The sequence below is a fragment of the Heteronotia binoei genome, chromosome 5 (assembly GCF_032191835.1).
Source record: "Heteronotia binoei isolate CCM8104 ecotype False Entrance Well chromosome 5, APGP_CSIRO_Hbin_v1, whole genome shotgun sequence".
Lineage (NCBI taxonomy): Eukaryota > Metazoa > Chordata > Lepidosauria > Squamata > Gekkonidae > Heteronotia > Heteronotia binoei.
Window position 1 is genome coordinate 112,640,792 of NC_083227.1, and position 72,089 is coordinate 112,712,880.

General features: G+C 42.2%; 1 protein-coding gene across 3 annotated transcripts; it reads right to left on the reverse strand.

Annotated features, from left to right (window-relative positions):
• Window positions 1-34,691: 34,691 nt before the first annotated feature.
• Window positions 34,692-60,101, reverse strand: REEP2 (receptor accessory protein 2). 3 transcript variants are annotated; one of them, XM_060240108.1, is made up of 8 exons: window positions 59,954-60,101; window positions 59,338-59,410; window positions 50,867-50,943; window positions 49,668-49,788; window positions 43,282-43,395; window positions 42,855-43,002; window positions 40,878-41,005; window positions 34,692-35,093 (listed from the first exon to the last, which is right to left on the reverse strand). In XM_060240108.1, the coding sequence occupies exons 1-8, from the start codon at window positions 59,983-59,985 to the stop codon at window positions 35,019-35,021; spliced, it is 768 nt and encodes a 255-aa protein (XP_060096091.1). In that variant the 5' UTR covers window positions 59,986-60,101; the 3' UTR covers window positions 34,692-35,018. The 3 variants fall into 3 exon arrangements, with proteins under 3 accessions (XP_060096091.1, XP_060096090.1, XP_060096089.1); XM_060240107.1 differs by having other exon boundaries at window positions 40,878-41,029; XM_060240106.1 differs by lacking the exon at window positions 34,692-35,093 and having other exon boundaries at window positions 40,255-41,029.
• Window positions 60,102-72,089: the final 11,988 nt, after the last annotated feature.

Consider the following 72,089-nt stretch of genomic DNA (forward strand, 5'->3'; position numbering starts at 1 on the left):
ATTATTAGGGTTTGTAGAATCTTTCAGGATCAAGTGCCGTGTTCTACTGGAGAAAGTTTTCCTTCCAGACGGAAGGAAAACTTTCTCCAGTAGAACACGGCACTTGATCCCGAAAGATTCTACAAACCCTAATGATGTTACCAGCCATGAAAACCTGAAATCTTTGTTAGCTTGTTATTCTTGTTTTGTCTTTGAATGTCTTAAAATATCTTCATCATGTTGCATGCTAATTTGTTGATCAGCCTCTGCTTATATGTTTGAACTGTTACCTTTCATTTCAATGTATCTGACGAAGTATGTGTGCACATGAAAGTTCATACCTTTGTTGATTGTAAAGGTGCCACTGGACTCAAACATGGATGCCCACCTGGGTTTACCTTAGATTGGTTCAATCGAATCACAAAATGAAATGCTTAGTTTACCCAAAAATCACTTCTGTGATTAATATTCATCAGACCAGTTAGCTACAGCCATGTGCATTCCACAGTGACAATGTTCAGATTAACCTCCACCGTTTGGAAATTCTGTTGCACAACATTTAGATGGTTAAATAACCACAGCATTCATCTGCAAGCAGCTGGGAGACATTCTGGGAAAGCTAGGTGTATTTTTACTTTTTATAATGTGCAACAAAGTCCATCTTGATCATATGCCATCTTTACCATGCTGACAGAGAGAGGCTTGAGTATGCATCACAACAATTTGCTACTATGCTAATAGAACTATTAAACAAAACACAGATAAGAGCTATTATGCATTAGCATTTTCCCTTGCTTCACCATGCATGTCCATCAGATTTTCTTTCTCATTCTGTATTTCCATTGCTTTCACCGTGCATGTCTGTCACATTTTTTTTGTCTACATTGCTCTTCCTCCCTTCAGTGTTCAGTTTGTTTTCTGTTCACTGTTTCCCTGGGTTTTCTGAGAGTGGTTTTGTGGTGATTTTTATCCTTGCTTTGCTTCCAAGCTGAAGGTAATTCAAAAGCATACAGATACCCATCCTGTCCCCACCCCTTGGAGGCCACTCCACTGCCCACAGTGAGGTCATTCCTCCCACTCTCTGCACCTTCCACCATCCTCCCCCTACATTGGTATACAAGCTCCGCTATTGCTTAGGTTTTCAATCTTAAATTTTGGGGTTCTTTTAAACCAGCAGGTTGAGTCTAGTGATAGGAGTTTTTCACTAATCTTGGGTTGCTGGAGGAAAACAAATCATGGGAATGCTTTAAAAGTCTGGCTAGAGGTAGCATGTGTGTGTGTGCAGTTAAAAGTTTTAAAAGATGCATGCTCTCAACAAGAAGATGCCCAACATGTGGCCAGAGAGGCAGCAGTGGGCACACCATCAAGGAAGGAAGGGAGCAAGTAAGCAGCTTGGTATGCATGGCACTGATGGCGTCTCCCCCTCAAGTCTATCCCCCTTGACTCTGGTGACTTGACAGCCACCTGCCATTGGGCTGGACTTCCATATGGTACTGCTGGCTGGGTGGTGAGGGGCTTTCCAGAGCTGCTGTGGGCAGGCAGGTTTGCTAGTGGAGCAGGAGGAGGCTCGGAGTCAGGACATGGATGTTGTGAGGATAGAGCTAATTAAACAATCTGCAGCTACAACTGCTGCTTGGAAGACATGGAGACACCTACCACTATGACAGCTATCACCCTCACCAGAATGAAACAAAATGAGGGACTCCTCATCTGATAATGGCTTTCCTCAGATTGGTTCCTTGTGTGTGTGTTTTTAGTACAGAGGCAATCTCCAAAATACTAAACCACTAGACCACAAAAAAGCCCCTATTCATTGTGATCACTCACCTTTTCTCTGAAGGCAGGAGAACATGAAGGTGCAGCTAGAATGCAGTGTCTGGATAGTGCATTTAACTCAGATATTTCCTTATCAGGAAGGCTGAGCTCACTTGGTAAGAGGGTTGGATCTGACATTAATGGGACTTTGTTGGACTGGGCCATTTGTGCCATAAAGGACAAAGACAATAAAGATATTATTAAAGCTGATGGTGAGGAGGAGGAGGAGGAGGCAAGGGAGAAGGGGACCCAGTTGCACCCAGGAAAGCTGTGGCATGACCAGCCTAACAAAAAATAGAAACACCCACCCACCCACAGTAGCAAGGCAATGGTTAAGAGGAGGCAAGGGGGAGGCAGACCCAGTTGCTCCCTGGAGAACAGCAACATGACCACACAGATGAAAAATCCCAAGAAAATCCTCCATCCTGACAGAGAGGTAGGTTTTGGTTTCTGTGCTTCCCAGGATCTCTCTCCCACCCACCCACCACTTTCTGCTCACATTTCAAGTTCCTGCTCATGCCACTCAAACCATTTCTCACGAAACACCATTTCCCACCACTTCTGCACTCCTCATGGCTCCAGCACTCGCAGCAGCCAGCAGTCGAACAGGAGGAGGTGGTGAGTGGGTGGCAGAGGAGGCAGTGTTAGCCCCAGCTGCACCCAGGAGAACCACCTTGGCATGATGAACTAGGAGGAGGAGGAAGAAGGAAGAGGAGGAAGAAAAGGAAGGAAGAGAAAGAAGAAGAATCCTCCTCTGGGCAGAGGGAGCATTTTTGCCTTTTACTCTTCAGGCTCATGCTGCTTGTCCCTCATGCAGTGCCAAGCAATGAGGGGGTAGGATTTGTGTGGGAACAGATGGTAGTGGCTTTTGGCCCCATCCACTTCATTCATAGAGAGGGGGAGAGAAGAGAGCCCCAAAGTGCATGCTCCCCTCGGCAACTGAAATCAACGGGTTTCCCTCCACTTCTCTCCTTCTCACCACTTTTTGTGGGGTGGATTAAAGCCCTGGGTAGGTTGGTTCTGGCCCATGGACCATAGGTTTGACACCCTGCCTTAGATAAGAAATGCATAATGACATATGATTTTATAAAAGGATCATGAATTGAGTACAGTTGTATATATTCAGTAGTACAATGCCATTTTTGTAGACTTCAAATCCTGGTGATTGGATCACAAGACTGGTTGGGGAGAAGTGGCAGGAGTTTAAGTAGAATTTTTTTTTCGCAGATTGCTGGTGCAATTTTCCAGTACTGACCACTATCACATTCCCCACCCCCCTGGCAACTATTTTCTTTCAATTGCAGGAAGCCCTTGGTGATCATCTAGGAATCAATCACCTGATAAGTTTTCTGGCATGCTCTTTGACTCCTGTCCACAGGGCCAGTTCCAGGACTGGGAGACCATGGACAGACAATGCCCAGAGGCCCATTTGCCCACCACTCACTGGACTCTCCATGCCTTCCTTTCTATCCCCACACCTGCATGTCCCCCAATTCCTGTGCCCCAATTACAAACCTGCTGACCATGCTAATTGCCTGTACCAGCTGGCCACTAAATGCAGCTGGACCTGCTGCTGCCATTGCAACCCGGAGTACCTCCACTGGAACCACCAACATGCTCTTCCTTAATGACATTGGGCAGTTGGGAGCATGGGTGCAGATAGGTGGCAGAAGATATTGGATTTATATATCTCACCTTTCACTCTGAATCTCAAAGTCTCAGAGCAGTTCCAATCTCCTTTACCTTCTTCCCCCCCTCCCACAACAGACACCCCGTGAGGCAGGTGGAGCTGAGAGAGCTCTTACAGCAGCTGCCCTTTCAAGGACATCTCCTACAAGAGCTATGGCTGACCCAAGGCCATTCCAGCAGCTGCAAGTAGAGGAGTGGGGAATCAAACCTGGTTTTCCCAGGTAAGAGTCCACGCACTTAACCACTACACCAAACTGGCTCTCAAAGGAGGTGCATGGGTGGCAGTAGGCCTCACCAGAAGACCTGGGCTCTGGCAGCTGCCCCACCTCAGGGTATGCTGATGCTGGCCCTGCCTGCTCAGAACTACTTTTCACAATACATAATACACAATGAAAATGAGGGAAAATTAAAAGAAAAAGCAGCTTGCACAGAAACTGCTCCAAATCTAGTCTCTGTGAAGAAAATCTGCTTGATAGACAAGATAAGCCCTGTCCAAGTTCTCTGGGAAAACACAAGCAACTTATTCAACAGATTTTGTGCAGAGTTATATGTGTGATTTGCCCGACTTATTGATTTGCATAGGTTTAGGTATACCTATGGCTACATAGGACTGGGCAGACTGCATGATGCCTCCACAGCCTAGATTCTAGAATATTCTCAGAACATGAAGTGATGGGTCCATATTATAAGAACCAAGTAGCAAATCTCTCTCTCTCTCTCTCTCACACACACACACACACACACACACACACACACACACACACACACAAAGATAGAAGTAAATTGTTCAGCTAAGCAGATATCTGACTGAAAAAGTAAGAACAAACCACTGCTTTTCCTGATTAATATGCTGGGAGGTCTGTGTGACATTTCTGTAGATGGTTCTGATGCTCCTAGGATTTGATGACTCAGAGCAGGCAGCCTGGAATTTCAGCAGAGCTTCAACCTTCTATATTATCTCCAGTGCCTTTTATAAGCCCATCAAACACATTTTTAATCTCAGTTGCGAAATGTCCATTCTTCCTTTGTTGTTGTTGTTGTTAAACAAGAAAAGGCTTTATATCAACTGATTCAAAGGGAGTGGTGTAGAGAGGTAAATATATTTTTAATCAAGCAGAAATGCAAGTAGTGCATCCAGTCCATTTTACTTGGTGTCATCCTAGCTCCTAGACTGTCTCAGGATCATGGAGCAATGTGAGTTGGTAGGAAAATGCTGTGTGGGTAGGTTACTGAAGTGTGTGTCATCAGCAACATCTGGAGACAATAGTTTCTTTAGTGAGCCGAAGAGCCACTGAATCCCAACCCCATAGCTAGAAAATATGGCTTTGGGGGGCTGTGGAATTTGGAGGGGGGCATCATGGCCTCCACCAATGTGGTGACATCAATAGCAATATCTAGAGATGGGCATGAACAAACAAATGAACTCTGGTGAGATGGCTCAGAGGGCATCTAATTGCCTGTAGAAGGCATTTAAATGTCTTTGAAATCCTCCATGTGACAAGAGAATTCAGAAGGGCACTCAAGAGTGGTACCTTCAGCACTTCTCCAATTATCCCTCTTTTCATCCCCCTTTCTGCTAGACCAGTCCTGCTGTATACTACCTAGGTCACAGATGATGAGTCTTTCAAAAACATCCCAAAAGCCCAAAGGGCTGAAGATACCACTCTTGAACTCTCTTTTCCTGGGAACGGATGTGCTCACAGCCCTGTCCCTTAACTGTCTCCTTAGCTGACAGCTCTTGGAGAACTGACTCACACTGGCAGCCATTCACTTATGGGGCATGAATGGAAAGTTGGGGGCATGGCCATGGGATGCCCCAACACAGCTATGGCACAACAAAAAGAAAGAACTCTCCATGTAAAATGCAATTTTAACTTGTTGTGAATAATAAGTATCAAAATACAAAACAATTATTACCAGTACATATCACTAAGTTAAAACCTCATAAGTTACTCAATGCTCCTACTGCCCTTATGTGGCTAAAAGCCACTGTATTACATTCAGTCCAGCATTTAAAAATAGGTGGTCCAATGGAGAACCGGTCCGCTTTGCAAGCCATTTCGGATCTCAAATCTTTCTTCTAGGGACCATTCTTATGAGTGTTGTAGAGTTTTCCAGGTCCAGTAGTGCCAAATGAATTCCTAGTTTTTTCTAATTAGCATGCATAGTAGTGGCAACACCATAGTAAATACTATCCTTGGGATGCCTGCAGTGCTGATAAGGATAGTATTTACTATGGCGTTCCCGCTACTATGCATGCTAATTAGAAAAAGCTAGGAATTTATGTGGCACTTCTGGACCTGGAAAACTGTACAATACGCATAAGAATGGTCCCTAGAAGAAGGATTTGAGATCCGAAATGGCTTGCAAAGCGGACTGGTTCTCCGTTGGACCCCCTATTTTTACATATTGGACTGAATGTAATATAGTGACTTTTAGTCACATAAGGACAGTAGGAGCATTGAGTAACTTAATGAGATTTTCACTTGGTGATATGTACTGGTAATAATTGTTTTGTATTTTGATACTTATTATTCACAACAAGTTAAAATTGCATTTTACACGAAGAGTTCTTTCTTTTTGTTGTGGCTTAGGCTTTCCTCCGTGGTTCCGTTTACACTGTGACACCAACACAGCTATGGATCAGCTGATTCCCTTCTTGTTCTTTCAGTGGCACTAGATGTCATTGGGAAGCAGCATTAGCAAATCAGCAACACAGACAGAAGAACTTGGCGGGGATATAATTATGTTTAAGGAGAAGTTATGCTAACCCATAAACTCTGAATATACAAATCTGGACAAATTTTCTTTTCTTAAAAAACAGTTTGGGGAAGATTTTGATTTTTTCAGTTTTGAGTAGTGGAGTGACAGGTTACATATGGTTGCCAACTCCATATTGGGAAATTGCTGGTGGTTTTGGAGGTAGAGCCTGGGGATGGTGGAGTTTGATAGTGTATGATGCTGTAGAGTTCACTCTTACAAGCAGTCATTTTCTCCAGCAGAACTGATCTTTGTCATCTGGGGATAAGTTGTGATTCTGGGAGACCTCCAAGCTCCATGTGGAGGCTGGCAACCCTATGACAGTGGTAATCAGCCTTTTCCTTGCCAGGCATTTTCAAAATTCTCTCCCCAGCTGTTTTTCCACTTCCAGGATACAGATGTGCATTCACAAGACTAATTCTCTATCTAGAAAGGTAATGGTGTATGTGTGAGTGAGGGACATTTAGAAAAGCAAATGGCTAGCAGGGAAGGATTAAGCAGATGTGCACGCGTGCACACTGCTCCTCTACTGTTCAAAATTCTGCCTTTTTAAAAAACCCTGTCAATATACGGTTACATTTGTTTTCTGTGTAACATCTGATTTCTCACTAACATAGCCAAAGAAAGCAACCATGTAATATTTCATATCTGTTAATTGTTTTCTTGCCTCTGCAAAAGGGAAGAAGATGCTGATCATGGCCTTAGAATGATTCATTCTGATGTTTGCCCTCTTGCACCATCATGAAATAAAAAAGAAGAAATAATTCTAAATCTAATTGCTCAACAGGCAGTGGCAGCAAGTATCCTTCAGGAGTTTCAGGGGAAAGTCCTTTTTTCATTTCTAATATGTAAGTAAGGAACATGCTAGCTGGGGTGCCAAAAGCTACAAGAGTGATCTCTCATATCTCCTAGCAAAATAAAACACAAGAGTGCAATTGTTCTTGCACAGGCAGAAAAGACCAGATGGGTAACATCTATTTTTAGGTAGGTGATACCATAGTACACAGTTTCTGTTGTATGTTAGTTTGGTTTTTGGCACAAAGTATTAACCAGAACATGCCATGAAAGAGAGGATGAATAACAAATGCTCTAGCACTAAAAACAGAATAATAGAAAGGGACATCCTGAATGAGTTTGTTCTTTTCCTTTTACTCTATATAGGATGTATATTTTTTCTTTCTTCAACTGTTTAAATGTGGAAAGAGAGATGCCAAGACAATCTAGTTTGCCTCATCCATGCACACATGCACACACTCATTCATACACTTACAAAATGCAACAAGATGGAGGAAAGGCTGATCACGCCATCATGTAAGTATCCATCAGGGCTTGCACCTAGTCTGAGGATGAGAACTGTCTTAGTGGGTTGCCTAGTGCTGGAAGTCATATGACTTTGTGACCAACACTGAAGTCCTCAAGAGGGCGGAGGTTACAAGCATCGAAGCACTGCTGTTGAAGACGCAGCTGCGCTGGGCAGGGCATATTTCTAGGATGGAAAACCACCGCCTTCCCAAGATTGCTCTGTATGGCGAACTTTCCACCGGCCATCGAAATAGAGGGGCACCAAAGAAGAGGTACAAGGACTCCTTGAAGAAATCCCTTGGCACCTGTCGCATCAACCATCACCAGTGGTCTGACCTAGCCTCAGATCGCAAAGCATGGAGGCACACCATCCACCAGGCTGTCTCTTCCTTTGAGAACGCACGCATAGCTGGTCTTGAGGACAAAAGGAGATTGAGGAAGAATCGCACTGCTACAGCACCAACCCCAAATCAGACTTTTCCCTGCAGCCACTGTGGCCGGATCTGCCTGTCCCGCATTGGTCTTGTCAGCCACCAGCGGGCCTGCAGCAGACGTGGACTACTGCACCCTTCTTAAATCTTCGTTCGCGAAGTCAAGCCGAGAGAGAGAGAGAGAGAGAGAGAGAGAGAGTGTTGGAAGTGAAGGACTTTGCATTGTCTCTTAGCCTCACAGTTCAAAGGGGTTTTTATAAAAGAGCCAGAGAGATAGAGAAACCAGAGCACTGATCATCCTTTCATATACTCTCCCTGATGCTATTCCTTTGATGTGTAGATTGCTACTGTCAGGGAATCTTCTTTCCGGCTTCACACCTTCTCTCCACACAATGCCATCTCTTCTCTATCTTGGCACCATGAGAGGAGGACATGCGTCTTGCATCTCTATTAATCCTAGTTAGATTAGACTAGAATCCTTTCTCTATCCTGTCTAGAATGGAGTTCCTTACAATAAAGGACTCATATTAGTTTTTCAAAGATAAAGAGTCTCTGTGAGTGAGAACAGACCAGTGTTTAAAGCTGCCCTGGGGAAGAGAGGCAGGCAGACCAAAAAAACGCATCCACACATGCACATCTGCCTCCCGTCCCGCTCCCCGAGTCACTGCTGGCTTGCTGGGAGCTGGCTTGAAAATGCACCACTTTGAAAGTGGTGCCTTTTCCCTGGGGCACCTCTGAGGCGCCTCCCTGCCATCTGGAAGGCCGGGAAGTGCCTGGAGAGTGCCCAGGGAGCGGCAGATGGGACACATGAGCGTTCCAGACACTCCCTGGGTGCCCACGGTCTGCCCCTTTCCCAAGCACCTTCCGGAAGCTCTGGGGTGCTCTATTTCTGGCCAGCTTTTTTCGGGGCGGCTTCAAGCTGCCATGAACTGGCCATCTGTTGTTGGCCCATGTGTAACTGTTTCTCATTACACACTAACCAGACTGTCTCTGCTGCACTAAGTGTTTTCAACACTCTGGTAACCCAAATAATCCTTTACCTAGGACTACTTGTGCTCAGACCTCTTTTGAGGCACAGCTGGAGATACCACTATCAGCAGCCTCAGGATCAGCAAGCGTAGGTCTTCTGTCCTTGGCTGCTCATAGCAGAACCTTCTGCTTGCTGCACTCAAGGCTCCATGAGAGCCACAATGATGTGACCCTGGCTTGAAAGCTGATCCCATATAAAGCCTTCCAAGGTCATGTCCTGGTCCTGAACATTAAAACTGAAAGTAAGCATAAAAGCAGCAATGTGAAGCACCCAAGGCAAATTCATAGTTTATACTGTCTTTAATGTGGCAATTAAAGAATATAAATTAAGTATTCATAAAGGGCAAATAAAGGCAAAACCAAGTAGAATAGAATGCACCTATTTATTCACAAAATTTATGTCCAATCAGAGCCACCATTTGTGACCTCCATGGTATCAAGATTTGGCCTCAAAGAACATCAGAATTTCAGGAAATAAGCAGAAAATATGTTTTGTGATCTGGCATAGCTGCAAAAAAAATGTCATTGTGAGATATACAGGAAGTAAAAACTGAAAGATGGTGATGCCAGGAGAAGAGAAGATCAAAATAGAAACCACTCACTAACTCAACATCACATCAGAATTGCACATAGAGCATGAAAGAGACAGTTCATGTGAGAGATCAACCTATATGGCACATTTATCACCTGGTCAGGGTGCCATTGTACTGACAACAACATTGTATTGAGAAGTCTAAGAAGGGAACAATAGTTGCAAAAACTAATATCTTGTAATTGGAGTTCCAACAAAAATGTTCTATGACCATTACTTTCTTTTCTAATCACCAAGTTACAGTGGATACCTAAACAATTCATGAGGTACACTGCCCTAAACAATTACACTGATCCTCCAAATCTGACACTTCAGACAGACTAATCCACATAACCAGGACTTGCAGGTTCCTCACTTGTATATTCTAATTCTCAACATGGCCAGATCTGAAGATGCTTAAATTCAGAGATTGAAACCAAGTCATATCTTTCTACAAACCTAAAAAGTGTCCCAGGTTTGCAGAAAAACCTTTAGAAAATACATTGGATGTTTAAAAAAAACAACCCCCAAATTATGAAAAAACCCAATAAACTAATGTTCTCAGTGGCCATTGCTAGGCAACCACAAAGTTCTACCAGCATCCAGGGGTAATGTCATAGAATAAGAGGTGCCAGAGCTCATTAACACAACTCATTTGCATATGCCACACACCCTGACATCACCAGAAGGTGTACTAAATTATATCAGCTCAGCATCTACCTTAAAATGCTTCTTGAATTATAATTGCTATAATAAAACTTTACTGCCATAATACTTTTAAAATTGCTTTCTCCTATGTGGTCATAATGGCATGATGAAGATTTCCATCTGTTTGCTTTATATGTTTTGGTTATTTCCCTCCCCCTTTTTGGGGGGGGGGATATTAGAAAGTTTAGCAAAATTCTCACAGGGGGGTTTGAACAATGGAGCCCAGAAGCAAGTTGGGGTTTTGGGGGGGGGGGGGTAAGAAAGAGCACAATAAAATGTATAGGTTCCAGAGCTCCACTCCTGTGAGCTCCTGCCCAAAATTTCAGCCTTGTTCTCTGTAAGTAAAAGGCAGGGGGATGGGACACAGCCCTTTAGAGGGCTGTTTTGGCCTGTGAGGGAGGACTCATAGGGGCCAGGCCCAGCGGCAACCATCAGGCGACTTGATACCACACAATTCGCATGACTCACCCAGGCTCAGCTACTCACTTCTGCTCAACAGTAACTACCTCATGAAAGCCAATATGGTGTAGTGGTTAGAGTCTCAGACTAGGATCTAATTCAGTCATAGTTTTCCCAGGTACAGGCTACAAGGGAGAGGAAAGGAGGGTGAGCTAAAGATTTCAGGGGCAGGAAAAGGTAGGCTGGCTGGAGGATAGGAAGGAGAGAAAGAAGCAGGAAAAGGAGAAAAGCTATGGGGATTTTCAGGGAAAGAAATAGTGGGGGAGGTGAAAATTAGACATATACACCCCAAATCCTTGCAAGTTCTAAATTTGTAAATGATTTTAATGCATCACAAAACAAGCATAGGAAAAAACCAAGATGCACTATGCCTGGACCAACCTTTCACTGACTGGCCAAACACATCAACACTTGCCACTTATTATTTGGCAGAATCCTTCTACAATTTCTTTTGAGTAGGGACATCCCCCAGGTGGGGAATCCCCCACTCCTGCGGGCTCCTATCTGACTGGAAAAAACTCCTCCATTCCCCCAAACACTGATACTGAGCACAACATGTTGATGTAACCCTGAAGTGATGTCACTGCATCAATGAAATCAAGGGTGACACTCTTTTTTTTAGGTAGGGTTGCCAGGTCCAACTCAGGAAATACCTGGGGACTTTGGAGGTAGAGTCTGGAGACCTTGGGGTGGAGCCTGAAGACTTTCCCATTCCCTAAAAAAAACACAGCAGTGCAGTTCCCCTGAATACAGTCTTCATTTCCTCATCCTTTTGTTTTGTTTTGTTTTGTTTTCAAGGGTTCCTCAGCAGCTGCACTTCCACTAAATGAAAGTGAAACCCACAAGTCCCTTGCCAGGCTTTGGTGGTATTTTTAATCATGGCTTTATTAAAGGACACACACTCACAAAGTAGCCAAAATTTAACACAAACAGTTTGCAAGCCCACACTTTTGTGATCTCACTGGGGCAATTTACTCATGGGAATTGCTGAATGTAACAATCTGCTGTATTTCAGCCAACTTCTTCAAACTAACACAGGAAAACCAAAGTAAGGAACAGAGCAGTGTAGGGGGTGGAATTTTCCTCTATCCCATAATCAGATTCTAATTAACTCTTTATTATCCATTTTACTATACAGATGACGTCTGAAATGAATACAAAACAAACAAAGGGGCTTTACTGTTTTGCCATGTGGCTCTGCTTGCTTGCTCTGCTCCCATGAAATTTTCCTTCTGCTGAGATTTAAAGGCACAGACACATTCCAAAACAGTTTGCAATCTTCTAAAACTGAAGATTTAAAGGTATTGGTGTTGGGGTTTCCCCCACCAGCCAGCTGGCTGGTGGCGGGGAGAAGGCTACAAAACCGGGGGATCCCCTGTCCGAACATAGGGACTGGCAAGCCTGTTTTGGGGTAAAACTCTGTTTGAGATCAATTTTACCATAGAATTTTGCTGAAAAAGTAGAGTGTTACCCCCAACATCACTGATGTGCTGATGTCATTTCTGGGTGATGCCAGCACATCATGCAATGTCATCCCCACTCCTGGAACACTCCTCAAACCCCCCACCAGCATGACAAAGGGACCTGGCAACCCTACTTTTGAGGAAAGAAGAAAAGGCAAGGGCTTCCATGGTCAAACGAGGAAAATGTAATCACTATAGATAGAATATATTATATTACCAGAAAACAATATTAAATTACATGCTTATATCATAATTTACACCATGTACAAAAATTGCAAACAATCATTCCTGACTCCAAGATGGAGACAAAAAGATCTTTTCACATACAATCCATAGGTGTACAATACATAAAGCCTGAGATGGTGGTATTCCAGAACACAAAGACCAGGAATAGAATGCAGAAAATGCCAAAATCCTTTCACTTGATGATCATTTCAAAGTACAAGTAAAGATCTTTCTCAACGGCGAGGAATATACTCCCCAATGAATTTATAACTTGGAACAGTCAAGCCTTCTCCATCATAAATCAGTTAAACTCCAAACCCTATACAATCATGATCCAGTTCTCCATTCTCCATTCAACCCTATTTTTGAGGCAACTTTTAGATGAGACTGGGATGCTCTCTTGTGACTGTATGTAATTGTACAGATGCTGTCAGACTTCAGCACATGGATTGTTTGCAGTAGCCTTGTAGTAGCTATTTTCCAGTTTATTACTAGTGTTGGCCTGACTGCATAAGTCTATGGACAAAATCCCCCTTGGTACTGTGCATGTGCCTTGTACTATCAGACTGGAGAATAGCTATCAAATTTTTATCCCACTTGTTTTTAATGAGTTCAGGGTGGTATATATGTTTATCTGCTACTCACCTTATCCTCAAAACAGTCTGTGGAGAAACGCCATTTTAGTCAGTGGTGGTGCTTCATTTGGCAGGGGTCAGTAAATCCCTCAGCAGGCTTTGTAGCCTTGCCCTCACTCCCCCCCTCCCTTCCAGAGCCAAACCAACAACGCTAGGGGGAAAATCTCCTAGAGAGGCAGGAAGTGCTTTTGTTCTTGGCATGTGTGTTAGCAGGAAGAGAAGGGGAGTTGGAAGCCAGCGCTCGAGCGAGCATGTGGTGAGCAATGGAGGCTCCTGCCTGGGAGGCCCCAGGCAGGCAGACTAAGTAAGTAATTCACAAGACAGGGGAAGTTTAGATCAGGGCCAGCAGGACGCGTTTATAACACATTTTGTTTGTCAGGCTGTTTGCTGTGCGTGTGCTGTGCTAACTTTTTAAACGCAACTGTTTTTGTTTTGTTTTTCTTTTCCTATCTTTGTCTCTTTTTAAATAAATATATTTTTACTGTTTAAATGCTGGCAGTCAATCTCTGTACCACCTAGATCCCCAGACCGCTTTAGACCACGCTGTGTTGAGAAGGGGGCCCCGGGGAAGGGGGAAGGCATGCAGTTGGATAAGGTGCCAATCCTCCAGGGGTGCCCCAAAGAAGCGCTGAGGTCTCTGTGAAACCCAAGTGCAGGGTGGCAGAGGACCTTGAGGCCTGGCCTCATAGCTGGAGAGGGGGATTGGGAGTCCTGTTCCTCTCAATCTGAACCCCTAGACTGAGCAGGTGGTGGCAGCGAGCCCAAGGGGCAGAAGGAGAAATAGCTCCCTCCAGGAGTTGGCGACTCAATAGGGAGCTGACGGGACCGGGTCTGAAGGCAGAATCGGGCCGGTTCCGTCACACAGTCTTAAGAAAGAGGTTAGGCTGAAAGATGATGACTGACCCAAGGACATCAAGCAGGCTTCAGGGTTGGCCCAGGGCTTTTTTTTTTTTTTGCACCATAGGTGAACTATGACCTTGGTACTCTCCCAGTTCAACAGAAAATAAGAGTGAGCAGGGCCAGCCTGACCATATATGTGACCTTGGGTGTCAGAGTTTCAGGGGCACCAAAAAGACAAGAGGAGTCTTTTCCAGAGGCATTGAGTGCCCCCCCCAAGGCAGGATCAGCAGGATGGCCCTCAGAGCAAGATAGCTTGGCCTGTTTCCTAGGGCTGCAGCACATAATGAGGGCAGCAGCTTAGCCAGTTTCTTAGTCAATGCATCCAGTGGCACTGGAAGCAGAGCCTCCTAGGATGCTGCAGCAGGGGGAACTTTGGGAACAGGGAGGGGAAGCAGCATACACAACCAGCTGGACCAGACAGAAGTTGTACCCCTCCCTCATTCCCCACCTGCCTCAGCTGGAAGGGGCAGAGGCCCTTTTTGCCAGGCACGTCCTTCTGCACATCTCTCATAAGTAGCCAGGGAAGAGGCTGAGAAGGAGCTGCCTGGCATCTCTTCAGACTGCCACCCAGTTGCCCAATGCCCAGCTGCAAGAATGGTGAGGAGCTAAACTGCCTGGGCCTCCACCTGAAAAGTGCTTTATATCTATTTTATATCTAGTCTTTCTCCCCAGTGGGAACCCAAAGTGGCTTACATCATTCTCCTCTTCTCCATTTAACCTTACAACCCCATGAGGTAAGTTAGGCTGAATGTGTGTGACTGCCCAAGGTCACCCAACAAGCTTCCACGACTGAGTGGAGATTAAAACCTGTTTTCCCATATCCTAGTCCAACACTTTAACCACTATATCAAGCTGGCTCTTATTCTAACTAGAGAAATAAAATGGGTACTTGACAGCAGGCTCCCAGAGAGTTCATACATGCAAACTACAAATGTGCCCCACTGAGGTACTCAAACTGGCCCTCAGGACTTGTGTGTAGAAAGAACCCTTCCCTGACTGCAGCCCTTTCCAAGCATGTCTCTTCCTAGAAGTGCTGACAGCTGCAAGGCAAATTCTCCTTCTGAAGAGCTGTACCTCTCCCTTTCCTTCCATCATTGCTCTGTTTTATGATAAGTATTTTCTGTTCGCTTTAATTAAGGACGCTGCTGCCTTGCCCGAAAGCCCCACAAACAAGCAGTGCTCACAGGCTGCCTGTGCCATTAGGACAAAATCTCCATGGCAACTATGTGTTTGCTGCTTGCATTCCTAGTAGGAGTGACGTTGCTCCTGCACTTGCCTATCAGGAAAATTGATTTGAAATTGAATCTATAAATATTGCAGTTACTTAGCTTCCCTACTAAAAAGCTTTCTGTGGTTAACAGAGTAGAGGTTAATTAAAGAATTAGGCCTGCCCATCTCTGGCTCCAACCGTTTTCAGAGGAATTTGCTGGAACAGGTCCTCTCTTCAGGAGGGTGCTACCCTCTTCCCTCAGCACAAAGATTTACAGCTAAATTACCTGAGGGGGGTGAACAGCTGATGATACATAACATCCCCTTGGGACTTGTTATGTATGTGAAGGCATGCCTGGACATGTTGGGTGTTGTGTCTTGAGCTTGAGGTGCAACACAATAGACTGAGAGGATCCAAAGATCTGCATCCCGATTGGCTGCATAATTCAAACTGGCCAATCGGGAGGAAGTATCAGAGGATCCTAGGATCTGCCATGAATATGCATATTCTAATGAAGGATCCAAAAAGGGCATAATCACAAGGTGTTTTCTGTTTCTTGGGGGCTGGACTTCCCCTGCCCCAACTGTATATATTGTCACATGTTCTGGTGCTCATAAGTAGTTTGTAATCACTTAATAAACATGCTGAATCACTAATAAAGAGCTTTGATCACTAGGCAACAAGCTTCCTCATGCATCAAACTCAGAATTTAACAGGCCTGTTCTTCCCTTCCTTATGCTGAGTTACTACTCCGAAGGGATGCCCCTGACTCATCCAGTGTGTGTAGGCTTGCAGAGGTGCAGGGCTGGCCCAAAGATTTTTGATGCCTGTAGTAGTGAATTATGTTGCTGCCTCCTCCAAAGCCAGAGGGAAACCACCAGTATCTTTCCTTCCCTTGTGTTATGAGGCAAGTGGTGAAGCTGCTATCTTCCCCCTCATTCTCCTGTACAATAACAAAAAGTTATGCCAGTTGAAAGTGGGAAGGTCTCGAAAGCCACACCTTCCGGTCTACACCAGGACAAACCCACTTTTCTGTAAAAAGACTGTACTAATCCAGGTTTAGGAAATAACAGAAAGTGAGTGGGTACACAATGAGGTCATGCAGAAGCTCCAACTAACACTGCAGCAGTTTGGGAGGCAAGCTGTAGTGGTAAGTCCACCTAGAAGTAACCAATAACTCTGAATTGCTTGTGTACTCAGTCAATCCCCTACACACTGAGATCTTCCCCTCACTGCCAAAGAAATATCCTTTCTACATAAACGTTAGTATCATAACATACAGAGATATTATTTTATGACCAGTGTTGTGTAGTTGCCAGAGTTTTGGACTGGGAGGTCCCGGTTCAAATCCTATTCTGCCAAGGAAGCTCACTGAGTGACCCTGGGCCAGTCATTCTGTCAGCCTAATCTACCTCACAGAGTTGTTGGGAAGATAAATGGAGCAGAAAAAATGATGTAAGCTGTTTTGGGGCCCAGTGAGGAGAAAGGTGGAGTACAAATGAAGTAAAATAACATAAATTAAAAAAATTATAACAAGCAGTTGGAGATAGGCTTGCCAATCCCCAGGTCCCAGCGGGGGTTCTTCCGCTTTCCCAGGCTCCTTCCCGCCCCCAGTCAGCTGGCCGGCGGGGGGAAGCCCTGCCCCCAGAGGAGCATGTGCCTTTCCACCTCCGGAGGCTTCAGTCTCCGATTGAAAGGCTTCCTCTTGGGACGGTGTGTCTGTGTTACTTTGAAGAAGTTGGCAGCAACTTGTCAGTAGAGAGGCCAATCCCTCGCTTCAGAATCGCCAGAAATGGGAGGGGGGAACGTCTGCTGAGCACTTCATTATTCCTTATGTGGAAATCAATTCTCATAGGGTATAATGGGGAATTGATCTGGAGGTTTTGGGGGCTCTGGGGGAGCTGTTTTTTGAGGTAAAGACACCAAATTTTCGGTATAGTATCTAGTGCCTCTCCCCAAAGTACCCCCCAAGTTTCGAAATGATTGGACCAGGGGTCCAATTCTATGAGCCCCAAAAGAAGGTGCCCCTATCCTTCATTATTTCCTATGGAAGGAAGACATTTAAAAAGGTGTGCTGTCCCTTTAAATGTGATGGCCAGAACTCCCTTGGAGTTCAATTATGCTTGTCACACCCTTGTTCCTGGCTCTGCCCCCAATGTCTCCTGGCTCCACCCCAAAGTCCCCAGATATTTCTTGAATTGGACTTGGCAACCCTAGTTGGAGAGGATGTTGTATGTTATCCAGTCCAGCTACTTGCCTAAAGGAGGGGAACACATGTAACAGACAGACTATTACAAAAACAAAACAAAACACCTCAATAAGGTATTGTGGAACCACATTAACGTTGTAAATTTCTTTTTAGTGTGAGACAACAAATCAGTGACTTGAGACAGGAAAGGTCAATAAATAAATCAGCATAAACGGAAGAGACCCTTTCTACATTAGCTGTTAGTGCCACAGATGCAACGCCACCGATTTTCCAGGCAACATACTTCTCTAGGCTACAGCTGCCTTCCTTGCAACACAAGGTAGGTCTTCAAAGAAATAACTAGAGAACAAGGATTGCCAGTCTCCAGGTAGGGCCTGGAATTCTCTCAGAATTACAAAAGATCTCCAAACTACAGACATCACTTCCCCTGGAGAAACTGGCTCCCCTAATGTCTCCTGGCTCCACCACCAAAGTCTCCTGGCTTCACCCCCAATGTCCCCAGATATTTCTTAAATTGGACTTGGCAACCCTATCCTTGAAATAAAATTCACTACATATAAAAATTATAGATTTACAGATGAATTTTTATTGGATAAATGGCAGTCAGATATATTAGAATATTAATTAGAACCACCTTGAACTAAATGATTGCTTTTGTAAAAATTTAATAGTATGCATTGAAGAACATGTACCAAAAGGTATAAAATATATAAAACTGTTCATGCTATAACTAGGAAGAGAGATTGCAGCCTTGTGACACTCACAATACTTCCCCCCATAACAGTAGATAAATGCTTTCAGGTCTCATTGCTTTCAGTGGAAGATCTGTAATCAGCTCATGTTTAACCTTTCCAAACAGATCAATAAGCTCCTTTTTACTAGTTACTGAGTAAATATTTCTCCATGGCATGGCAACCCAGAAAACTGTCATGCCAATATGTGCTCATTCTAAAGGCAAAGTGGTGCCCCTCTGGAGTGCTGCAGCCCTTGGTGATCCAAGGACATGTCATATTAGGCTCCTTCAGGCATGCCAGTTTCCCTGCTCCCATTCTGGAGGTTCTTCCTCTCTGGAAAAGGAGAGGAGGAGCTACTGTTACCAGCTGTATGCCTCTATGACATAGGCTAAGGTTTGGGCACAGGGAGGGCTTTCTGCGTATGTTTGTATGGGGACATGTCCACAACTGTGTGCGATTGGGAGGTGTGTAGTTTTGTCCTTGTATCCTGTGGTTTCACAGACATTTAATTACAATAGAGGGCAGCTTTTGACTAGTATCTAGTCATTGTATGAACCACATACATGTGTGTCTGCATTTGAACATGCACATGCCAAATATTAGGTACACCTACTTGCTTTCAAACTTAGCCAAAACCAGGGCTTTTTTTGTAGCAGGAACTCCTTTGCAAATTAGGCCACACACTCTGATGTAGCCAATCCTCCAAGAGTTAGTACAGGGCCTACTATAAGCTCCAGGAGGACTGGCCACATCAGGGGCGTATGGCCTAATATGCAAAGGAGTTCCAGCTACAAAAAAAGCCCTGGCCAAAACAAATGCACTGAAGCACACACTAAACCTTAAGACAGTCTGACACAGCTGGAAATGGGACTCTGATTCTTGCAGTGGCAGGCCTGCCCCTTTACAGCAAGGACATCTGTGGAGGTGGAGGGCTGGCACATCCAACATTTAATAATGCTGGCAAGAATCAGTGACAGAGAGGGGGCAGGAGAGAAAGTTTCCACCTCCACACAAGCCCCTAGGGAAAACCACGCTCATAAACAGCAGTCTGGGCTAAATTTCAAAGTCAAGGAATGCCAGCTCAATCAAAACAAGAAGCAGAGCCCAGGATGGCCTTACAGAAATCCCTACTGTTTGACCACAAGTGTATCAACTCAGTATGTAATCTCAAATGAAAAGCAGAGAACAAAGGGACCTTAGGGACAACTGCCTAATTTCTGGGCCACATCGGAAAGATATGAACTTGGGGAGTTGGTAAATTAAGGCAACTAAAAACCTATGGACACAAGGGAAACTGCTTCCAGTCCAAATGTACTCCTCCCTAGCACCTCTTCATTAGCTAGGCCCTGTTTCAAACCTCTGACCAAATAGTAAGATCCTTCACAATTAAAGTATTTCCACTTCAAAAATGTGGTAGAAATGGAGTGGGATTGTTGTAGGGTTGCCAGCCTCCAGGTGGGGCCTGGAGATCTGCTCTTACAACTGTTCTCCATCTGGCTAACATCAACTCTCCTGGAGAAAATGGCTGCTTTAAATGGTGGACTCTGTGGCATTGTACTAGGGTTGCCAGTCCCCAAGTGGTTATCATGGTTATCAGGAAGGGGGGGGGGATGTCTGGTGGACACTCCATTATACCCTATGGAGACCAATTCCCATAGGGAATAATGGAGAATTGATCCACAGGTATCTGGGGCTATTTTTTGAGGTGGAAGCACCACATTTTCCAGATAGCATCCAGTGTCTCTCCTCAAAACAACTCCCAAGTTTCAAAAAGATTGGACCAGGGGGTCCAATCCTATGAGCCCCAAAAGCAGGTGCCCCTATCCTTCATTATTTCCAAATGGAGGAAAGGCATTTAAAAGATTTGCACTCCCTTTAAATGTGATTGCCAGAACTCCCTTCAGAGTTCAATCATGCTTGTCACACCCTTGCTCCTGGCTCCACCCCCAAGGTCCCCAGATATTTCTTGAGTCGGACCTTGTACCATGAGGCCCCACCCCTCCCCAAACCCCACCCTCCCCCAGATCCACCCCCAAAACCTCCAAGTATTTTCCAACATAGATCTGGCAACCTTAAGTCTCTCCCTCCCTCCCTGGGAACCCCTAATAGTCACACTCCTCTTTCAGTCAAAATAAAACTTATCCATCCTTCCTCCCCGCCCCCAACAGAGTTGTAATAATTTGTGGACTATTCATATCACATGCATCTCTGGATAACTATTAAACCCATAGTATCACAAACTTTCAATGAATGTGAAAATAGTTATGCATCTCTAGCATCAGTAGGGTTAATACTAAATATCTCTCCACCCCCAATTTTTTTTTGCCTTTTAAAGAAAAATCTGTCCTCCATCAAACCACAAAGCTAGCATTTAGTTACCATGGTCACATATTACCTTGGAAACCATTAGATGCTTCTATCCCTATTAGGTTTCATAATTTATTCTTTTCCATAGGATCTAGTTAAAAGCATGACCCTCCTACTCTGTCCCAGGGAATCATATAGGGCAGTCCAAAGACATTCAGGGGCAAAACAGAAGCCATGCAACTTCCACAGTTCTAGCAGGCTTACAAGACAAACAAATGCACCCATGAAGGCCCTCCCTGTAGAGCTGGCATTCAAGAGCCTGATTGGATAGTGCAGGAATGAAAAAATGTGGAATAGTGCTAATGAAAAACTCCCCAGTATGTATAACTGGTGGGTCTTTAATTACTGGTATCAGTAAGCTGGAAAGTCCTTTGTACCCCAAGGTTAAAACCAAATTATTTTCTATGGTCCCTCCATGACTTTCAAAGCACTAATTTTACACATAAAGGTCGAGTCTTTACATAAGAGCTATTTCACATGTCAGCCCGTTCCATCATCCAAAATCATTCTAATCTACTTTCTAGCAGTTCAGTACTTCAGCAAATCATCAGCAGGTGTGATGCTAACTCCATCTGGTGGGCAAGCATAAATAAATAAATCTGAGTCCTCAAGCTTACATTTGAACTATTCTGTTAGGTTTGAGCTATTAGGTAGCACAAATAAAAACAGACGATTTTTTAAAAATATCTGATAAAGAATGATCAAATGCACAAACTATACTATCAAATATTCTGCTGTTGGCCTGTCCCATATTTGAACATGTTGGTGAGTTTAAAAAATGCCCTTAAAAGAGTGCTACTGTTATTTACCTTCCAAAATTGTTGCCCTGCTCAAGTGCTAGCAAAAGCAACATTTGGGGCTTTGACTGATATCATGCTCAGACATAAATGTGATAATCCTACGGTTGTGGGGGGTGGGGAATAACCAGTATATGCTTTTTGGCAGGGCTCTCTGATTCTAAAATATTGCTGTACAGCTCCTAGTTTTTACAAGTGCTCAGTAAGTATTATTATGCTTAAGTACGGATAGATCTAAGCCTAAGGGGAATAATAATAATCATTATTACATGAGAAGACTCATTCAAAACTCCACCTCTGATTTCACAGATCTAGTTTGCAAAACGTTGCAAGCTAATTCTCCAAGTTGTTATTTTCTTTTATGCTAACAAAAGCTCTCTGATCTGTTGCCAGGAGACTACTGCTTATCTCATGGATGGTAAATTTTATCTTAAATCTCCAAGGACTGGAGAATTCTTAATAACTGACATTTCTTATTTTCTAATCTGTATTCTGCAATCCTGTATTCTTAGACAGTGTCATTCACCCACATTTAAAACATCCCCAGGCTATTCATTTCATACCCAGTATGGTAAATATTTGTGTTGTTTTTTTCCTCACACTAAATATTTCTGATGCTCCTAATTATTTCCATTACCCATTATCCACACCCTAGTTCTTAGCCTTTGTAAAAAGGGGCAAACAGGAGGTTATCAAATATTAAAATGAGTGATTTGCGGCAACAATGAAGCCAGCAAAAATCTGGCCCATAATTACAGGCAGACAGGTGGAGGCCATACTACACTACTAATATTTCATGTTTCCTCTGCATTGCTAGTTTTCATGTTTAGAAGGTGTCTCTAGTCAATAAAAGAGTGGTTCTTAAACTTTCTGAAGTGGGATCCACTTCTAAACCTGACTCACTTTTGGACCCTAACCCTCAGGTTGATGAACTTTGCCTTAAGATATATGGGCAAAATGGTTCTATTAGTTTTTCACCCAAGAAATAGGGGAGAAGCAGCTGACTCTGGAGCCACCTGTGAAATGAACTACGTAGTTAATCTCTTACTGACCAAAGTCATTCTCATCAATGATGTTACATAACCTTTCATTCCTGGGACTGTTCCTTCTCTCTCTCCCCCCGCTTCTTCTTTAATGTCAGCTCAGCAATTATAAGTGAGTACAATGGGCATTACTTTTGTAAGCATTATGTGAGTTTGGGGGTGGTCGCTTCTTTCCAGTGGTGATTTTTTCTCATGAGCATGAGAGGGAACCAGAGGAGAAAAATGAATATACAGTCTCATATACAGTGATATCTGTTTTTAATCATTAGTTGCTAAACACCTTGCTGCAACTTGCCTGTGTAAAATAACGTGCAGTTCTGCTCTCTGAGTTTGTATCGAATGCCCTTTACTCACCAGTTAATACTCTCTCTCAAGCACCTATTCTCAACAACCCCAAAATATAGGACTGAATAAAGCCTAATACTCAGGCAGGCTTAAACCTCAGAACAATGGCTACTTCACTGGAGAAGGCAGAGGGGACATAATTTCCTAAATCCCACTCACCACTAGGGTTGACAATTCCGTTAGGGGCAGGGGATCCCCTGGTTTGCTGGCCCTCCCCCCACTTCAGGGTCATCAGAAAGTGGGCTGGGGTAGGGAAATGTCTGCTGAGCACTCCATTGTACCCTATGAAGACCGATTCTCATAGGGTATAATGGAGAGTTGATCCATGGGTATCGGGGGGGGGTGCCTCTCCTATAACAATGCCCAAGTTTCAAAAAGATTGGACCGGGGGTCCAATTCTAAGAGCCCTCCCAAAAGGTGTCCCTATCCTTCATTATTACCAAGTGGAGGGAAGCCATTTAAAAGGCATACAGTCCCTTTAAAAGTGATAGCCAGAACTCCCTTAGGAGTTCACTTGTACTTGTCACACTAGGGTTGCCAAGTCCAATTTAAGAAATATCTGGGGACTTTGGGGGTGGAGCCAGGAGCAAGGGTGTGACAAGCATAATTGAATTCCAAGGGAGTTCTGGCCATCACATTTAAAGGGACAGCACACCTTTTAAAATGCCTTCCTTCCATAGAAAATAATGAAGGATAGGGGCACCTTCTTTTGGGATTCATAGAATTGGACCCCCTGGTCCAATCCTTTTGAAACTTGGGAGGTATTTTGGGGAGAGGCACTAGATGCTGTACTGAAAATTTGGTGTCTCTACCTAAAAAAACAGCCCCCCCAGAGCCCCTGATACCCGCGGATCAATTTCCCATCATTCCCTATGGGAATCGTTCATGGAGGTGCATAATGGCTATGGGGGCGGGGCTTCACCCGCTGGCCAGCTGGCTGGGGGGAGGTGGGGAAGCCTGTAAAACCGGGGGATCCCCCGCTGGGACCTGGGGATTTGGAAGCCTATGTCACACCTTTGCTTCTGGCTCCACCCCCAAAGTCCCCAGATATTTCTTGAGTCAGACCTGACAACCCTACTCACTACAGAAAAAATATTTATTTAATCCTTTTCTCTCAATCCATGCTTGAAGCAACTAATATCAAGTTTAAAAGCTAATACAACATCCCGCCATGCGCTCCTTTCCCTAATAACTGAGTTGTGCGAGGCCAGAGTGGAAGTACTTCTGGGGGGGGGGGCCACGATTGGGCGCTGGGGGGGGGCTCATCAGTCCGAGGCATGGGGGGATTGGCGAGGCAATTATACCACTCCCTAAGGGGTTTGCGATCTTCTGCAGTAGCGACCTCTGTTTCTGGTTTCGAGTGCCTATGGGGCATGCCACCATTTTTGCGGGTGTAAAATTGCGCCTGGGGGGGGCGTGTCATGGCCCAAACTGCTCAGGAGGCCGCCTAAGCCTGGCTGCGCCCCCAACTCCACCCCCTTCTCTGCCTGAACGCCATGCTCCGCCTCACTCTCGCCCGCGTTCGGGCACAGCCCTCAGACGCTGCTGCCCTCGGGCGGGGCACCACTCAGGCGGCCCCCCACCCACGTACCTCCCCTCCACTCCAGTGGTGCCAGTTGTACACCGGCACAAACCCTTCCTGCGCTGACGCAGCGGCTCGTCTGCTCCCACAAGACTTTCTGCCCCCCCCTCTGGATTGTGCTCTTAATGTATCATGTTTAAATGCTTATGGTTTGTTTCAGGTTCATTTTAGCTCTGCTTTAGATTTCTGTTTGTTTTCAGATTTCTGTAGTCCAAACCTTATTGTACTGTTCACAGACTGCCCCATCCTGTTGATTGTGTTTGACCTGCCCAATGAAATCCACCTTGAGTCTCAGTGAGAAAGGTGGGATATAAATAATCCAAATAATTTTTTAAAACCACAATCTTTGTGCAGTGTTAGGGCCTTCTTGACATCCTGATGAATCCCATGTGGGTAACATCAAAGGGAAGAGTGTATGTGGTGCATTAACTTAGAACAACATCTAGGCTCTACTATTAATTCCAGTTTTTAGCTCCACCCACTCCTGATAGGGTCTCAATATCTCCCAAAATTACAACTGATCTCCAGGTAACTATTTTCCATACAAACTTCAACAGGGACAGAAACAAGAATGGACCCACTCATAGTACCTTGCTGACCATAAGCATGGCCTACACAAAACGGCAACAACTCCAGAGACCAGCATGCACCTAGCTACTTGGCTGAAGCATTACCAACTATCTTGTTCTAACCTGGTTTCTGAACATTGCAAGGTGTTTGATTAGCAGTTGTTTGACTAAGGAAGCAGTTTCTGTCATGAACATGTCGTGAAAGGAAAAGTCCCTTTGTTCTATTCTCCATGCAATTGTGAACCTACATCCATCTACATCCAAAGAAAATTGTGAACCTACATCCATCTAAATTGTTTTCAGCAATCCACTCATAACATTGTTCATAAATGCTTTGATTGCTTAATAGCTGTGTCTCTGTATTAAGGTTTGGCAGAAAATTCAAGTTTCCTGAGTATGTACCTGAATACCAGTACAATACCGATACTGGTATTTGAGAATACAGATATTTTCCAGGTCCAAGAGATCCAAATTGAAGAAAAAAAATTCCTGCACACCCCTATGTAAAACTCCTCCCAAGCCTCTCAGTTGTATGCAGGGCTTGAATTCAGCAGTGCTAGAATCTTAACTGATGGTGTTCCACAGCGCAATGCTCTTTTGTACAGTTTTCCCTGCACTCTCATATATGACTGATTTTGCCATCAGGGCTAACAGAACGTTCCAAACACCACCTGATGTGTCATTATCCCATGTGCTCTTGTGACTGTGTGATAGGAGGAATCTTCTGCAGTGTATGAGCTGGGGGTCCTAGTCCTACCTCCTCCTGTTTTGCAGTTGAAGTGATAGTTGCTAACCAAAACATAAGCTTTGCTGCATCACCACCTTTGCTTACATGGAACTGAATCCCTTGCTTCCCATAACAGTGCTCTTTTTTAGTGAGTATTGGGCAGATGCTGTGCCTGTGAATGTGGAAGCCAGGCTCAGCTGTGGTAACAAGGATGGACTCTTCACCGTGGGAAATATTAAGCTCAATGTGTGGCTGGAAGGCCATTTGGGCTGCAGCTGGGTAACTGAGATGGTTGCCTTAAAAGGCAAAAATATCCTATTGAGTTGGATAAGATGGTGGTGGGAGAGGTGGCCAGGGCCCCTCCCCCAGCAACCTGGTCAGGCACAACTCTTAGGGAAGGACCTGGGAGCAATTGTAGAGAAGAGCTGGGTGGTGTTGGCATGAAGCATGTGGAAGCACACATGAGAAAGGGTGTCAGGTGGCTGGAGCAAGAAGTGAGGGAACTTACCTGCAGACCTTGGCATTGTCTGGGATTGGGAAATGTTCCAATAAAACAACTGAAAGCACTGCACTTACCTGTCAGTTCTGCTCCTTGGAAACAACTGAAGAGTGGCACCTGCCAAATTTGCTACATAAGCCCTGTCTTCCACCACCCCAGCCTGGCCCTAGGGACAACAAATGCCTTCTGTGAATGGATGGCTGCATGTTCTCTTTCCCTAGTGATTTGTTCCCCTCACTTAGCAAAAGTCTCCCAACTCTTCCACAGTAGAATCAGAATGTTGGTCTGGGAGGAGCCATGTGACTCCCTCTTAGGCTTCCCTATCCCAAGTAAAGGTAACTGGATGATATGGTACCACTGTCCCATGCTTTCTTCTGTGTGTGTTCACCAGTTCAAAGGGCCACATACAGAGGTCCAGAGTGTATGATAAGGACAAGATGCTTAGTGGCATGCTAAGTTCCCTCTTGTAGTTATGGGTCATGTGTTGTCTTTGCTGCTTTGTGGGTGAGCAAGACAAGGCATAGTAATGGCAAAGAGGCATGCTGGTGTTGCTGTGCATAGATTGGCTTTCATACATAGCAAAATGTTTGGGCACTGTTTTCACGCCACCCTGTGGCTGCTGCTGGTGGCATTATGAGCTCCAATGCTATTGTTATGCTCTTAGTTCCATGGGTTAGATGCCCCCCACCATTTCTCTGATGGAAGAGCACAGGACTGACTTGGTACACAGGGGTCATGTCAGAGGCACATTAGTATCACAGGCTTTAGGGTAAAGCTACAGAAGAACCAAAATTTGAAATCGCAATGTGAACACTTATAGCAATTGGAGGAAGGAAACAAGTAATAATTAGCCCCTCCAGAAATGGGAGCAGATTGATGTTCAAAGCACTTACAATATTAAAGACACAGAGGCCAATATATATTTTGTCTACATTCCATATTATTTCTGATTCCAATCTGCAAACAGAATAGCAGCAGCTTTGATACTGGGCTTTGCTACAAACATGTGTTCAAATATCAGTCATCCTCAGAGACAAAATTCTAACATCAAAGTTCATCTTTCTAGCCCAGAGTGTTTCCAGGAAAAGTTGATTTCACAGTCTCAGGTGGCTGCTTGGAAACTTTTTATCTCTTTCTCTGGAATTCCACCACACGTTTGGCCCTACAGGGAGCTTTCCATAGTTGTGATACTCTGTCGAGGAAGGGGGAAATTCGGCAACCATTGTTCTGAAGCAACAAATTTTTAAGTGAAAAGAATTCAAGGCCTGCTTGCGGTATGCAAACAGGAAAAGAAACAATCTAGTCGTGAACTATCTAATGGGATGCAGTGCAGGTGTACTTGAGGATGATTGATTCCAATACATTCTGTGTATTTACACAAATCTTTAGTACATATGGTATGGTGTTAGCCCCCCCCCCCGTGACATGATTTCAGTAAGTATAAAGTATAAAAGTACTCACATAATTATTCAAACAGTTCCCAAATACAGTAGTGTATTAGCTACTGCTTTTCATTGGGTCACAGCAAGGTTCAGGTAAGAATGGCAAAATTAAACTTTTTTCCCTGGAAGAATAAAGCCATACAAGAAAGTCTAACACAAGGCTTCACCAGTTATAGAAATCCTGTAAAAACTAGACAAACTACTACTAAAGGTTCAAAAACTAATACTGATGATTGCATATGAATCTCTAGGGATAGTTCACATTGGTACTAGGCAGCCATAACATGACTCTGGGATTTTAATACCTGCACCTGATGCAAGCACAGATTCCAGAGCACTTACAGCAAAATTGTACATCACTTCAATGAGCTAAAACTTTCCCATGGTAACCACTGAATATTTTCTGAAGAAGTGAGTAATAGTATGATGTCTCCAACAGGTAATAGTCTGCTACTTAGAAGAGAACAGAGAGAAGTGTGTGGCTCTTAAGGAGCAGAAGGATGCTCTTCCCTGTGATTTAGCACCTTAATGCACAGCAAAGGGAGACGGTATGTTCTTACAAGAGGAGATTAATCATTCTTTCCCTGTCAGGCAACAGGAAATGGGTTCTTTCAGCGGGTGAGGACAAAACCTCTTTCTCAGGGGATATCCATGGTCATCAGTGTTCTCCCATTGTTGGGAGAGACAACACTGTTGGGGTGCTCCAGGAGAAATCCTAGTGAGACAGAACAGGGACTCCTGAGTAAGGAAGAGATCATGGGACTATCACTCCTGGGAAAGCAGCTTTTAGTGTGCAAAGCAGGGCCCTGAGGAACCCACTGCAGGATGAATGATACAGGCAATAATCCAAGTCTAAAATCATCTGTGCAATGGGGACAAAAAATAGTACATCATCAAGGATATTCTAAACATCTGGTCTCTGTAGGCAGGGTCAGTATTGTTTGTGTAGATATATGATACTCAGATAAATGGCAGGAAAGACCTCACTGCCTATTCAGCTGCAAGATTCAAGTGTTCAGCCATATTGGTCTGAAACAACAGAATGAAGTGTGCATGCACATAAAAGCTTATACCGGGAATTAAACTTTGTTGGTCTTAAAGGTGCCACTGGACTCAAACTTTGTTCTATTCAGCTGCAAGGCAGGGCAAAGCAGAGTTTAGAGCAGCTAGGGCTCTGGTGGCAAAATGGCTGAGAGTATCTCTTTCAACTAGGGTAGAAAATCTCTTCACTTAGACTGTCAAGTGATACATTTTTCTATTAGTTCATGTAGCTGACTCATCCTGCAAGTTTAAACAAATCCCAAGAACAACTGGTTGTTATCCCATCTCCTTGGAAATCCCCTCTCTGTTTCTCAGTTTAGTCATACAAAATTCTGTGACAGAACCTCCTCCAACCATTTGATTAACAAGTTACAGTTCTGTGCTTTGCCTTGTTCAGAAGTCAAGACATTATTTCCTTTCCTACCAGTGCAGAGACCTGTTGTGTACAATAATTTACCTGAAGCAAGGGGAACTGACCCCAGATAATTACTTGTAAGCTCCATAACTGTACAAAACATAGCTGGGGGTGAGGAGCCCTGCTGAGGAGGTAAAAGGAAGGAAGGTAAAAGGAGGTAAAGGAAGGAAATATTCTTGAATTGTGGAATATTGCTTAGAGGAAGAGGTAGCCTTTCACATTCACATTTTTTCTTTCTAAAGAATGTATGCATAAGTGCTCATCCTTTCACATACTTAAAGATAATTTTAACCCCTTTCCAAAAGCATTCTATGCATCAGTATGTATCACAGACACAATTTTACATGTTCCACAACAGCTACATCCCCATGGAGCGACACTGATCACATCCACATGGAGCGACACTGATCACACTGGGAGCTAGTTTAGGCTCCTCTTCCTCTGTACTGTTCACAACACAACCAGCCCTACATAACCAACCTGAACAGGGACCAGCCAGTATTTTTTGTCAAAAACCAGGGAAAAGCAGCACCATCTGGCTAGAGGCCAACACAGATGCAAGCCAAATTCAGGGGAAGATTTAAATTGCTGAAGAGGCATGGGAGGAAAATTTAAAACATCTTATAACTGGATCATTACCCCAATGAGCCAAGTAGCCATTTGAGGGGCCCAAACTTGCACCCACCTCCTTGCCACTGTTGCCTGAGGTCCAAGGTAGACTGCAGAAGCCCTTTCTCTGCACCTCAGCTCAGATTCCAATCCTCACCCTCTGTTGGGGTGGCAATCAACTGAAAGGAGAACTCATAGAATCATAGAGTTGGAAGGGACCTCTAGGGTCATCTAGTCCAACCCCCTGCACAATGCAGGAAACTCACAAACACCTCCCCTCTAAATTCACAGGATCTTCATTGCTGGCAGATGGCCATCTGGCCTCTGTTTAAAAACCTCCAAGGAAGGAGAGCCCACCACCTCCTGAGGAAGCCTATTCCACTGAGGAATCACTCTAACGGTCAGGAAGTTCTTCCTGATGTTGAGCCAGAAACTCTTTTGATTTAATTTCAACCCATTGGTTCTGGTCCTACCTTCCAGGGCCTCCTCTCCTGTCACTGCTGCCTCAGATCCATCCAAGGTGGGCTGCACTGGAAGTATACACCAACACAACAGAGTGTATGTGCCTTCTCTAGCATCTGCTGCTTAGGGTCCATTCCAGGGCACACCTAAAGTTTTACTTCCTATGCAGTCCACCCTGGATCCTGTTGGTGGGGGGAATGGTAGGGAAGGAGGATGCTTAGGGCAGCTCACTAGCTTGAGCTGGCCCTGTTCTCCAGCAATTTTCCCTTCTTTCAAAGCTGCTACATGGGGCTGATAACTGGCTTTTTAAAAAGATCCAAATCACTCTGGTTTCTTTTCAGACTGTATAAACCTTATATACACTTCCATTCTGGGCTCTGCTATGAGCCTTGCAACATAAATTCATGCAAGCCAATTCACATTTTTGTAAAATGGTAACAGCAGAACTATCTTCTTTATATAACAGAGCTCCAACAATGCAAAAACACTAACGTTTCTAGTAATCCTGGCTAAAGAAGGCCAGAAGAAATCAGATCTTTGCTGCTGAATCACTGGCTCAAAACTGGAAAAGGAATGACTTGCCACAATAAACAACAGCTCCTAATTGAAGAGTTTGCACTTTTCCCCCACATTAGCAGAAGTTTTTTGAACAGAAGATGACACCTTTTAACTCTGATACCAAGATATGATACATGATCTTGGTAATTTTGCTGTTGCAGAAAGAGGATCTAGATTCTGTATCTAGAACAGCTGTAAACACACACACATACAACACCCAGAAGAACTATCCCTACAGCTTACTTACTGGAAATACTTTATGCTAAGTTCTTTACAAGGCACACTTCTGCCTGAAATGGGGAAAACTGTATCAATTTTTAGATGAAAGTCTTTCCCAGATTTTATTCTGCCTCTAACAAACAGGACCCATGTGACATTGTAGAAGGCATCTAAAGCGCCAATAAATGTATAAAAATACCTGACTATAATATCATGGTCAAGCTACAGTCTTCTGCTAGTTGTGTATGTGCGTGCATGCTTTTTCACCCTTCTAACCCTATTGTATCAGAAAATATCAGTGGAGTAAGACTGCAGCAAGAATACAGGAAGGACATTGAATCACTGCCACTTTTTATGGGATCAAAGATTATTTGCACTTTAATGAAGCTGCCCCAAACACTTTAATGGTCCTTCAGTTTTATATCTGTAGCTAGCCAAATCCTGAATTCTTCTACCATACACTTCTCAACACATTCAATGAAAAAAATGTGTTTGGATGACAGTGTTATATATGCAGTGATTGTAGCTAGCTCAAGATAATTTTGTTTACAGAGGTTTTATCACTAGATGACGAATTGTGATACAATTTCTTAAGGATTAATAGCAGTCAGTGGGAAGAAGTCTCCATGCAACAAGATACATCACCCCTTAATGGATTTTTAAATACAAGAACTTGTGGGCATTCAATGAAATTGCTGAGCAGTCAGGTTAAAACGGATAAAAGAAAGTACTTCATCACCCAAAGGGTGATTAACATGTGGAATTCACTGCCACAAGAGGTGGTGGTAGCTACAAGCATAGCCAGCTTTAAGAGGGGATTGGATAAAAATATGGAGCAGAGGTCCATCAGTGGCTATTAGCCATGGTATATGTATGTGTATGTATGTATATGTGTGTGTGTATATATACACACACACACACACATATATTGGCCACTGTGTGACATAAGAGTGTTGGACTGGATGGGCCACTGGCCTGATCCAACATGGCTTTTCTTATGTTCTTATGTCTGAATCCAGAGTAAACTGACTTCAGACACTGGGAGTTTCCCTGATCACACTGGAAGCTAGTTTAGGCTCCTCTTCCTCTGTACTGTTCACAACACAACCAACCCTACATAACTGACTTGATAATCTTGTTATACTCAACAGGGCTATACTAGACCAATCCTGAAAACATGGAGGGAAAGACAGAAAAGTGAAAGACAAAAGACATTATTAGTATTTCATTTAAAAAGTGGGGGAAATCTGAAAAGAAGCAACAGCATGGCCCTTACACTAAAATAAAACCAGTATAGCTATTCTCACTTGTCAAAGAACACCAAAGAAAGCGGGCTGAGAACTTGAAAAGTACTATATAATGATCATCTGAGCAGGTAACTTACTCAGTTTGTCAAGTTCAAAAAGACTAAGACAGATGGACACAATGTACCTAACCGAGTGAGATGAAGCACCATGCAGCCATATACTGTGGCGTTTCAGGTGCTTGACAATTCCTGTTTTTTGCAGTACACAAAAACGGGAAGTTTATTGAGTTTGGGTTGTGGTGTCAGGCATATGCCACAATGTTAAATGTAGCACAGTTCTAAGATAGCAATCTTCTTAAAGAATCTAGAATTATTTATGACAGGTTTGATTTTGGGGTATTGGGTGTTACCTGCAACATTCCAACAACAGAACCTTCTACCTCCTTGAAAGCACAGAGGCTGGCCACTACAGCAAAGCCATCTGTTCATAAAATAAAGTTTGTAAGCTGTATCTCAGACCATCAGCTTCTATGCAAAACCATTTACCTCATATGAAAAGCCACAGGGGATCCTCTGAGCAGTATAAGATGTGCTTGTGAAAAATGTGAGACAATGTCTACAAACAAAAAAAGCTCGCAGTGTGCTGTTAAGCAAAAAAAACCCCAATTAAAGTAGTGCTACTTTCTCAGTAGTGCCCTTCCCCCTCTAATACTGTAGAACTATCAAGGGCTCATTTACAGTCATGACATCATCCAAATAAATTTTCTCCAGTCATATGCAATACATAAGAAAGAGGAATGGTTCTATATGTAAGCTCCACATTCGATGAGAACCACTAATAGTACAGAAACAGGAGAGTGATCAACTGTGTAAAAAGCACAATATGTTTCTACGTTCTCACACTCAGCAAACCAATGTCAATCTTCCAACAACTAAAAGGCTAATCTGAGATTTAGGGTTAGCATCCTTGACAAATTACAAAATTTATTTCATCATTTGCTAAGTCTTTGGCATTAAACAGCTGCAGCCAAAAGGAAATGGCAAAAATGTAAATTGTTCTCTTTTTTCTTGCAAGAGCTGAACTGCCAGGTGTTCAAGACCAAAATACAGCACAGAAGTATGAACATGTAGCTGATTGGTAAGTAAGATAATATCTTCCAGAGAAATGCCTATGTAACCTTAAGGGTGGGTCTTCTCTTCACTATTACTACTGAAGCAAGGATAAGCATAAAGGTGTGGTCCTGTGTTCCACTGAACTTAGTGGGACAGCTTTTGAATAAACATCTTTAAGGAAGAAGTGAATATTGGCCTGTGCTGGAAAAAAAATCCAGATTTTAACCAAAGAGTGAAGCAACTGAATGGCTATTGCAATGTAACTCAATGCCACTCACTTCCAGAATCCTGTGAATAAACCTGTAGTGCATTTAAGTGAGGGTTACTGAAACTTGGCTTCCACATTTCGTACATTTGTTCCCATTAAAAGGCTGGTGGCTTTGGCACATATTCAGAAGATGGAGAATGTATCGGAATTATATACTGTTTCCTCAGTATCCCTGCAGTAGGATAATCTTATGTTAGGGTGACTGAAACAGAAAAGCTGTTGAAGTTTTTTTTTTCACCCATTTACTAGAAGTTCTACAAAGAAATCAACAAGCTCTGATTTTCACAACACAGTAGGTGACTTCAAACACTACATAATATTGCCTCCAACTGACTAGAGTTAGCAGGGAGTGATGGTGGTAGAAATTAGTGGTTCCTGAGAGCTGAGTATCATTCATTGTGCAGCCATGGAATCTTTCATAGTGTCCCCATTGCTTTTTATACTGCAAGACGGCACTTCACTTCACAAAGGCTCCATAAATGGTCTGCTATTTTTGCCTACCCACCAAACTGCACTGCTCAAGCTCCAGCCTTATAGTCTCATAGTGCAAATAAAGCACACTTAAGTTCACAGCAGAAACTTAAATACCAATTATCTAACTATCTTCCAGCTTCTTCTACAGACTTGCTTTTACCAACAATTCTTATAGAAAATGGACTGACCTGTAAAATCTAAAACATAAAGGCAACTCTGAAGGAATGGCCAAACGGCATGGTTGCTGGACAGCAGTTATTTGGGATTTCAATACTTTGGAGCTACACTGGTATATATCCACACTGATCCTTTTAACCTTCTTCCCTACCATTATTCTACTTGAAAAGAACATGCAAAACATTCTATTTTCCCAACCCTTAAAACAAGCAAAGCTGCAACACCTTCACCCAAGTGAAAAAAGAGGCTGCTTGGAAACAGGTACCAGATATTGGTAAAGCATGCAGCCACTCACATTTTCACCTTCAGCCCCTCCCACAAAACCTGCAGTTCCCCACCAAAAAGAAGAAAAAGAAACCCTGATCCATTACACCACAGCCATTAAAAGTGAGCCATTGCCCATGTAGCAAAGCACCAAGCAAGCCATCACTTCAGTCCTTCTCTAGCCAAAACAAGTATGGATGACTCAGTTTTCAGTAACAGTCACTTTGCTTTAGGCACTTCCTAACAATTCCGCACAGCAGCTACAGCATGGACATCCAGTGAAATACTGAAATATTCTGGGGAGCTCCCCTCCTTCAATTGGAATTTCAGTGGCACCAGTCTTGAGTTTTTTCCCCCACCTCTCTGCCAGAAATGGCTCCAGCCCTAATTAAAGAGTTTCTCCAGCAAAGACTTTCCCTATTAGGGTTATACAGAGAGGGAATCCCAAAGCAACAGGCTATGTACAGACAGATTAGCATTTTCTCCATCACAGAGATGAAGAGTTAATAATTCCTGAGGATGGCCATCCTCTGATCTGTGTGCCAAATTTCAGTCACCCTCTCAACTTTGAATGAGCTCTACAAAGCAGTAGCTGTTATGTACATGATCTCCACTTTCTTTTCCTTGGAGAGTGCCCCTCAAAGTGACAGAAGAACTCTGGGACAGACAGGCTAGGGTGTCCTTAGGCTGACTCGCCAGCAGTACTAGAGCCTGTAGCTTTCTTCTTAGGGCGAGCTTTCACAGTTTTTTGTGGGGGCTGCAAAGCAAGAGAGAGAAGTGCCATAAAACTATATGTATTAATCCAAAGGAAAGACAACTTTGAATATAAACCAATTCCCCTTAATCAAAGAAAGACAAGTATGAATTTAAGATGATCTCCCTAAAAAAATTATACACAGACTTCTAAAATTACTATACATCACTGCAACTTGTATGCAAACAGACCCCTCTTTTTCTTGATGGAACAAGGCAGGAAATGAGTTTTTCTTTTAGGTAAATAGGGTAGTTTCAGGACAAGGAAAAGAAAGGTCCCCTGTGCAAGCACCAGTCGATTCCAACTCTGGGGTGACATTGTTTTCACGTTTTCATGGCAGACTTTTTACAGGGTTGTTTGCCATTGCCTTCTCCAGTCATCTACACTTCCCCTCCCCCTGCCCCCAGCAAGCTGGGTACTCATTTTACCAACCTCGGAAGGATGGAAAGCTGAGTCAACCTCGAGCCGGCTACCTGAGAACCCAGCTTCCGCCAGGGATTGAACTCAGGTCGTGACCAGAGTTTAGGACTGAAGTACTGCAGCTTTAACACTCTGCGCCACAGGGCTCAGAGTCAGGACAAGACAAGACAAAGGTTAAAAAACTAAAAGGGCTTTATTCAGTTTTTGAGATGGCTTAAGCTTAAGTCATTCATTGAGCTATTACATCCAGAACAATGGGACCACCACTTTAAAATGTTAATTGATTGCTACCTTATTTTAAACCTTCTTAATTTGATTACTGCCAAGATTGTATCAATTCAGCAACCTCAGACTGACCAAGTTTACCAGACACCAGCAGTAACGGAAGAAAATTTCTATAAAAGAAAAAAAAATTCACCTATAAAGCAATCATTTGAAGGCACTCTCAGCCAGAACCCATTTCTCCACCCTATATCTATTTTTTTGTCTCATAAGCACCCCTCTTCAAGTCAATTCATTTTTCAGAAACAAAACCTAGAAATTTTTTAATATATGTATGTGCAGGCTTTTTTTGTAGCAGGAACGCCTTTGCCACACACTCCTTATGCAGCCAATCCTCCAAAGCTAACAGGGCTCTTAGTACAGGGCCTACTGCATGCTCCAGGAGGATTGGCTACATCGGGGATGTGTGGCCTAATACGCAAAAGAGTTCCTGCTACAAAAAAGCCCTGTGTGTGTGGCTGTATGTGTGTGTGACCGATTCCTCACTAGCAGTTGCTCTGCCCCTGGGCTTCTGCTTTCCTGTCTTAAGCAATCAACTCCCCTCCAGTCACTGCGTGGGCACATTTTGATCCACAATTCCCTTAAATTTCCCTCTCAGCTTCTGGATATCCAAAAACCAAGAGCAAGAAGCTGTGAGGGAAATTGGAGGGAGTCACTAATCAAAATGTGCCTGCACAGCAACTTGTGGGGAATTGATTGCTTGAGCCAGGGAAAGCAGAAGCCTGGGGGCGGAGCAACTACTCATGAGGAATCAGTCTGTGCACCTGGAAGTCATGGTGGCCTCTGGTGACTGACTCCTACTAGGGGCCTGGATGATATTCATAAAGGTAGTTGAATAAAGAATGCTCCCACTTCCTGACTCTTGGTATTCCGAGGAGGTCTCCCATCCAAGTACTTGCCAGAGTTGACCCTGCTTAGCTTCTGAGATCTGACAAGTCAGGCTTGCCTGGACTATCCAGGTCAGGACTCAAAATGTAGCACTCTTGAAATGCTTGACAATACTTTATGACCATCACAGTGAAATAACATCTATAGTCTGGTCTACACGAAAGGCATGTCCAAATGTACAGAATATGCCCCAAGAAGAAAAATTGTACCATCTCCCTAGAAATACCCTCACAATTAATGAAGGAATCCACTGACTTACAGCCTGCACTTGTCACATCATTTCTATAATTAGCTGTAACCTACAGCAGGACACTGAAGCAGCTAAACCACCCTATAGATCCTGACCAAGGGTGCTTCCACAGAAGTTTTAATGTCCTCATCATGTTGCCAGTGTTTTATTTTCTCAATTTGCTCTTTCAACAGAAATTCCGCATAGCACAAGGTAATCTTGTATTAGCTGTGTTTTCCCTTTCACACCAGGCAAATACTACCTTTATATCATCCCCTTCTTCCATTGCTGTCCCTCCACTGTCATGAATCACCACCTACCCTCTTTTCTCCTAGTTTTACAATTTTGGGTGCCTGCATAGTTTTGTTCAATAACAAAAACATTTGTTAAAAAACTTCCATGCATTTTCCTGCTCAGGGATAATGCAAAACTTGGAAGCCTTCCATCCCTTGTATCTGCCTGTCTATTCTAGCATGAACCCCACCCCCATGAACACATTTCCTGCTCCCAAGTTTGTTTCAGTTCAGTGTTGGGGAGGAGGCTGTGGGTGATTCCCCCCTTCTTTCATGGTTAAATACAGTGCTAGGAAACACACAAAACTGTGGTTTTGAATTGTCATGGTTGAGTAACAGCACAGTGACATTATGACATCAAAAATATTTAAAGAATAAAAATCTAATGGGCAGGCAGAGGAAGGGGGCTGCTATTTTGAAACAAAGCATACTTTCCATTTGGAAATATTTTCTTCACAATTCCTTGTCCCTCTTCATTCTTAATGCTGAGATCCACAAAATGTAACAGATGAAGTGCAATCATTTAGAAAAGACTGAATATAGGCGCCCCCTTTCCCCTGCATTTGTGACTAGTCAGGGAAGGTGAGACAGATTTTTTTTAAAGTTAAAAAACCCTAATGGATAGGTGGAGGAGGGGAAGAGGAGGCATTCCTTTTCATTGAAACTGAAGGCGTACCTTCCATTCTGGACACATCTTGCACTAGTTTGGTGGCTGAAATGGAGAAAATCCTCTGTGTGAAAGCAGTTCAGGTACGGTGAAAGTGTTTCCGGCCCAAAAACATGCCCATGATTGTCTTAAGCAGAATCAGCACCTGAATATAGCATGTGCCTGCACCAAAACTAATTCATTTCACCTTTTGGCTCTCACTGACTAAATGTGAATCTGTGCTTATTTCTTGTATATAGTGACAAGAAGGCCTAAAGAAAAAAATGAAAAATTGCCTGTTTCCCCCCCTCAAAGATTTCCCTAATTTTTTTCCACTGCAAATTTCGGAAAGTTGAGGGAAAACTGGAATAAACCACATGCAATATTTACATTTTCAGAATGATGAACAGAATAATTTAAAAGAAGTGTTTCAAAATGATATTGTTACAGCAAAGCAACCCAAATACCAGTTTCTCACTAGCAGTTGCTCTGCCCCTGGGTCTTCTGCTTTCCATGGAAACAAGATCAAGAAGCCTCCGTGAAAAATGGAGGGAGTCATGGGTCAAAATGTGCCCATGCAGCAATTGGTTGGGAATTGATTGCTTGAGCAATGGAAAGCAGAAGCCTGGGGGTGGAGCAGCTGCTAGTGAGGAATTGGTGCTAGTGTCAGCCATCATAGCACTGCCAACTAAGCAACAACACTAGATGTTGGGAAAGTACTTTGATATGGCATAGATTACAGGCATAAACCTAATGATAAAGCCTGTCTTTGTTTATTGCACTGGTGATGATTTCAAGTTTCTCCCCCCCCCCACTTTTTGGCAGAAGCTAACATATACTTAGGTATCAGTATCACAGGGTGTAGCCATTAGAGGGATCCACCGCTTGGCTTTATCCAAAGAATAACTGCAATTATATCAAAGCATTTATACTTTTAAAATATATTAAATAAGTGGGGGGCTCAAGAGACTTGGGGCCCATCTCCCTCCCCCCGCCCTTTCTGTATCTGAACCCAGCATGGACCCCAAGCTTTCTGTTGCTCACTGGAGGGGACACAAGCTGCAGAGAGTCACAGTGAGGGGAATCTCTGCTGGCTCACCTGGAACAGCTCTGAGCCAGCAGAGACTTCCCCCCTTGCTGCAGCTCTCTGTAGGTCACTTAGAGCAAAGTCTCTCCCACCACCAATGTGGATCACCTGGAGCAGCTCTGGGAGAGCTGCAGAAAGTGGCGCCAGTGGGGAGCGGGGGGGGAGTTTCTACTGGTGAGTGAGTGAGCTAGCCAAGACTCCCCTCACCCCCCGCCCACCATTCTCTGTGTCTCACTCAGCTTTGAGAACAGTCTTCCCTTCAAGGCTGCTGCAGCTCCTGGGCTGCCAGGCTGCCACACCACCAGGGGTGGGAATTTAGCCCCTCCCCCAGTGTATGTTTTTAAACATTTCCAGTTTTTCTGCACATCTGGAGCCTCCCTAGTGTGCAGAAAGATCTGTTTAGTCTCCATTCGGCTTTTATCTGTAAATTCAGCTATCCAGAGATGGGGGCCATGGTGGCTTAGGGTTGCCAATCCCCAGGTGGGGGCAGGGGGTTCCCCCTGGTTTGGAGGCCCTCCCCCCGCTTCAGGGTCATCAGAAAGCAGGGGGAGGGGAGGGAAATGTCTTCTGGGAACTCTATTAATCCCTATGGAGATTTATTCCCATAGAAAATCATGAATTGATCCGCAGGTATCTCGGGCTCTGCGGGGGCTGTTTTTTGGTGTAGAGGCACTGAATTTTCAGTATAGCATCTACTGCCTCTCCCCAAAATACCCCCCAAGTTTCAAAAAGATTGGACCAGGGGGTCCAATTCTATGAGCCCCAAAAGAAGGTGCCCCTATCCTTCATTATTTCCTATGGAAGGAAGGAATTGAAAAGGTGTGCGGTCCCTTTAAATGTGATGGCCAGAACTCCCTTTGGAGTTCAATTATGCTTGTCACAGCCTTGATCTTGGCTCCACCCCTAATGTCTCCTGGCTCCACCCCCAAAGTCCCCAGATATTTCTTGAATTGAACTTGGCAACCCTAGGGTGGCTATTAGAATAGAAAATAGTACAATTTTAAGTGTTAAGTTATATCTGATACATTTTATCTCTCAAAGTAGTTAAGCATGTTTAGATTTTTTAAGAAATTAAGTAATGCATATATTTCAACTTTCCTCTGTTCAAATTCTGATTTGGTTCCAGAAAAAAACCCATGGTTCTCCAGGGCTAGAAAATTTCAGAACAGATACATTTCTGTCTGCACACATGTACTTCCTCCTCTTATAACTTTTTTTTAAAAAAAGAAGTGCCAAACGTGTGAAAATTTTACATTTTCAGTAAATGTGCACTGGTGAAGGGGAACTCTAGCATAAAATTATGAAGCATCTACTGTAGGTTTGGAGTCATGAATTAGCTAGACTTTTAATTTCTAATATTAAATAAAATCAGCAAGGTGCCTTGGAGAATGACACAAATTAATATGAAGACAGGAACAAAAAGGCTCAGATAGCACAAGGATAATAAAACAGTCAGCAAGAGATCTGCCACAAAACTTGTCAGTGACAATTGTGTGAAACCTTGTGACTTTCTACTGAGTCAGGAGACTTTGCACTGGAAAACCAGGCAGAGGATCTTAAAGCAGGATGCAGTGCATCTATTTCGAGGCTAAAATTACACACATCACCTTATATGTGAATGGAACAGCCACATGAACAATAAACATGGCTGCCATGGCTATATCTAGTTCAACTCCCACCCCAGTTCTTAGACAATAGAACAATTCCACTAACAATGGTAATAACACAGGCAGGTAAATTATTGAAAGAGTGGATGAAGTTCTTTAAACAATACTTCGAGTGCAGCAAAAGACAAAATATGATTAGCAGGCTGGTTTGCAGGCAAAGGCATGCTACAAGGGAAGGGAAGGACTATCAGAAAAGGTGGTAGGCTGGGCCAAGGAATAAAGGCATAGCTCGCCATATGATCCAGCTGCAGCCTGTGTAAACAACTGGAGCTCACCTCAGCTTTTGTAACTTTTTTAGGAACTTTAAGGCTCTGGGTCCGCTTGGGAACTGCATCATCATCTGATGGGTCGGTTCTGACATCAGACTGGGTCCCATTATGTCTTTGAGACACAGATGCCTCATCTGCTGAGGAATAACAGGAAGCACCTAAGGAGAGAACAAGGGTGCAATCTAAAATGAAAGACTAGTATGGAGAGGTGAGATTTTGAATCCATTTCCCTTCCCACTAAGATGTTTTTCATCTCACTGGGAGATGATATGGATGGGGAAGTGCAATTTAAAGTACAAAAGGGATGTCCAGGTGAGAAGATGTAGAACCTGCCGCCCCACCTGCAGTCCACCTCCATAGTCCATCCTTCTAGGCACTTTTCTTCCCCTCCAAGCTCAACTCTGGTATTGGAGCCTAGATGAAGAAAAGCATCTAGAGAGATGACCAGCAAGATAAGAAAAGTATCCCTTGCCTGAGTGTTCTTATGTAACTGAACTTCTCCTTCAGCTGCTTTCACTCCCTTTCTCCAGACACTCCATTGGTTACCAGTCATTTACTGGGTTAAATTCAAAATTCTAGCTGTCACCTACAAAACCTTTAAATGCACTGGACTCACATCCCTGCAGGACTGCTTCTTCTGCTATATTCCACTGTGACAGCTCATCTCATCTGAGCAAAGCCTTCTGAAAGTAGTACCTGCAAACAGGTAACACTGGCAACTAACCATTCGCACCCATTCTCTTTGGTGGCTCCCACCTTGTAGAACATTCAGCCTATTAGGAAAGCCCCAGTGCTTCTATCATTTCAGAAAATGTACAAAATTGTTCAGAAAACTGTTCTTGTAGAGGTAGCAAAGTTGCAGGGGTAATGGAACAGCTCAGGAGATGACTTTTATTAAGCGTTTTTCTGTTATTAAGCGTTTTTCTGTTATACTGATGGTCTTATTGCCTTAGAGAGATATGTTTGCATGCAATACTGTTTATTTTTCCTGGTCTACAATCCTAGCAAAACTACATCATTTTGTCATACTAGGAATCTTTGCTTGATTCAAATGTTTTAATCATACCTTGTAATGTCTTACACTGATAGTGACAATTGCCATTCCTCCCCACCCAGTGCCACTTTTAAAAATGATCTGGACATGCACTACCTCACTGAGCAAGGGCAGAGTGGAAATGCTCATTCTGTTTTTCAAAACACAGTGGTGTAACTATCTCTCATGGAAGCAGGACTCTTAGGGTCATGACTGATAGCTGTACATAGTTTCAGTGGTGTGCCTCTTATAATAGAGGTACAGAGTTTTTTCTTCTGGAAAAAGAGGTGCTCGAACTCTCAAGAAGGAAATGAAGGAGAAACACATGGGTGCCCCTCATGAACTTTCAAATATTTTTGATAATTTTATTTCCACAAAGAGGTTGTGGAACTCCATTCCACCACATTCTCCCAGAAAAAAAGCCGTGGGCATACTCACTACTGAACCTTTCTGTTCAAAATGGGCACAGCAGGAGCCTGCTCTTCTGGGTTTTTGGCAGAAGCCACATTTGCACACCACTGATTGGTTGGTTCTTCTGTTAATCACAAAGTCAGCTTCTCCCTTTCTGGTAAAAAGCTGTATATAGTGCTGACAGGCTGGTCCTGGTGTAATTCAGAAGTCAACTTCCTCCTCTCTCAAAATGAATTTGAAAGGTTAAAAAAATGTTTACAAACCTAAAGCACTAAACAAAATGTTTGATTGGTAAACACTCTAGGCACTTAAGGAAAGAAAGCAAATGCAGAAAAGAGGAGAATGAACATAAATAGTAGAACTGATCTATAGGCTGTATATGTGTCTACAGAAGCTGACTGAGATGGGACCACAGCTCATTTCACAGCCTGTTACCTGTACTACTGTTTACACGTACATTTGGCCTTCAACCTTATGCTTTTACAATTCAAGTCTCTGTGATATCTGCCTTTGTGGAACAATCAAAGGGTTGCTAGTACCTGAATCATCAACTGTTTCAAGAAGGCCAGTAGTGGAGGTATGCAAGCGTGGTTCAGGGCTCCGTAAATGCACAGTGTCATCATCCCGAATCAAAGTCAGGTCTTGCATGCTGAAACTCCGTAGCTTCTCAGACAAAACTCCTTGACCCTTTAAGACACCACAGCAAATTTCAGCTATTTGCATCACATCATTCAGAATACATCACAGGAGTGGAAAAGGTCTATGCCCCACAGGAGGTACAAGATGATGGTATGAGAGGAACATAACTTGGCTTCCAGATAAAAGAATGAGACTGTCTCATGTTAAAAGCAGCCCTAACAGCCCAGGAGATGCCCAGAAGTGATGATGTGGGGATGCTGGCATTTTACCAAGCATTAGTCCAGCAAAAGTGAATAGAGCAGACATTGCACACAAGTATGAGGTTACCTTTGCAGCTGCAGTAACTGCTGCATTGGCTGCCAAATTTAATCCTCGCTTGCCAACTCTCATCATAGTTTCATAACTCTTGTCACGAGCCTGGCTGATGTACTCATCAATTTCCTAGGATTTAATTGGGGGAAGATCACATTTAAAGAATAAAACTGTATAACTATAGCCCTCTAGTGAGAGATGCACATTCATACAAAGCAGTTTTTAAGCTTCCCAGAATATGAGTCCATATGCTTTGGACAATGGTTTCCTTTATCACTCAGAACAGAAATTTTCAGTTTGTCACAGTTCTCCCTTCTGGTAAAAGGCTGTACGTAGTGCTGACTGGCTGGTCCTGGTGTTATTCAGAAGTCAACTTCCTCCTCTCTTAAAATGATTTTTTTCTTTTTTTTTTACAAGTAAAATAATTTACTTTAATTATAGTAAAATAATTTACTTCAAACTATTTTGCAAAATAAAATTTTACTCAAGTCATGAATAAAGTCATTCATACCTCCTCAAATACCAAAGTTAATAGCTTCTTTTCAGTGATTACAATCCCAATGCTAAATGGAAATTGTGTGTCCATATGTATATTAAAACCACATAAATTAACTTGCATATATCAGATACTGCCTTCAAATCCTCTGAGCCAAGAAAAAACTGCATATCTGTTTGTTTGTTTGTTTGACCTACCCTGGAGAGAATGAAATCCTGATGAACTCTTTTATGTAAGCAATCTATTACTTAAGTGGCAGCTGTTGGATGGCCATTTGGCCATGTGGATGGCCTAGTTACTCATCAACTCTATTCATCAGTATACAATTCAGTAGCTCGAAATTTTGTATTTACAATGGACAGTCTGTAAACACCTACCTCTGATTTGAAATTCATTACATTATGCACATGGTCCTATAGGAGGGCATTAAAGTAATGTAAGCTGCTGATATTTAGAACATAATAGTTGCAGATTTAATGGCTAAAATGTCATCAGTTCTTTGATACATGGGTTGGGTAGGAGACCTGGTTCATGTATCTGCCCTGCTCACACATGAAGTATGTGAGGGATAAGAGTTCAGGGTTGGCTTGGGGGATTTTTTACACAAAAAAGCCATGTGTGGCCATGTGTGAGAACTCTACCCACCTGTGTGCCTTTGGCTCAGGTTCTTTTCTAGGGTTCCCATACCCCAAGTGAGGCCTGGGGATCACCCACTTTTACAACTGATCTCCAGCTGGCAGAGATCAGCTGCCCTAGAGAAAATAGCTGTTTTGAAGGGTATACTCTATGGCATTGTACCATGCTGAGGCCCCTCCCCTCCCCAAATCCCATCCTCTCCCAAATCCACCCCCCAAGTCTACAGGTATTTTCCAACACAGACCTGGCAACCTTATTCTTTTCTACTAGCCTAGCTCACTTCTGATATCAAAAGCAGACTGGCAGAAATGTACCTGAGCCAAAGAGGTGCAAGGAAATAAACTGGAGAGATTGGGAGGATTTAGCTTCCTGTACCCCTTCAGGTATTCCTACCTCCTGCTTCATATACAAATAGTTTTTTACCCAAATGCTACAGCATTCCCTGTGTGTCATGCCTGGTGCAATGATATAATTTCCAGGTGACATCATCGCACCAGGCACATCAGGTAGCAATGAAGCTCTCTGTGCCGGTGGGTTGGAGGCCCCAAAATTAGGGGAACCCCCACTGGGGATTGGGAAATGGGAACCCTATTACTTTGATCGTGAATCAAATTTGATGAAAAATTAGTCAGTTAACTTCAAGTGTAACTTCAGGACTTTACTTCTCAGCAATCTCAACATAGTTTTAACAAACAGGCAAAAATAGGGTTGCCAGGTCTGTGTTGGAAAATACCTGGAGACATTGGGGGTGGATCCAGGAAAGGGTGGAGTTTGAGGAGGGGAGAAGCCTCAGTATGGTACAATAGAGTACCATAGAGTCCACCCTTAAAATCAGCCATTTTCTTCAGGGGAGCTGATCGCTGCCAGCTGGATCAGTTATAAAAGCAGGAGATCTCTAGGCCCCATGAGAAGACTGGCAATCCTAGGCAAAAATTAGAATCACTTCCAAGTCTGGGCAGTCATTGGTCTAGCACTTTTCATTCAGTATAGGACAAAAGAAAATTTGCAATACTTGATTGTCTGATCCAAACAAGTCAAAGTGCTAAATTTAGCATGCAGTAGGGAAATAATGAGTAATAACAAGGGGATCTGCTATCTTGGACTTGATTCTCACCAACAAGGAAGAATTGATTGAAGAAGTGGAAACAGTAGGCACCCTGGGCAGTAGTGACCATGTGATTTTGGAATTTACAGTCTTAGGGAAGGAAAAAGCTATACATAATCAGATGTATAGGCTGGACTTCAGAAAGGCAAACTTTGACAAACTTACAACTATGCTGGGTAAAATCCCATGGTCAGAAATACTTAGGAAGAAGGGGGTTTCAAGAGGGGTGGGAAAATTTCTTAAAAGTGAAATACAGAAAGTGCAACCACGGGCAATTCTTATGAGAAGAAAAAAATGGAAGAAGCCTAAAGAAGCCAAGGTGGCTCCATGGCAAAGAACAGAACATATAATGAGGGTATGGAGTTTCAACCTAGGATTAGCATAGAGGTAGTACATAAACACCTAGTTTTTTTAAATGAAACGAAGTCCTCAGGGCCAGATGAAATGCATCCAAGGGTTCTAAAAGAGCTTATGGATTTGGAACTTCTGATACTAAAAACACACACTTGTCAGAAAACTATGGGTGTATATATCAATTCAGGGAGTCCTAAGTCTAGATTCCAAACTGATTCCTAGAGTAGGAGCAACTGTAACAAAGTAATTCAACCCCATTCAGTTTCACAGTATATTTTTTTGTTGTTCAGTCACACAGTCAAGTCCAACTCTTTGCGACCCCATGCACCAAGTCACACCAGGCCCTCCTGTCTTCCACCATCCTTGTCCAGCCATCTCATCTTTTGCTGTCCCCTTCTTCTTTTGCCTTTGGTCTTTCCCAGCATCAGGATCTTCTCCAGTGAGTGCTCCCTTCGCATTTGGTGGTCAAAGTATTTGAGCTTCAGCTTCAGCATCTGAGCTTCCAGGAACAGTCTGGGTTGATTTCCCTTAGGACTGACTGATTGGATCTTCTTGCAGTCCAAGGGACTCTCAAGATTCTTCTCCAGCACCACAGCTTGAAAGCATCTATTCTTCTGCGCTCAGCCTTCCTTATGGTCCAGCTCTCACAGCCAAACATTACTACTGGGAATACCATCGCTTTGACTATACGGACTTTTGTTGGCAGGGTGATGTCTCTGCTTTTTATTATACTGCCCAGGTTCGCCATAGCTGTCCTCCCAAGGAGCAAATGTCTTTTAATTTCATGGGTACAGTCAACATCTGCAGTGATCTTGGATCCCAGAAATGTGCAGTCTGTCACTATTTCACTTAGTGACTATGTCACTTAGGGGAGGGATGATGGCTCAGTGGTAGAGCATCTGCTTGATAAGTAGAAGGTCCCAGGTTCAATCCCTGACATCTCCAACTTAAAAAGGTCCAGGCAAATAGGCATGAAAAACCTCAGCTTGAGACCCTGGAGAGCCGCTGCCAGTCTGAGTAGACAATACTGACTTTGATGGACCGAGGGTCTGAGTCAGTATAAGGCAGCTTCATATATTCATATTCGATGTCTTCCCCTTCTATTTGCCAAGAAGTGATGGGGCCGGATGCCATGATCTTAGTTTTTTTGATACTGAGTTTCAAGCCTACTTTTGCGCTCTCCTCTTTCACCCTCAACAAGAGGTTCTTTAGGTCCTCTTCACTTTCTGCCATTAGAGTGGTATCATCTTCTGCATATCTGAGGTTGTTTATATTTTTCCCAGCAAGCTGGAATATATTCCTTATTTGTCTGGGTGTGTCAGCGTTTATATACAAATGCTCAGGCCTTTTTTCCTGTGGAAACGCGGCAGAACAGAGTTCTGGAAACTCTTTGTGGAAACCAAATTCTCAAAAAATGTTTAAAAATTCATGAGGAGACTCATGTTTTCCTCCTTTATTTCCCTCTTGAGAGTTCTGGCACCTCTTTTTCCCGAAAACCCCCCTGCAAATGCTCAAAGCCTCGAAGCCAAGATGGGGATGCTGGAATGCTTATTATTAAAAGAATATATAGATGTAGGGCTTTTTTTGAACAGGAATGCAGTTCCAACTGGCTTGGTGTCAGGGGGTGTGGCCTAATATGCAAATGAGTTCCTGCTGGACTTTTTCTACCAAAAAAGCCCTGTATAGATGTAATAGCTGTATCTGAAACCTGGTGGAATTGGGAGAACCAGCGAAATATGGCCATCTCTGGATATGAATTCTACAAAAACACAGGGAAGGCTGTGTGGGGTGGGGGGTTGTCTATCTGAAAAAGAGCTAAGTTTAACAGATTAGAATACATAGCTGTAGTGACTAAATAGAACGTCCAAAGTCAGAGGCAGTAAAATTTGGAACACTAGTGCCAAACAAAAGGCAGTATCAGGGGAAGGCTTCAGCCACTACGTGCTGTTGTTGGCCCCCTAGATTAATTGACTGGCTGCTGCATGAGACTGAATGCTGGACTAGATGGACCACTAGTTTGATCCAGCAGAGGTTGTCTTATAGTCAGTTTCCCCTACAGAACAGTTATGGGTGGCAATACCAGACCTCAATAGCAATTTAGTGCTTTGAGTACACTATAGTTCCCCTGAGGGCCATGTAAGAGCAGAAGGGGGTGGGAATCAGAGAGGCTTCTGAAGGAAACAGTGCATGCAAAACAAGATGCAGACTTTTATCCTTTCCTGATTGCATTTTGTAGGGACAGTCACAGTTTGAAAAACCAGTCTGTTAAGGTAAGTGTGTCATACTCTAGCATCTGTACCCCATTACAAAAAACTATCAAAAGTCACAGCATTCAAGAGAGGAGACCCAAATGACCTATGAATCATGTACTGCTTGCCAAGTTCATCAAAACCCACTGGTATCTCCAGTGAAAATGCTGTATAGCTCATCTGATATAAAGCAGCCCATAGAGACAAGTGCAGCAAATTCCCATTGTTTTTCATTGTGCCCATATAGTCAACATTTTTTCTTCTGAATTTTCAGACACTTTCTGCATCGGATTTTGTGACAGCATAATAAATTGTTTTTCACTAGCCATTTATGCTTGGAATGGTTACAACTCATTCACTCACTAGTTGCTTTCATGTTTGCTCTTTGTTCCCCACCAAACTGCAGAGGGGGTTTCCCCGCCAGAGCTTCCATAGAACATTGTTTGTGCAGTCACCCACCATCCAGGTTTTCCCTGGCTCTACTGCATTATTTCTAAAACCTGCTTTGGTACTAACTTTCCAGGAAGATCATACTCAAAGCAAATTTTGGATCTGTGCAGATGGGAAAGCATTCCTGCCATTCCCCTGCTCCCAGTTCTTGTTTTTTAAGCCAATTAATAGGCACATTGCTATGCTGTTAAAACACTATAGCAATATACCTACTAAAAGTGGGGGGGGGGGGCGGGAATCAGCAAAAAAAAACCCCTGCTCCTGGCTGGGATGGGGGGATGACAGACCTTTTTCAGACCTTAGGGCAATTTTAAAACATGCAATTGCCATTCCAAGTTATCTAGTATGGTCACTACTGTCTTCTCAGGGATTCTGTCCCTTTAAATAATTTCTTTTCTACTTCCTAATCTCTTTTCCCCAAGGCTGAACACAGCATTCACGAATCAGTTGTTGATTATCCGTTCTTATTCAGGATGGAATAGGGAGATTTGAGTATTGCATTTAATTTTGCAAACAAACAATTATAATATTTTTATTAGAATTTTGTATAAGTGCTAGAATATTAATTTAAAAATTAAAATATAAAGTGACTGTGCTTGCAAAGTGAAATGCGGTACTTTAATTTTCCCTTCTTAAGAACTAATAATTGATTCACAACACCATGATTGGCCAGGAGATAACAGGAAGTAATTAGACCATAAATCAAAGGAAAAAAAGGAAAACTGCAGGCAGAAACACAACCTTTGGCTAATGGGATTTACTACAGATTAAACATATAGTGGTATTCTGCCCAGCCTCACTGTGGGATTTTGATGAGGACTATACATTGTTATGGAACCTCACAAATAGACCTCTGGATCCCAGATGGTATATGTGGGGTCCAAATAAACCTAATTAAGAAACCAATAGGGTCCAAATATGTGGAGTCCAAATAAATCTAACAAAGCACCATCAGGCTACATAATTTAGGAGTTCTTCTGTAGAAGCTGAAGCCAATCTGCAATCATTATGACCAGTCATAGTAATAACTAATATCAAGATCTTTACTGCGACAGAATTGAATGTCACCCAACTTCCAGGACTAGCAAACAGGGCAAGCTGAAGGAAGTACCTTCTCCTTATTGGAGAGCGTTGGGTGAACAAACTTCCTGTAGAGAACGCTGGAGCCCTTGGTGTAAGGAGAGAGTAGCCAGATCACAAATGCGATTTTCAACTCGAAATAAAAAGGAAACCTGAGAGAGATGGAAAAGGTGGATCAAGCTCAGGTCAGAGACAGACAAAGACTGATGGTACAGAGAACAAGCACAGATGGGATAAGCAAAGGCAAGAAGAGAGCACTACAGATGGGAGTAGAATCAACATGACAAGAGACCACAGATGCCCTTAGTGGAACATCCCTTCCTGATATATCACCTGCATAAACTTGATAAACCCATTCATAGGGTTATCCTTCACTTTTACAAATGCATAGCTATGTTCCAGCAGCAGTACCATGTGCATGGGAGCCATAAACTACTATAACTTTCAGGAATCATATAAAGAACTGGTCCTGTGCCTGTGAATGTCTGACCTCTTCAACCAGCTTATCTTGTCCACGTAAGTCTTCTAGACATTAAACCCTATTACTGACAGGTAGATGTTTTAAACAGAACTACTGACCATTTAATGTACCTACCACTGCAAGATTACAGCCCCAGTTCTGCTCTTAACACCTAGTCCGAACAAGTAAGTATGCACAATACATCTCAATATGTCCCTAGTGCGTACTGTTGAGCCCAAATCTTAAAATAACCTTTCACAAAGCACAAGACATACACATGGGATGTAACAGTGAAAAAACCTACAATTTTGTTCAGAACTAGATCTGCTTAAAAATTATTCTTGGAAAAAAGGCTTGTTACCTTATTTAATTTCTGTTAGGTTTCAGGGTTTGTTTTATTTCAAATTATCTATACATACAGGTTTTTCAATCATTCTTTAAACAAGAATTCCCACACCCAATTACACTTTCTGTGTGTTCCTCAGAAGATCTTAGATTTTTTTTCCTAGGTGGGGAGGACAAGGAGTAACTGAGTTTTTGTCAAATTTGTATTTTAAATATATGAAGCATAATATCTGCAATATTATCAGAGACACAATAGATTTTGAGCCTTCATTAAAAAACCACATTCACAGCTCTCAAAACTAGGGTCATCGTAAAACTGAAGTCCTTTTTAATATCTCAAGCACAGCAGTCAATTCTAGAAGAATGCTTGAAAAAAGAAGCTAATCATTCCCCCACTTCCCTTCTAACACTGCCTGAAAACTTACCAAGAGAGAATAATATCTGTGAGCGTCTCTGCTGTAGTGAAGAAGGCAAACACAATCCAATACATCATCCATTTAACCTGCAAGATGGAAAATCCCATTAGAAATCAGTCAACCATCAGGGCCCACATTACAATAAATACTTGGTTGATACCAAATCCATTAAGTCAATTCTGTACGCACGTTAATGTGTTAGCAATTCAGTTTCAATCCAACACTTGGTCTTGCTTAGATTCTCTTCTTCCATGTCTAGTTGCAAAGAGTTCAGAGGAAAATTAAGTCCCATAAACAAAGATTCTTTGTTCCTACAAAGAATTTACTTCTTTGTTCCTAGACACTATGGGTGTTTTTACACTGACAGTTTGTTGCTCTCTATCTCCACATTGGAAACTCATCTTTTACACTACAGAATGTGCTCACAACTGTCTTGCATCGTTGCTTCCCAAAACATCTTCATTTGTTTAGGCGAAATGGGTGCCGACTCCACTGTTGCCTCATTTTTCTTTAAACTAGTTTTGATCTGGATATTTCTCAAGAGGCGTATCAAATGAATGGTTGTAGAAGTTTTCCTCTGTATTTTCAGACCCCACTTCCTGTCCCTCCGAAAGCCACAAAGTGCCACCAATTTGCATGAGAATTGACAGCACTTGAAATTTTTACATCTCATTGCTTGCCTCATCTTGTTACTTGCCTCAACTCACATTTGTATAGTTGTGCACGATTTCTAAGCAACCGTATAAGTCCCTGTACTAAGCATTGGTATTCTGGCTGCCCTGATCAGAGCTCATACTGTAGCTGACAGAGTTTAATTTTTGCTCACAATAATCCACATCATGGAGTAATAAGAAAACTGTGAGCATTGGAAAGATCTGCAGAATGCAGCAATCAGGCTTCAGGAAAAAATGTGATGTCTCGGAACCATATATCTGCAGTCAGGACCGGCACGTGGGAGTCGGCGAACTAGGCGATGGCCTAGGGCACCGGCTCCCACAGGGGCACCTCCCTCCCTGCCAGCATGATCGGCTGCCCCTCTGATCCCACCTCCCCCCCACACTCAGTGCGATCGGCTGCGCCTCGGCCCTTCCGCTCCCGCCTCCCCCGCACCTGGTGCAATCACAGCATGCCACACCCCCACCCACCAGCTGTAACACAGCGTGCTGTGTGTGACTTGATGACATCACTTCTGGTGATGTCACCAGGCATGTGTGAAAAATTAAAAATAAAGGGGGCGGGTGGCTGAGTTCGGCCTGGAGCGCTGGAAAGGCCAGCGCTGGGCCTGTCCGCAGTTCCTGTAACTGACTTCAGCAGTCTGTGCAAGAGCTGCAATACAGAAGTTTAGCTCCGCAAAATGAGCACAGCAAATCCACAAATGTAAAAGGAAATAATTAAAGCGGAACAGTGGCAGGCAATTTGAATACTCAATAACTGAATGTAAAAACACCCAATAGCTGTCCTCCTTTGTAAAGAGGGCAGTTGAAATGTACGTTATCAGAACCTCAGGATTCCACCCTTAGTAAGCAACTGCAGCCCTGAGTTTCCAACTAGGTATATTTCAACTGCCCTGTTTGCACGATAGTGCGCATTTCACTTCTAACATTTGAAGTAAGGTGCAAATGATTCTCAACAACTAACCATATTGCACTAAATACATAGAGATGGTAACCTTGCAAATCCTGTTTACAACTGGTGTTTCTGTTTGCGCTGCCTACCATATCCATTTTTCCTATGATTGTACTTTCTACCATCTCCAGACTCTCTTTCCTTCAAAAAGTTTTTTGTAGGATGTCCCCCACCACCATCACTTGGTTGTGTTTGCCACAACTGTATACATTTCCCAACATTTTCTGCAATGAGACAACACAGGAAATAAAATAGATGCTCTTAAAAAATCAACATTGTTGCCACTCAAAAATTCACAGTTCTCAACGATAAAGTGCCAAGATGTCTATCTTTCATTAAGGATAGTTCAGCTTCTCCAGAATCAGTTAACTCCAGTGGACTTAAACTGGAGTAACAGGCTTGCAATGTCAGACTCTGAATTTACAACAAAATATGCAAATTATATATGTAAATATTTTATTCTCATCAGATACGTGTTCTTTTGCATGGATTGGTGAAATAAAAGGAAATGGACGGGGGCAGAAAATATAGGAATGTGAGAATGCATGGGAATTAAATAAGGGGAAAGAATGTACTGGTCTGACTTTTGAATCCCAATCCTTACATATGGCTTTACTAGTGGAGAAAAAATGCTGTAATGGTAACCGGGCAGAGGGCTAGTTTTATTTTAGCAACAGATCTGAATTAGCAACAGCCTGGCTTGTAACAGTTCCAGCTGCTGATTCAACAACTAGCGTAAACGTAACAAGACTGAACAGAACATCCATTATTTTAGCTGCACAAAAACTACTTATGATAAATCAAATGAAGGTCAGAGAGATATGAGAAAAAGATACTCAGAGAACAGTAAAAATTCTGTTATGTTTTTCAACCCTGTCCTTGGCTTTTTGATTCCACCCTCTCAGATCTTACAAAATCATTAGGAGTCACCACAGCAGCTTAGAAAAATACCTGCTTTTCTATAGAGCAAAGGGTGGGAAGGAGAAAATCCAAAGACAAGAGAAAAGCAGCAGGGAAAACATCAGTTTAATATTTCAAGCATTATTACAGTGTATGTATAATAGTCTTGGGTTACTTACAGGGGCAGCATAAGATTTCATGGGCTCTATGACAACTATGTGTCTGCTTAAACATGCTGCTGACCTGATAATACAGTAGGTCATGCTCAGGGTTTGGTCTCTTACTTTGAGCAAAAAAATATCCATAGCTGAAGGAACTGGTAAAAACTATGGTTGCCATGGATGGATAACCATCTGTTTATGATTGGGCTTCTAATTCTGATAAGCGTATGTGTGACAGGGGGAAAGTGAACCAGTTAGCATGACTGGTCTTTGAAGGCTGATTCATCCAGATGGTTTCTAAGCTACCTTGAGCAATTCCTTTAACTGATCTGGCCAGCTGTCCTAACAACCCCATATCCAGTTCTTGCAATACAGAGTTCACTCAAATGGTTGACATGATAGTTTCTAAGTACATCTGCTTTTCCTAGAACATGCACTTCCCTGTAGTTTCTGGTCAAGCTGCAAACAATGAAGCAGCTGGGATGACAACTGAAGCCACCTGTACATCACAAGGAAAGGTAGGGCATAAATGTTTTAACAAATACATAAAAATAAATAGAAGAATACTTCCAACCACCACTACGAAATACAACTTTTTTAGTTCTTTATGGAAAAAATAATTTCCATCCATTCCCAGTTAACCACCATGGATCAAATCCTACACTGCCCAAACAGAACATGATTACAAAGGTAGATTTGTGCACATTTCCAGTCCCCTCAGGAACTTCTTTTGACCCATAAGATATTGGCAGCTGGCATCAGGAAAAATCATGTGAACAAAAAGGCACACAGGACAGAGTTCTGGAGGAAGCGGCAGAAGTTGCCCCTCCTGCGTACTTACTGCCCTGAGGATCATGACTAGGTGGAAAAGCAGCATACAAATGTCTTAAATAAATAAATAATACTCTGCCAACAGTATTTCCACTGGCACAAGAGGCAGAAAGAGTCTGTTTCAGCCAGTTCCTGCTCCTCAAGACAGCTACCTACATTGCATGGCTTTTTGTCTGTCAGCATAGCTCCTCATTGGTCAAGCAAGATTGCTGAAGGAAGGCCAGCACAAGCAAAATCCATGTCCTCAAATTAATTTTGCTTGTGTAAGAAGGCCTTGTAACAGAAAATTAGACAATTATATAAATGTATTATACTGATTATTGTATTCTCAACCCCTTTCTTAAAAGTCCCAACACTGGATTTCCTAGTTCAATGTTGATGGGGTGATGTTCTCAATCCCAAAGTTTGGTCCCTTGTCACAGACACTTATATGTTAAGTTAGGAATTCCACCCACACCTGGACAATGTACATCTCTTTAAACTTAGCCTTTTTAAAATTTGGATTTGTTTCAGTTTGGCTTCAGCTAAAATTTAGGACTGAAACTGCTTTGGTTGCCCTGGAGCGCAATCAGCTTTAGTATCCTACTGGACCATTTGCTTTGCAGTGGTTCCACTTCCACCTTGCCAGGTTTCAGTAGCCAGACTGTTACTACTTTTTCCTGTCAGACTTGTCATGCAGGGCTTCATAGGGTTTTAAATCCATATCCCACAACTACATGAAGCCAGTAGAGATGTACAGTGCTGATGACATTCAACTCTATTTCTCCTTTTTACTGAGCCAATCATTGTTATTACTATTTATTTATATCATTTACAGACTGCCTTTCTCAAAGTGGTTCATACGGCGCAAGACCATTTAAATCAACAAGAATGGGACAGCCAATAAATAATGCAATAGGGGTTTTGTATTGCAAAAGCCTATAATAAGCAGAAATCTGAAAATAAGACCTAGATAATGCAGAATGCGGATAGCAGAGTAGCCATGGTCAGTACCATATACTGGGCTCTCAAAATGTAGTTCCATATGGATCCTAATGCATGTTTTTGGCTGGAAGATCTTTGTATGGCAGCTTGAAATCAGTAACAAAGAAGTGGAAGATGAATAAACTGATGCTGAAGATGGAATTGCTTATGGTGAATAGTTCACTAACAGAAGAGGACATGAATATGCTTATTCTAAATGGGAGAGTCACACTACTCCCAAAGGAATAAGTTTGTATTTTAGGAGTGCTTTTGATAAGGCTTGCTTTCTCAATTCTCTAGTAGCAGATGTGACCTTCCATAATTTTAGTAACCTCAGCTATGTTATCAGCTGTATTCTTTTATGGGTAGTAAGTTGTTCCACTTGTAGAACTCCTACTCTTTAAAGTTTTCTATGGTAATGCTACACTACAATTTTTCTAATATATATGCTTTACAGTTATGCCATTGTTATTGTACCCAACAGTTATGCCATCCAGACTACAACAGTTTACTTGATGACAAAATCTAAATGCATAGAAGCTATAATATATGCTTTCCCATATACATCCATGTTGTATTTTTTTTTTTTTTACTTTGTGAGTTACATGGAGACCTTCTGATGAAGAACCAGAATTTAACAAATAACCTTAATGGGTCCCCATTGGGGAGAAAGGCTGAGTATAAATGAATTAAATAACTATAAAAGACCACACGTATCAAAAACAGGCACATAAAGGACTTGAAACACAAAGAACACAATGAGCAACTGCATGAACATAATTATGAGACCTCAATACCACTATAACCAGGGATGGTTTAGATGATGTGCACCAGTACTGAGTACTGGAACCTTTTTCAGGGCTCTCTTGAGTCCTGATCATCATGTGCTCGCCCTCCTCACTCAGCCAGAGAGAGGAGGAAGGAGGTTGGAAGGAAGTGAGCACAGAGCATCCTGGACAGGCATGCAGGGACCCAAGTTACTGCAGCTGGGGTGGGCATACAGACTGGAGCACCATGAGTTTTGCTGCTGTGGGTTAATGATATAGACTTGGTCATGCATGCACCTGAGCACAACCTGAATCACCATGCCTTAGCTGAGTGGGAAGAAGGAGTCCAGCCACTACCACTATGTGAGCTGGGTAGGGAGCTACCTGCTCTCTTCCCTCCTCCTTTATGGAGTGGTAGTGGGGGGGGGGGTTTAACAGCAGGCCAGGTGACAGAGTGAGTCACTGAGGTCCCAGGTAGGCAAGTAGCCACTGCTGCTCTGCAAACTGGATGAGCATGGACTCCTGGCAGAGAAGGAGGAAATGGCTGTAGGTCTCCTTTTCTACTGCTTTCTTTCCCATCTTCGTTGAGTACAATAACTGATATTTTCTTCCTCCTAAAGCAAGAGGTTCAAGTGAAACTTCTGAGCTTCTTCTCAAAGTATCTTCACAAATAAGGTTGCTAACTTTTCAACCGTCACCTGATCCCATGTTTTTAAGATCAGCTTGATCTGCAGAAATTTGTTGCCATGGAAGGTCAGACCAGAACCAATGGGTTGAAATTAAATCTAAAGAGTTTTTGACTAAACATTAGGAAGAACTTCCTTGCAGTTAGAGTAGTTCATCAGTGGATCAAACTTCCTTGGGAGGTGGTGAGCTCTCCTTCTTTGGAGGGTTTTAAACAGAGGCTTGATGGCCATCTGACAGCAATGAAGATCCTGTGAACTTAGGCAGATCATGCGAAGGAGGACAGGGAAGATTGCATCAGTGTTTAGTTCTCTTGGCCCTTTGTTACATGTCCAGGGAAATTCTGATTCCCACTTTTGGGTCATGCAGCAATTTTTCTCCAAGCCAGTTTGGCCAGGGATTCTGGAGGTTTTTTGCCATCTTCTGGGCATAAGCAGGGGGCCACTGGGTATATGTATGTGTAGTAGGTATTTATGAATGTCCTGAATTGTGCAGGGGGTGGACTAGATGACCCTGGAAGTCTCTTCCAACTCTATGATTCTATGAAATGCTGATTTCCACACTGTAAAATGGCTATGCTTGCTTTGTGGTCAGTTTTTTACTCATCAGTTGGTAACTCTGAAAGCAAACCAACAACAGAAGAGTTCACTATATGTTTGGAAAGGTGAGCAGTAATTAAATCAGAATGTCCCCAGGTCCATTCTCGTCACTGCTTTGAACACACAAGTAACTTTGAGATTAGGTAAGCCACAGCTTTTCTGTCAAACCATTGTTTGCACCCTGGAAATAACAATATTGATCTACTTTGAGGGATTGTTCTAAGGATTACCAGATAATGGCTTGTAACCATTAAGAAAAATGAAGTATCCTTTTCTTAACAGGGACAAGCATGATTCCCCATCTGCTGCAGCCTAATGAGCTCTTCAAAATGGTGATGAAAATACAGATGCTGATGATTAGATTCACTCAGTAAGTACATCAAATACAGCTCTCCAAAAGTAAATCAGTAGAGGTGTCCTCTGCAAAATGGAATCCAACTAGCTCTAAATAGTTTACTTTCTGGAGATGTTTCATAAATCCTCCTAACGAAGATTTTCAAAAGCAACCAGTGTTACAGTTTTGCTACAACTGAAGTTTATGAAAAACTGTAAAAGTTCCAATGACAGTTTACTCAGTTACTCATTAGTGAATTTGTTACATAAGGCATTTTCTTTATTTTATACAATGAAGCATACAACAGTAAAAAAAAAGGATGCACAAGTAAAAACACATTGTTCTTAAACTTGTTCTACCCCTTCTCTCATTTCTTTATTTTTGTCTCAATTTCCATATATTTCTAAAATATCATTTTTCATTCCCCTTCACCCACCCTCAACAACTTGAATTGTTTCCTGAACACTGAATTCTAAATATACTGTTGATATTTTCACAAGTGATAGTTAAGAGTAGCCCCTGCAAATTTAAAATGTGCTATTATACATTTTTCAGAAATGGCATCCTACATGAAAGATGTTCACAGCATAATTTGTGGAAATGTCCTAATAGTCTAGATGGCAACACTAGTAAATACCATTCTGTGGGATGCCCTTTCTTGGGAGGTAAGGTTGGCATTGCCCATATAGGTCTTCTGGTTCTGATTGAAGACTTGTCCAGAAGGACTTTGGACTGGGTTAAATTCTGAAGATGGTACTGTTGTTAAAAACCCTATCTATTGCAGTTTTACTGTCTGGTTTTTAATGTTTTGAGTTTTATGAGACAACATCCCCATTCATTTAGATTTAACAGTTGTATTACAGATATGTGGAAGTATTGAGTAATCTAAGTGTCCCATGTGTTTTGTGTGATATGAGGCTGTTTACATTTTATCTTCTTAACCACCTTGTTAGATTGAAAGTCAGCTTTGAAACCCCGTAAATAAAATAAATGGGAACCACTATAACAGAACAGTATTTTTAAAATTGCATTTTAAAACTTTTTAGCCTTTCACTTTATCTTTTATACGAATAACTTTGAACATACAAAAATCTTTCTAAAAAATGATGCAAATCCGATTCACATTTCAACTTCATTATGCTTTGTGTGACCTATCAGTAAAAGCACTTTATTGATTTTCCAGACTAGGCTGTACTAGCTGTAACCTTTAAGGCAAATGCAAATAAGAGAAGTGGTGATATCACCAAGGATATTAAGTGATTTTTAAAACCCTGTTAAGTCACTTGCAAAAACAGTGCCACAAGGAATTTTCACATGTGACGCTTAGATCATTCAGTGATTACATAGATTTGTAATGCAGCTGTTAAATCTACATTGGCAAGGGTATGTATTCAGTATGCCTTCTGATATGCCACTCTACCCATTAAGAATACATGCAAAAAACATGCAAGATGCTCAACTGTGTTTTCGAATTTTATATTTGAAATAGGTTTCAGAAACCACAGCATTGTTTTGGAACACAGCCCCAGTTATCTGCCTATATGCAACCTCTATATTCATGGTGGGGTGTTGGTATTTGAAGAAAACAAGGGTGTGGTAAATGCCTCACACTTACATATTCCTTTACATTTTTCGTCTTCACGGCCTTGTAGGAAGAATAGGCAGGGTACAAAGTGCCAAAGACCAAGCTGGAATAAGATGAAAACAAAGGGTAAGTGGAGGGTGTGTGTGTGAAATTTTGCAGGGCTGGGCCACAGACCCGGCAAGCCTCCTCCTACAGGGCCAGGTCTCTTCTCCTACAAGCAGCCACGCGGGCAGGCCACAGCCACAGACAGAGCATCAAAGGTTCTTCCCTCTCCACACCTGAACCCACCCTTCAACCGGGCTGATGCATCCCAAAGCCCGTTAGACAGCAGCCTGACACAGCCCAAAGCCATCCTTGGGGGCAGAGGAGAGAGGGGGACAACGCCGCTGTTCAGTCTCCTGCCGCCACCTGCGAGGGTCAGGACTAGGTTGGGGGAGGAGGGCAGCAGTGATCGCCTGCAGCACACTGAAGCCACTGGCGAGGGGCAGAGAGAGGAGCTGAGCGCCCCCAGAGGGATACCAGCGGCCACCCATAGTCGTGACGGGAACCCTGAGCAGAGGCCCCCAGCCCCATCCCTATCTCCATCCCGTTGCCTAGCAACCGGCAAGGAGAAGGCCTCCCGGCCCTTCCGCTACAGCGCGCTTACACCACCAGCCGAGAGATGATCCAGGACACCATGGCGAGGCCGAGGCTCCTCTGGTGGCCAGCAGGGACAAGGAAAGCGTCTTCGGCCACCGGCGGCAGCGAGGAAAGGGAAAGCGCTCTTAAAGGGCAGGTTTCTGCAGCAAGCGAGGCCCCGCCCCGGTTCCTTAAAGGGGAGGCGCCCCCACCAAGTCGGAGGAGATCGAGCCGCGGCGGAGCATCACAGTAGGCAGGTCAGCGCGGACGCTGAAGCTACACACGCGTTTGCCCTGCCAGTGACAGATTCTCCGCTGACACAGCAGCCACTGACGGACATATAGCCTCCAATAACTGGCTCCCTTACAGAAGAACGCCCATCTCGGATCATACCAAGGCCCTCATGATGCAACCTGTTAAGACCTAGTAGTAAAAAGAGACCGGGGGACACCGAATATTGAAATGCGCTAGTAGCATTTAGAATAGTCACGGATATATGTGTATTCAGGGCTTTTTTTTGTTGAAAAAGACCATCAGTAACTCATTTGCATAGCAGGCCACACTCCCTGAGGTTTCACATGGGGCTTTTTGTAGAGAAATCCCAGCAAGAACTCATTGCATATTAGGTCACACCCCCTGCCACCAAGTCAGCCAGAACTGCATTCTTTTGCGTTCCTGCTCAAAAAAAGCCCTTTCTGTATTTAAATGGCTATTCAGACATTTTAATGCATTTTTGCTACCATAAGGCAGGGACACATCCTTTCTTATTGTTTTAAAGCATACCGCAGTGGTTGAGCTCAGCCTTGCACAAAATAAGGCTGTAGGGAGCTATTCATCCGCATGTGGCAGTGCATTTCTCAAATCTCCACAGGTGTAACCTTCAGCTATAGCATTTCAGTGTGCAAGAAAGGGCGGGGATGGGGGAAAGGAAAGGTAACAAAGAGGTTTTCTTTCCCCAAAACTTTATGGTAGGTCGGCACGGTTGATATGGGGGAGGGGGCAGGGCTTCTGCAGGTGCAGTAGGTCATTACAGTTTTCACAGATCAATTTAAAATCCTCCTCACAGCCTAATAAATATAATTAAAACCCTAACAGGGACTGTGAAACAACTCTATTCATGGCCTATTACTATACCTCATCTTCCTCATACTCTCCCCAAGAAAGCCCCCTGCCCCCACAGTTCTACTACTATCAGTGGTGTTATAGGAAGTTGAGTAAGAATACACAGCTTGATGTCTCAGTGAGACACATTTCAGCCCTTAGAACAACAAAACAGAGGTTCCTTCCATTTTCAAAAAAAGTTTTATTAGTTTCAAGGAACTAGGGATAGGAAATAAAATGGAATAAGGGATAGGAGTACATATTAGTCTTATTCTGCATAAGAAATACTTTCAAAGATTATAAGTCTACATCTGCAATACTTTCTTAAAATACATATATTGTCACATATTATTACCTCTAAACTATGCATCATCAACATTTTAATATTTTATGTTATAAATCTTTTTGTTAAAGTATCTAATAAATTTGACAGTTCCAATAAAGGCAATCTTGTGCTACAAAATACAGGAAAAAAGGAGATATGAGTTCACACCAGAGAATCTTAAGAGTCTTGAGTGTCTAGCCAGGCACAGAATTTCATCCAGTATTTTCTTGTTTCTTCCTTAGATTTCCCAGCCAAGAGCTGGGACAAAAAGTCCAGCTCTGCTGTTTCCAAGATTTTTCCCACTAGATCCATTCTCGTAGGAATTTCCTGAGATTTCCATCTCTGCACCAAGGGAATCCTGGCTGCTGTAATGAAATGTGCCAACAGATGTCTCATTTCTTTGGAATAGTCCTCATGAAATATATTCAATAAAAACAATTCTGGTTTGAACTGAATCTGTGTCTTCATAATTTTCTGTAATAGTTCATGAACCATTATCCAGTAGTTCTTCACCGCCTCACATGTCCACACATATGATAAAAGGAACCAACCTGTTTAGTACACTTCCAACATTTGTTAGACATATTAGTATAGATCTTACACAATTTCTGTGGAGTCAAGTACCATCTATAAAACATCTTATACAAGTTTTCTTTAAAAGCTACTGACCTAGTTAATTTAACATTGGACTTCCACAATCTCTCCCATTCTCTCCCACAATCTCTCCCATGTTGTGACCAAAGTTTTTCGCCCATTGGACCATACAATCTTTTACAACTTCGTCTTGCATCTTCATCTGTAGTAGATATGCATATAATTTAGAAATTAGCTTTTCTTGAGGGCCTAAAAGTATTTTGTCAAATAGATATTGTTCTGTGTTGAAACCTGTTATCTTATCTTTAGCATATCTAGATTCAACTTGCATTCTCAACCACCAGTTCATTTTAATGTCCATATTTTCCAACTCTTCTCTAGTTTTCAATTGATTATCTTTTCCCAACAAGTCCTCATATCTGTAGTTCTGATTTGGTTTTAGAAGATTTGGATGAGTAAATGCTTCTACTGGGGAGACCCATCTTGGAATTTTTTTGATAAATTCTCAGTTTTAATCATGACCACATATTCAAAGATTTTCAAACCAATGGTTCTTGAAATAAGAATGTCCTTCAAGTCTTTGGTACCATAGGTATGCATGCCACCCCATAGTAAGATCATGTCCCTCTATCAACAATTGTCTCTTGTCGTTCAGTAATATCCAGTCTTTTACCCACAAAAGCACAGAAGCTTTATAATACAATTGCCAGTCTGGAAGGCCTATACCTGCTCTTAATTTGGAGTCTTGCAGTGTCTTTAGTTTGATTCTAGTTTTTTTGCCTTGCCAAACATATTTGGAGACCATCTTATTCAGTTCTTGAAAAAAACCATTATTTAGAAATACTGGAATAGTTTGGTACAAAAATAATAACCTTGGAAGGATATTCTTTTTTATTAAGGCTATTCTTCCCATTAAGGATAGGTTCAAGTCATGCCACTTTTCCAAATCTTTTTTAATTTCTTTGAGTAGTTTATCATAATTGTCTGTTTTCAGATTGCTACACTTATTTGAGATAAGTACACCTAGATATTTAATTATTTTCTCATACAAAAACTCTGATTTTTGCTGAAGAGATTGGATTTGTTCCATCATCATATTTTTTGTCAAAAATTTTGTTTTGTGGTAATTAATCTTCAGTCCTGCCCAGTGACCAAATTGTGTAATCTTGTTCATAAGACAGTCTATTGACTATTGGTTGCTCTAATATAAAAACTAGATCGTCTGCAAAAGCTGTCAATTTCTATTGTTCACCTTTTATCACTGCTCCCTTGATACTTATACTTATATCTTCTCTTATCTCATTGTTCAGTATCTCTAGAGATAAAATAAAAAGTAGTGGTGACAGTGGACAGCCTTGTCTTGTACCTTTTTGAATATTAATTGCATCTGTTAATTCACCGTTCACTGTCACCCTTGCTCTTTAAAAAGAGTATATTGCTTCTACTGCTCTCAAGAAATTTTCACCACAAAAGTCTAGATTCATGTATGTTCTGTTTTTTTCCCCAGTTGTTCCATCTTTTGTCACCTGGGCATCTAATACTTTTAGGGCTTTATTGGTCTCTGCTGTTTGCTGTTCTCCAAAAGCTCTTGCTTAATCTCTGCCATCTGTTCACCAATATTATCTACTTTACTGGTCAGCTGTGCTATGGCAGTCAGTAAGGTATTTTGCATCTCTTTCATGTTGCCCTGCATGGTCGTAAATTTCCCTAACCCAGATGGAGTGCTAGGTGAAGATATAGGTGGTTTTCCTTCTTGATTCTCTCTTTTTAAACTGTTTCTTTAAAACCAATCGCAGCTTTATTTTCCATTCTTATTAGAATAAATACACTCACAGCCACCAAGTCCATATGATGCCTCTTCAGAGTTTGTTTTGTAATTCTGTGTTCTTGTTTATAATGATAAGCTAATCACCACCAGGCAGTGCTGTTATTATGAAATACTTTAAAAAGAAAAACAGCCTTCTAACTTCTATCAACAATTTGTCATATCCAAAACAGTCATAGGAGTAATAATAAACAAAGACTTATTGGCAAAACACGCTTAATAGTACATAGGCAAAACAGTTCAGTTCACTACAACAAAAACAATTCACTATAACAAGTCCTCTACCAATAATGGTTCAGTTAAAATCCAAGTCACTACAGGATCTTCCAACTACTTCAAGGTATAAATTTGTAATCCAGGGCAGAATGCCCTATTTATAATCTAAGAATGAGATCAAAAAATAAAAATTAAATAATTCAAGAGAAAAATAAAACCAGGCACTCTCAAAGAAAAAAGCAAAAAGTAATAAAAATAAGGAAAAAACTCCAGATTTGATAAGCCAAGAGAGGAGGGGTGGAAAAAAAATAAACCCAAAGCCAAAAATATTCAAACAATATCAAAATTTTTCCAACCATAAGTAGAAAGAAAAAAAAGTAAAAGCAAAATTAAAGAGTTATATCCATAACATCCAACGTCAAGAAATTATAATCCACTTTAGAAGTTGGCACAGATGTTCTTCTTCCAAGTATAAATCCTGTTATATCTTATGGATCAACATATAATGTCCACTAGCAATTAAAAGTCAAGTTGGAGCTCTAGCACTTCGGCTTAAACTTCAAATTGCTTTTAAGCCAGCTGTCCTTCACATCCCTATATGCTTGCAAACAACTTTCCCAAAGTCAAAACTTTTTCCCCAAAAGGGAGTTTAAAACAAATCAATTAAATTCAGCCATCAATTCTCTTCTACAATTAAAGATTGGTGTGGTTCTCCTCATGCAGGTATTATAGATATCACCAAGATAGGCAGAAACTTTTAGAAGCCTTGAAGGAGAAGGAGAGTCCCCCCCCCCTTCTCAATCTGCCTCCACTTGAATTCCGCTTCAGCCCTGGTTCTCCATTTCCCTGCTTGTCAGGAACAATGCCTTGAGAGTCAATAAGAAGAAGAAGGAACACTTACAATAGTAACAGAAAAGATGCAGCTTATCTTGGTGTTGCAGAGTCCTTTAAATCAGAAAAGAAGAAGGGAAAAGCCAGCAGTCAACCCTCATGTCATATTAAAATGGCGATCGGAACAGCGAGGCTAGAAGCGAGTGGGTTCAGGGGGGGGGGGCAGCCGCCTCCGCTGTCACCCCTGATCAACTGCTCGAGCTCCCTGCCTTCTGGGACCCTTCCTGGGTCCCAAAGTCGAGTCACCCTTCATGGGGGACCCCTCAATCAGTCCGATTTAGAAGGGGCTCTGGACACCCTGGTCCGAGCTGCTTCTAATGCCGCGTCGCCAAAACTGGAAGTCCAGAGGTTCCTTCCAGAATAGATGGCAAGGCAAATCTAAGCACCAACATCTCTCTTACTTTTTAAAATTCAAACACTAACCTTGACAACAGTCTTGAGAATACAGTTCAAAAGTTGTTCTGCAGCAAGGTTTACAGCACATTGTGGTACACCCATGCCATTACTAAACCATAGGCTGGTACTCCTAATTTAACTACTTACTTTTACTGTTGCATCTTTCACATATACTAATAGATATGCAAACCAAGTAGGCCAGTTGTGAGGCACATACATCTCAGCCACTGTGTATGAAATACATGATGAAGGGATAAGAAAATTAGGGATGTTTATGAGAATTCTGATATGGTTAGAGCTGAATGTTTATATCTTTAGAGCCAGTTTGGTGTAGTGGTTAAGTGTGCAGACTCTTATCTGGGAGAACCGGGTTTGATTCCCCACTCCTCCACTTGCACCTGCTGGAATGGCCTTGGGTCAATCATAGCTCTGGCAGAGGTTGTCCTTAAAAGGGCAGCTGCTGTGAGAGCCCTCTCCAGCCCCACCTACCTCACAGGGTGTCTCTTGTGGGGGAGGAAGGTAAAGGAGATTGTGAGCCGCTCTGAGACTCTTTGGAGTGGAGGGCGGGATATAAAGCCAATATCTTCTTCTTCTTCTGTATTTTGCTTGCATATTTAAAAAGAAAAACATCCTAATAGAAAGGTGGACTAGGAATCCAGTAAGTATACAAACAAGTTTTGTAAAAGAAACAGATCATGGTTACAAGTGTACTTGATAAAAGCCCACATGATTTAAAAAATCTCAGCTAGTCATTAATCTCTATAGACTGCACACCCAATGTATGACAAGACAGCATACCTCCCTTGGAGCAGTCTGTTTTGTCTGCTCTCCTCATTGCTTTAGACCAAAGGGATTTTCTGTAGTACAAACTCTTTATATCTATCAAAGATCACAAAAAGTTTCCCCTAGATTGTTGTTTTAAGCACTCCTACACGCACATGCTTTCAAGAATACTGACATCTTTCCCCTCCTCATCAATCCCCTACTAGCCAGCTATCATGAGTACAATTATACCCTGGACTTATTTTGCCTCCCCCAATACACATCCCCTACAAAATGTATTCCAGCATAAAATTTTAAAAATCAGAGTTCACCTCATCAGATGTATATTTAAAAAAAAAGCCACAGACAACAGGAAGGCCTGTGTGTGTAATACTGGATTTGTGTCTATTAATTCTTTTGCATAGGAATTTTACATTTGAAGAAAAAGAGGTGTAGGCTTACATATCTCACTTTCTCTACCTTAATGAGTCTCAAAGCCAGCTTGCTGTAGTGGTTAAGTCTGCGGACTCTTATCTGGGAGAACCAGGTTTGATTCCACACTCCTCCACTTGCAGCTGCTGGAATGGCCTTGGGTCAGCCATAGTTCTGGCAGATGTTGTCCTTGAAAGGGCAGCTGCTGTGAGAGTCCTCTCAGCACCACTCACCTCACAGGGTGTCTGTTGTGGGGGAGAAGATAAAGGAGATTGTGAGGCGCTCTGAGACTCTGAGTGGAGAGCAGAATATAAATCCAATATTGTCGTCATCTTCTTCTCCTCCCCCCCCCCCCCGCCACAACAGGCACTTTGTGGGGTAGGTGTGGCTGAGAAAGTTCTGAGAGAACTGTGACTGGCCCAAGGTCACCCAGTAGGTTTAGTGTGGAAGACAGGGGAATCAAACCCAGTTCTCCAGATTAGAGTCTGCCACTCTTAACCGCTACACCATGTTGGTGCTCAACCTCACAGCCAGGGACTGAAGGCTTTACAATACTTATTCAGTGAAGTAAAAAGACAAATTGACACAACCAGAATGATACCCAGAAATAGTCCACTACAAGACAGATCCAGAGCACAGCACCATTGCTTATCACCTACATCCCAGATACATTTTTCCTCACATGGGGCTTGAGTTAGGCCCTTTTATTTTTTGTAGCTAAGTATGAATGTATATGCCTAACTTTTAAAATTGATAGTCTGCCTTTCTCACTGAGACTCAAGACGGACTGCATCATGTAAATCAGTTCAATTAACAGAATTAAGAGACACCAAATAAACAGTGTCATAGGACTAGGACTGCAGAAATCTGAAACACAATGTAAATACTAAACATGATGTGTGTGTGTATCTCCCTCTCTCTATATATATATATACAGCAATGACAGTAAGATAAAAATGTAGAGCAGAGAATTTATATTAGCAGAACAGACCACAGTCCCATTCACTCTATTGAAACATCTTCCTGCATCATTCTCTTAATAATGCAGCCATTGGAAGTACACTTCATACATTTGATAAAGTGATCTCCGAGTTATGAAAGTTTATGCTGAAATAATTATTTTTAGTCTTTAAGTAGCCTCTGGACAACTATTTAATTTTACTGCGTATGCAACAGACTAATATAGCTATCCCTCTGGATTTGTCTGCACTAATACAGTATCAGATATTGATTCCTTCTTTTGTATACATTTCATTATCAAGTTTGCTTCTTAATCTCCTCTTGAGTTAAATTAACAACACTGTCTAAATCTGGATTCTTGTACTATCCATATGTAGAAGTTATCTCCCAATGTTAATCTTGCTTGTTGAAATCTAATAGAACAAATGCTATGCTAAAGGCCAATAATCATTCTGAGATATTATCTTCACTATTACTATGAATCAATATTATCAACTATAAATAATTCAAACATCATGGAGCTATGCTTCCTTCTATGCTTCCTAATTACACACCATTATATGTAGTGGATAACAGGCACTTAGAATGGCCAGTATGGTAACCGTAACTTAAGAGAACACTTTGTACATTGTACAAACAAGTCTATGCAAAAAACTGCACTATTCAAGATAGCTTTTCTATGCTGGTAATAGAGTACCGTGGCGCAGAGCGGTAAAGCTGCAATACTGCAGTCCAAACTCTCTGCTCATGACCTGAGTTCGATCCCAGCAGAATCTGGGTTCAGGTAGCTGGCTCAAGGTTGACTCTGCCTTCCATCCATCCAAGGCTGGTAAAATTAACCAGCTTGCTGGGGGGAATGTGTAGATGACTGGGGAAGGCAATGACAAACCACCCTGTAAAAAGTCTGCTATGAAAATGTCGTGATGCGACACCACCCCAGAGTTGGAAACAACTGGTGCTTGCACAGGGGACTACCTTTAGCTTTTTAATAGGGTTGCACTGTCCAAAATGGTTTTACAACTTTGCTTGGACTGTAAGCTATACTGCTTTATATAGTTTATTGTAAGTAGTATCCTATATATGTAATTTCTGTAGCACTTAATGTTCCATGTGAATACTTACGATATGCTTCAGTTCTTTTGGGTGGTTCCAGACTTCTAAAATCCTAATGCATTGGTTTACTGAATGTCCGTTTTGTTGATCATACTATGTGTAATTTGCCTTCCCTGTGAGAAAGGCAGACTATAAATAATGTAAATAAAACAAATTCTATTACTGCTACTTGATAATCTTGGGAGAGGGGAAGAGCATGAATAGTCCAGTGCTTGGTTTGGGCACTACCAGATTAATATCCCTGTTTAGCAATGAAGCTCACTGCAAGGACCAAGGTAACTATTTGTTCTGAGGTGAAAAAGAGACAAGAAATGTGTACTTAGTATTTATATAATACTTTCAGTGTTCAATTTGTTGCATATTTATTATTTTATACCAATAGTTACAGAAGTACTCTAAGACAATATCATTATCCCCTCATATTGTGGGAGAAAAGCTAGACAGAGAGGATGACTTACTGAAAGCCACCTAGTGAATTTGTAACAAAGGGGAGATTTGTACAAGGGATTTCTCAGATTGCAGTTCACTCCCAAAACCACAATACTATGTCATCCTATTCATACTCTGAAAATTGGTATAGAAGAGACCAAAGAGGCACAATATAGCTTTTCAAGTATGCTGTATGCTTATTTAATATCACTACAATTGGGAACAAGTTGAAACTGTGCAGTTCCCTCAAGATATTTTTAAAGAAGGGCCTGAAGGAAGCCAAACAGTGAATATAAAGAGCTGTTCAGCTGACATATGAGAGCCACTTCAAATGTCATTGTTTTCTACATGCATGAAGAAAATATATATATGGTTGCACATGGTTTCCCCTCTTCACCTGTGCAAGAAATGTGTCATGAATGAAGTCATGGAAGAAAAGAGAATCAGTGTAATTAATGCTCTTACAGGCTGTTCCAATGGAAATAATTCCAAGTCACATGAAAGGAGAAAATACTAAACCGTTCAACCATCTGATTTCCCTTCCTCTCCTCTTACATTTGGCAGTGAGACAATCACAGCATTTACACACAAAACACCTGTAAGATGATTTATAAATGAGATTCCTCGTGATATATTTCAGGGCTGCAGAACAAAAGACTTGGGAACTTTATTAGACCCATTAGAGGTACGTAGTTTGGCTCCGCTATCTCTGTCATACCCCACACAACTTGTTAAACCATCATCATGGTTAGTGTATGTGTTTATCTTTTTTGATGGGGAAGTTTGTTTTTTTTTCTGGAAGAAGGGGGCAGACTAGCAAGGCAAATACAGATATGTACAATATTTATTGTATTCAGGTTATACATTTTGACAACAAGTACCCCAGAGCTGCAAGAACAATTTCTAATTTGTTAAATATTAGTATCTAATTGAGGTAGTATTGATCCACAGTGTGAAATTACTTTTAAGTGAAAAAGTATGTGTGTGATCCCTTGGCACCTTCTGAGTAAAGTCTTTCCAACTCTTTTTTGCTTGACACCAATGGAAATTTATTTTTTCTTAATACTTTTTAAAAAATGCAAATGACACACTACATATTGAATACTAACAATCTACTAGTAAGGATTAATTATACAAAATACCAGAAGGATTTGATGACAGTTAGTTTTAGGAAAACTAAATCTAACTTCATCCTCTATTATTTGCTGTCTTTGGGAATTGTTTTATAAAATTTACAGTAATAACTGCAATGTATATTTCCATTAGTTTTATTATTTTCATTAAATGTCTGATGACTGTTTTATATTTAACAATTAATTGTTTGAACCCAAAAAGTGAGGGGTTTTGTAGTTTATATCATTTCAGAAAACTCTTCTAAAACTGCCAATATAAGATCCAATCAGATATTTCCTTCAAAAGCCAGCCAAATATTTGGTTTTGCTGTGACATGAAAAAGTCAAACTGAAAGAAACACTTGTTGCTGCTAAATCTGATCACTTCTATCCAACTAGGCATAAAAACCAGAAGCTGAAAAGCAACAAAAAGACAACAAAGAAAAATAGTTCCTCTGAACTCTTCCAAAGGATTCCAGAAGTCCAGACCTTGAAGCTGACAACACAGCCAACTGAAAAAGAATGGCGATACAAAGGGAGCACAGAAGGCCATGGTATTCTGATGTGCTCCCTTCACTAAGTGATCAACCGTTACACATTTCTGGTTTGCTCAATGCTCTTGAATAGATTGTTCAGTGAAAACAAAATTAATTGCCTGCTGATTAAGCCAAATAATTACAGCAACTCAATGAATCCAAAAAATGAATGAGGGAATACATATTTTCAAAAGGGCTGGAAAAACAATATTCATATTATTTAACAACTTTTTAAAAAGTTTACAAGACCAAAAACAAGTGCAAGAAATTTTGTCTGTTAACAAGACTGCCCCTGTCATCAAATTATCTAAAATTACTACCTCTGGAAAGGCCTGATATACTTTAGAAATAGAATGATAGATTTCTTTCTCTGTCTCAGTGTATAGCTATGAAATAAATGTGTATAGCTATGAAACTTGGTGAGCCATTGGGAAAATCATCAGTAAACTGTCTCTGCTACAGAGACTAATATGTTCATTATTCAGCATTGAATTCCTTGTCAATGATCTAGCTTAAAAATAGTAAGACTACACAAAATGAAGGGAGAAAATCAGCTGACAATACTTCCAAGCAAGATTTCCCTCTCTTCCCTGTCTGTTTTTTTTAGTTACATGGAGAAACAAGGGCCAAAAACCACCCTTGTGTGGTGAACATATACAGAAACAGTTGGAACAAAAAGAGTCAGTGTGATTTCAATAAAGGGCCTGAAGGGGGGAGAGTTCTTTAAATATTAGAATTCCCACTCCACTCTCTTCTGGGGAAAACTGCTTTGTAAGCAAACTGTAGAGACAAGGAACAGTGTACAACACTGACATTGTAGTGAAAGAGACTGACTTAAGGAGGTGCTATGATGAACTCAGAGGCCGTGATGCAGCTCAGGCCACTGTCCTCATATCTCACTGAGGAATGCTACATGGAAACCATGCAAGCTTTAAAGCTATACACCAACACATCGCACACGGATGGAAAACAAAGCCATCAGGAACAACATTTTTTCCTTATGCCTTGGTATACCTGGCTGTTCAGCTTCATGCCTATCTTTATCCTATTTTCAGATTTGAGGACACAATGGATTTTCAGATCAGCAGCACTGCCATATGTACCTGGACAACCCTACATTATGTCAACAAAGGAATAATGGATCTAGAACTTTTTTAGCTTCTGCTCCAAGTTCCTCTCTTATTTGAGATACCCTGATGATACAATCGTCAAGACCCATGTTAAAGAGGGCCCTCAAGAAATTCCTTAAGAAACTAGGTCAAGATAGGTAGCTGTGTGAGTCTGTTTGTAGCAGTAGAAAAGAGTTCAGTAGCACCTTAAAGACTAACAGAGTTTGTGGCAGCGTATGAGCTTTTGTGAGTCATAGATAGAATGAAGTAAGCTGTGACTCACAAACGCTCATACCTTCCATAAATTCCATTAGTCTTTAAGGTGCTATGGGACTCTTTCTCCTGCCCAATTCATGTTAGTTT

What these genes read in the sequence shown, in the direction of transcription:
- REEP2 (XM_060240106.1), bottom strand. Translation starts at nt 59,985, where the DNA reads ATGGTGTCCTGGATCATCTCTCGGCTGGTGGT. An exon ending in ATCATCTCTCGGCTGGTGGT is followed by an intron (nt 59,411 to 59,953) that starts GTAAGCGCGCTG and finishes ATCTTATTCCAG; the next exon opens with CTTGGTCTTTGGCACTTTGT. An exon ending in ACAGATATTATTCTCTCTTG is followed by an intron (nt 49,789 to 50,866) that starts GTAAGTTTTCAG and finishes CATCTCTCTCAG; the next exon opens with GTTTCCTTTTTATTTCGAGT.